This window comes from Schistocerca americana, chromosome 7 (assembly GCF_021461395.2).
Source record: "Schistocerca americana isolate TAMUIC-IGC-003095 chromosome 7, iqSchAmer2.1, whole genome shotgun sequence".
NCBI classification, from domain to species: domain Eukaryota; kingdom Metazoa; phylum Arthropoda; class Insecta; order Orthoptera; family Acrididae; genus Schistocerca; species Schistocerca americana.
Genome location: NC_060125.1, coordinates 524784547 through 524856635, shown reverse-complemented (window position 1 = coordinate 524856635; position 72089 = coordinate 524784547). Strand labels below are relative to the sequence as shown.

At 43.5% G+C, this 72089-nt stretch overlaps 1 non-coding gene across 1 annotated transcript; it reads right to left on the bottom strand.

The window, feature by feature from the left end:
• Nucleotides 1-36993: 36993 nt before the first annotated feature.
• Nucleotides 36994-37068, bottom strand: Trnar-gcg. Its single transcript has one exon. It is a non-coding gene; the product is annotated as a tRNA-Arg (tRNA).
• Nucleotides 37069-72089: the final 35021 nt, after the last annotated feature.

Sequence of the window (72089 nt, the reverse complement as noted above, 5' to 3'; positions counted from 1 at the left end):
CCAGGACAAGGATGATGCGATTCTGTGACATCTCGACGATCCTCGCACCCGTCGCGTTGACAGTTGGCAAAGCAGCAGCCCGCGGTTTTTCGAAAAGAAGGGTCCGATCGCGATTGATGTGCTAAAGCTCCACCAACAGAGCCTTTTCTCGTGAATGAATGACTCTCTCTCTCTCTCTCTCTCTCTCTCTCTCTCACTACGGCTCATTTTATACGCAGTTCTCAAGTGGTGACACTGACGTGTTGCTGCCCTCACCGCCTGTTGACTGCTTTTTTTTTCACTCTTTCTTGGTTTCAATAAAACGTCATATCATTTGAGGTACGGGTCTCAAATTTTATCTCTCTACCTACATTATTTTGTAAATTAGTTTATTTTCGAATGTTAACGGACGTCTGGGTCACCATGTACATCGCTCTTTGTTTCCATTGTCAGATTAGATTATGGGATACAATTTGCACAGCGCAAATCTCAGGAGCGAATAACGGTTCCATGTGATCGGAAGAAGACGCAGGCCGTGCTCGTGTCAAACTGGATGACAGAATGTAGCGTATTTAGAAAACTACTGACCTGTAGCCCTTAAGCAAGCTATCCATAGGTTCAAATGGTTCAAATGGCTCTGAGCACTATGGGACTTAACAGCTATGGTCATCAGTCCCCTACAACTTAGAACTATTTAAACCTAACCAACCTAAGGACATCACACAACACCCAGTCATCACGAGGCAGAGAAAATCCCTGACCCCGCCGGGAATCGAACCCGGGAACCCGGGCGTGGGAAGCGAGAACGCTACCGCACGACCACGAGCTGCGGACTATCCATAGGATTTTGAAATATGTGCACTACTGGCCATTAAAATTGCTACACCAGGAAGATGACGTGCTACAGACGCGAAATTTAGCCTACAGGAACAAGATGCTTTGATATGCAAATGATTAGCTTTTCAGAGCATTCACACAAGGTTGGCGACGTTGGCGACACCTACAACATGCTCACATGAGGAAAGTTTCCAACCGATTTCTCAAACACAAATAGCAGTTGACTGGCGTTGCCTGGTGTGATGCCTCGTGTAAGGAGGAGAAATGCGTACCATCACGTTTCCGACTTTGATAAAGGTCGGATTGTAGCCTACCGCGATTGCGGTTTATCATATAGTGACACTGCTGCTCGCATTGGTCGAAATACAATGACTGTTAGCAGAATATGGACTCAGAGGGTTCAGGAGGGTAATACGGAAAGCCGTGATGGATCCCAACGGCCTCGTATCACTAGCAGTCGAGATGACAGGCATCTTATCCGCGTGGCTGTAACGGATCGTGCAGTCACATCTCGATCCCTGAGTCAACAGATAGGGACGTTTGCAAGGCAACTACCATCTGCACGAACAGTTCGACGACGTTTGCAGCAGCATGGACTATCAGCTCGGAGACCATGGCTGCAGTTACCCTTGACGCTGCATCACGGACGGGAGCGCCTGCGATGGTGTGCTCAACGACGAACCTGGGTGCACGAATGGCAAAACGTAATTTTTTCGGATGAATCCAGGTTCTATTTACAGGATCATGATGATCGCATCCGTGTTTGGCAACATCGCGGTGAACTCACATTGGAAGCGTGTATTCGTCATCGCCATACTGGCGTATCACCCGGCGTGATGGTATGGGGTGGCATTGGTTACACGTCTCGGTCACCTCTTGTTCGCATTGACGGCACTTTGAACAGTGGACATTACATTTCAGATGTGTTACGACCCGTGGCTCTACCCTTCATTCGATCCCTGCGAAACCCTACATTTCAGCAGGATAATGCACGACCGCATATTGCAGGTCCTGTACGGGCCTATTTGGATACAGAAAATGTTCGACTGCTGCCCTGGCCAGCACATTCTCTAGATCTCTCACCAATTGAAAAGGTCTGGTCAATGGTGGCCGAGCAACTGGCTCGTCACAATACGCCAGTCACTACTCTTGATGAACTGTGGTATCGTGTTGAAGCGGCATGGGCAGCTGTACCTGTAGAAGGCATCCAGGCCGTTATCACGGCCAGAGGTGGTTGTTCTGGGTACTGATTTCTCAGGATCTATTCACCCAAATTGCTTGAACATGTAATCACATGTCAGTTCTAGTATAATATATTTGTCCAATGAATACCCGTTCATCATCTGCATTTCTTCTTTGTGTAGCAATTTCAATGGCCAGTAGTGTATTATACTTTCAGATGATGATATGTTTGAAGACAGACAACTTTTTATGTACCAAAATGAACGCTGCGAGAACTAACTGAGAGGGAGCCCACCCGTTTATTGGCGGCTATCGGTTGGGCTCCAAGCCCCTTGGTCGTTCAGAATGTTTCCCCCGGTTCCTCAAAATTCATTAAGGCGAATACCTGTACGGTTTTTTAATCTCCTCCTTCCATTATCACTCAGTGAGTTTGGCTACTTTTGTTTTGTTACCACAGTGCTTAAGCGTGCTCCGTATTGATATCTCTTTCTCGGATACTTAGAACTCTCCCCAATACGGACTCGTTCAATGCAGAAAACAAACTACTCCGAGTGCTACGAGTTCAACGCGTGCGGCAGATAGACTTAACACAGCTCGCGCCGTTGTGTCCCACAAATACACACACCATCACCACAACATATACATAGCCTGCAAACAATGCCTTGTATGATGGTGAACAGTGTAAGTAATCTAACTGAGCGCACCAATTGCTTCCAGGCAATTCTCGGTTAAACAGATGAGTGCGCTTATACTTTCTCGAATACTGTCTGTTTAAATGTGTTTCTCACTCGAAAATACAAGTAAAACCTTTTGAATGTGACTCAATATTCCTTTAATTATATTGTTTGTCGCGGGCAGTTACTGAGGATCAGGTCTTGTTCTCAGAGGCACACGGCACGAAAAATCAGTATTTCGTTATTCATAGCCACTCGTACGAATTGGCGTAGTTTTCTTAATACGTTTTATTCCTGATGCCTATCAAGTCCAGCCCTATACGCTGCTTCGTTTTCAGCGCAGCGATAAATAGCGATCCATGTGAAGTGATGGACTTCTCAGCCCAATAGCGGGCGAGTTAGTAATGGAGCGGATAGAGTTACAACCACGTATTTATGGAGAAGGGGTTTCCCGACACTGCAGTTCTCACTTTGTCACTGCACTACAGTGTACAGGTCTGTCAGATACACCTGAAAAGTGGAGCGCGGTACTCGTCACCACCGATTTCGTCTAAATTTATGCTACATGCAGGACTTAACCAGAAATGAAAGTGACAGAAGCGGGAACTCCAGATGGCCAAGCATTTGAAAAAAAAAACAAACAAAAAAATAGCTTTTTCGGCACGGGTCATATACGTTAGGGTAGTTTCCAGAAAGCGGACGGTGTGTGGGGGGGAAGTATATAGATAAATTTAATCCGAAGGTCGTGTGGTCGTATCCCTTAGGGGAAACGATTTCTTCCTTTTTCTTTTCAATTATTGCGACAGTTGCACTGAAAATATACCGAAATAATGCTAAATGTTTTATTTATATTAATATTCCCATAGAAGGCATGAAAAGGAAAGACAAAGGAAAATTTTGGATTCCAAATAAATTTCCAAGAAACGATTGTACTTTCCAAGAAGGAATTCTCTTTAAAGCATCCGGACCAACAGGCAAGCTCTGAGTTAAAGAGCATTTCGCTCAGCCTTCAGGAATTGTGAAACGAGCCCTGTCGTCCAGGACCGTGTGCTACAAAGAGCGCAAATTCACCACGAGAAAGGGAAATTCACAGGCGTCTGTTGTGCTGAATGAAGCCTAAGCACTGTAGTGTGCGAGTGAGACAGGCGAGAACCTACGTCATAGGGAAATCCCGTAGAAGCTATTTGTGGCCAGGGAGACGTACGATTGTTAAATATGGCGGACCTAAGATCGGCCATAAAGAGAAACATTTATGAAAACTATTTAAATCTGTAGTAATTCAGCGAATGTAATTTTAACCTACCATCCTTCTTAAATTTTCATGGTGATCCCAATAAAACTTGAATATTGCTCGTATCTATAATAGTTTAGGATTTTCTGTTATAGTGAAACTGACAAGTTTTGTAACAAAGATCTGAATGCTACAATCTGAATGCTTAGGTCGATCTTAACGATCGACATTTCATATATAAGCGCATCATTAAAATAACAAATGTTGTAAACATGAACTGAGTAACTTTATTGTTAAAAGATATAGTAAATTTTAATCATCACTGTTTTCAGTTAAGCATCAGATCATCATTTCCTCCACACAAAACACATTGAACGATGACAGCATGACACCTTATTGATTCATTAGGTAACAGAATACTTCCAGAATGAGATTTTCACTCTGCAGCGGAGTGTGCGCTGATATGAAACTTCCTGGCAGATTAAAACTGTGCCCGACCGAGACTCGAACTCGGGACCTTTGCCTTTCGCGGGCAAGTGCTCTACCAACTGAGCTACCGAAGCCCGCGTAAGGCTAAGGTCCCGAGTTCGAGTCTCGGTCGGGCACACAGTTTTAATCTGCCAGGAAGTTTCAACAGAATATTTGTTGTAAAGTTTAGTTCATAATAGTTACTTATTTCTTTATTTGTTTATCAGAAGGAACATTGGTGCAAGGCTACTGGCCGTTACATTTAAAGCTAAGAAGGGAATTGTACTGGCTTTATGTAAAAGAATTTAACGTTTATTATGTAATGGATATTATTGTTACTTTATTTAGAACGCGAAAGTGGCCAAGCTTTGATTATTTTATGTTAAAATGTAAAATAATGTAGAATTAGCTGTAGCCAATCAGAAGGACGGCTTCAGGAAAGGGATCTGCCCTAGTCAGTAGAGCGAGTATGTTCGGCGCGCGGGAAACACGGCCGGGGACGGGCAGAGAGGCAGTGCTGGTGGAGACGCGAAAGCGGACGGTCGGTCTTTAGGTAACTAGAAAGTGAAACGACTTAGAAAATTTCGCGTTGTGTGGTATCGCGGGACTTAGTCTCTAAGCGGTGAGCAGCCACGCGCTGATATGAACTCTTACTTTTCACATAGTTAACGAGGTGGAGTATTGAACTTGTAATTCGTGATGAGATTGTGAATGATAGAAATGTGTCAATGGATATGCACTAGAGTGTATTATTAGTTTTAAATGCGACCACTTTCGCTATTAGTTTGCTTTCTGAATAAACATTATTTTAACCAAATCGCAACTGTGTGGCCTACATCATTTATGGATCGTTAATTTCTCCCAATATTATTATTACTGTTGTTATATATGTTATATTGACGTTGTATGTTTCATACAATTTCGCAAACTTGCAATCAGCCAGTCACAAGTGTCTAATTTAGGGCGTGTAATGCGACACGTGCGGTTCAACCCCTAGACGGGTTTGAGCCAAGACATTTCGACGAAGCGGAACCGCATGTGAGCCCGAACATCTGTGGGATGTTAGCTCGCAAAGCTGAGAATTCATCGAAAGAGCAAAATAAATTACATACCGTGAACACTGCATCAAAATACGCTCCACTGTACATCAACAGCTATCCTCGCCAAACTGTGCGATGAGACAGAACTTTTACTGAATGTAAACCATGTTTGTTTTTCAATAGAAACTTTAAAACAATTACGTAATTGTAAAAATGCGGCTTTTATATGTGCAAGGTGCTAAGAAAATGACTGCTTACCCTATTTTTACGATGCATACCCCACCAGAACGTATGAGTATTCAACCGTAAAATAACAAAAGTATCTAATTTTATATACGAAGTTGTCTTGTACACCTTAGAGTTCCTTGCTGGAAATGTATTCGTAAGCCCTAATTTTCCATTTCGTGCTTTTTGTGAAAATATTAATAAATACAATGTACTGAGCAATGTTTCGGTTTATCTGCAGTGTAAGTAGTGTAAAAATTTAAAAAAAGCAAACATTAGTTTCCGTTTGGGGACTCGATACCCATGAACCTCTGATTACCCCCTCTCTTGAAACTACACTAACCTAAATGGCTCATACCTCGCCCGACCCAAATCAAGAACACTATTTTTTCTAAACGCTTGGCCATCCGGAGCTTTCACTTCTGTCACTCATTTCTGGCCAGGCCCCGCGTATGTCACAAAAGTGGACGATCGGTGGTGACGGGCAAGTACCGTACCCTTGTGAGAGAGAATTGAGAACAATGCCAGAGTAAGTCTGCACACATTATCGCCCCTCCACAGTTCAGAACTGTTAAACAGAATCACTCTGATACAGCACTATTTAATGTCTTCAGTAATCTTGCATGTGATTTTAAGTTCATTCTTTAAAGATTGGACCATGTTTAATTCAGATCCCATCTTTACTTTTTTTTTTTTTGCTGACAGACAACGAATTGAGTGCTAAAAAATTCGTTGTTAGGTCTAAGTCTTGAAAGTTAAATAGCACTGTACAGCCTTCTCCTAGCTCTCGATGTAAAAGTGTTTTCTGAATCACTCGCACCACTCAAAAAGTGCCAGTCTTCCTTTGACTCCAGCAGTGTTCTGCCACCGTCTGATTCGTATTGGCTGAGAGCCACCTCCACAAAATTTACATCGTTCTCGCGTTCTAGAGTCATGTTTTAAAGACATGTTTCGACTCAACGTGATCACTTTCCGTGCTATAACAATATACCGGTATTTAGTAATAGGTATGATATAAACAGTTGGTCACACTCAGACGATTTATAGTAAGTATAAATAACAGTTTGTTCATAAATGAATAAGCCAGAATTCTTACACACCTGCACTAACATTAAATGACAGTAATATGTTATCAAATTTTGCTAAACAATTATTTATATCTGCTTAACAGAGGCGTCTTTTTGCACTCTTTCCAACGGTGTTGCAAGCCAATACATGCTATTGACCAGTTTTAACTTACAATGGTTTTTAATGTAAACTGTAAACATTTAAAGTTACTGGTAAAAACAGTAAAATATTTATTAAGTAGCTGCACACATATGACAAGATACGAGGCATTCGTGTTACATACAACTGCTGTGTTATTGTGGACAATACGATGTTCTGACATACACAATGTGATCTGACGTATCCGGACACCTGACTGAAAATGACTTGCAAGTTGTTGGCACCCCCAATCGGTAATGCTGGAATTCGGTATGGTGTTGGCCCACCCTTAGCCTCGATGACAGCTTCCACTCTCGCAGGCATACGTTCAGTCAGATACTGGAAGGATTCTTGGGGAATGGTAGCCCGTCCTTCACGGAGTGCTGCACTGAGGAGAGGTATCGATGTCGGTCGGTGAGGCCTGGCTCGAAGTCGGCGTTCCAAAACATGGCAAAGCTCTTCTATAGGATTCAGGTCAGGACTCTGTGCAGGCCAGTCCATTACAGGGATGTTATTGTCGTGTAACCACTCCGCCACAGACCTTGCGTTATGAACAGGTGCTCGATCGTGTTGAAAGATGCAATCGCCATCCCCGAACTGCTCTTCAACAGTGGGAAGAAAAAAGATGCTTAAAACATCAATGTAGGGCTGTGCTGTGATAGTGCCAAGCAAAACAACAAGGGTAGCAAGCCCCCTCCATGAAAAACACGACCACATCATAATACCACCGCCTCCGAATTTTACTGTTGGCACTACGCACGCTACAGATGACGTTCACCGGGCATTCGCCATATCCACGCCTTGCCATCGGATCGCCACATTGTGTACCGTGATTCGTCACTCCACACAACGATTTGCATTGTTTAATCGTCCAATGTTTATGCTCTTTACACTAAGCGAGGCGTCGTTTGGCATTTACCGGCGTGATGTGTGAGTTGTGAGCAGCCATTCGACCAAGTTTTCTCGCCTCCCGCCTCGCCGACTGTCATAGTACTAGCAGTGGATCTTGATGCAGTCTGGAATTCCTGTGTGATGGTATGGATAGATGTCTTCCTATTACACTCTTCAACTGTCGGCGGTCTCTGTCAGTCAACAGACGAGGTCGGTCAATAAACTTTTGTGCTGCGTGTCCCTTCACGTTTCCACTACACTATCACATCGGAAACAGTGGGAAGAGGATGTTTAGGAGTGTGGAAATCTCGTGTACAGACGTATGTCACAACTGACACCCGATCACCTCATCACTTTCGAAGTCCGTGAGTTCCGCGGAGCACCCCATGCTGCTTTCTCACGATGTCTAATGACTACTGAGGTCGCTGGATGGAGTAACTGGCAGTAGGTGGCAGTAAAATGCACCTAATATGAAAAACTTATGTGTTTGGGGTGTCCGGATACTTTTGATCACATAGTGTGTTTATGTCACGAAAAAGATGTAAAAACGAAATAAATCAGTAAATAAAGTAGATACATGTGTGTATCTTTCAGGGACGGTAGGTATAGTGCTGTGCTATCATCGGAGACACAGTTCATTGAAATCGCACAAATGTTTAAAAGTTGTTAATTTCAAGGGTTAGTGAGAAGATATTCAGTCAGTGTAAATTATTAACTTCTGTATTTTTTAAAATGTTGAAAATATTGTTGTGAAACACACTTGGTCTCTTAGCAGTAAATAATCCTGAGTTAATAACTAGCATCAAAACCGATATAGGGATTAGTGAACACTGGGTTGTCGTAACGAGACTGAATATTGTAACCCCCAAATCCTCCAAAAATAAACGTAAAATATACTTATTAAAAAAAAGTAGATAAAAATTCACATGACGCCTTCCTGACAGACAATCTCCACTCCTTTGAAACTAATAATATAAGTGTAGATAAGTTGAGGCTTGAATTCAAAGAAATAGTAACGGCAGCAATTGAGAGATTTATACCAAATAAATTAACAAACGACATTGGTACACAAAACGGGTCAGAACACTGTTGCAGGAACAACGAAACAAACGTGCCAAATTCAAACAGGTGCAAAGTCCCCAAGGTTGGCGATCTTTTACAGAAGCTCGAAATTTTCAATGCGAGATTCTTAGAATAGTTTCCATAGTGAAACTCTGTTCGAAAACTGGCAGAAAATAGCAAAAAATTCTGGTTGTATGTGAAGTGTGTTAGTGGCAAGAAACAATCAATGCCTTTTCTACACGATAGCAATGGAGATACTATCTAAGACAGTTCTGCCTAAGCAGAGTTACAAAACACAGCCTTCCGAAATGCCTTCAAAAAGAATACGAAGTAAATATTCCAGAATTCGAATCAAAAATAGCTGCCAACACGAGTGACGTAGAAGTAAATATCCACGGAGTAGGGAAGCAGCTTAAACCACTTAATAAAAGCAAGTCTTCTGGTCCAGACTGTATACCAATTAGGTTCCTTTCACAGTATGATGATGCATTAGTTCCATACTTAACAATCATATACAACCGTTCACTCGACGAAAGATCCCTACGCAAAGACTGGAAAGTTGCACAGGTTACACCAATATTCAGGAATGGTAGTAGTAGTAATCTAAAAAATTACAGGCCCATATCGTTAACGTCAATATGCAGCAGGATTTTGTAACATATATTGTGTTCGAACACTGTGAATTACCTCGAAGAAAACGGTCTATTGACACACAGTTAATATGGGTTTAGAAAACATCGTTCCTGTGAAACATATCTAGCTCTTTATTCACAAGAAGTGTTAAGTGCTATTGATATGGGGTTTCAGATCGATTCCGTGTTTATGGATTTCCGGAAGGCTTTTGACAGTGTACCACACAAGCGGCTTGTAGTGAAATTGCGTGCTTATGAAGTATCGTCTCAGTTATGTGACAGGATTTGTGATTTCCTGTCAGAGAGGTTACAGTTCGTAGTAATTGACGGAAAGTCATTGAGTAAAACAGAAGTGATTTCTGGTGTTCTGCAAGGTAGTGTTATAGGCCCTTTGCTGTTCTTTATCTATATAACGATTTGGGAGACAATCTGAGCAGTCGTCGTAGGTTGTTTTCAGATGAGGCTGTCGTTTATCGACTAATAAAGTCATCAGAAGATCAAAACAAATTGCAAAACGATTTAGAAAAGGTATCTGAATGGTGCGATAATTGGCAGTTGAACCTAAATAACGAAAAGTATGAGGTCATCCACGTGAATGCTGAAATGAATCCATTAAACTTCGGCTACACGATAAATCAGTCAAATCTAAAGGCCGTATGTTCAAGTAAATACCTAGGAATTACAATTACAGTTACGAGCAACTTAAATTGGAAGGAACACGTAGAGGATGTTGTAGGGAAGGCTAACCAAAGTCTGCGTTTTATTGGAAGGACACTTAGAAAATGTAACAGACCTACACTACACTTGTGTATCCTCTTTTAGGATACTGCTGTGCGTTTGGGATCCTTACCAGACAGAATTGACAGAGTACATCGAAAAAGTTCAAAGAAGGGCATCACGTTTTGTATTATCACGAAGTATGGGGGAGAGTGTCACTGAAATGATACAGGATTTGGGCTGGACATCATTAAAGGCGTTTTTCGTTGCGACGGAATGTTCTCACGAAATTCCAATCACGAACTTTCACCTCTGAATACGAAAATATTTTGTTGACACCGACCTACATAGGGAGAAACGATCACCAAGATAAAATAAGGGGAATCAGAGCTCGTACGGAAAGATAGGTGTTCGTTCTTTCCGTGCGCTATACGAGATTGGAATAATTGAGAATTTTAAGCCGCGCGGGATTAGCCGAGCGGTCTTGGGCGCTACAGTCATGGACTGTGCGGCTGGTCCAGGCGGAGGTTCGAGTCCTCCCTCGGGCATGGGTGCGTGTGTTTGTCCTTAATTTAGGTTACGTAGTGTGAAGCTTAGGGACTGGTGACCTCAGCAGTTAAGTCTCATAAGAGTTCACGCACATTTGAACAACATTTTGAGAATTGTGAAGGTGGTCGATGAACCCTCTGCCAGGCACTTGAATGTCATTTTCAGGGAATCCATGTAGATGTAAATGTTTCATTGACTACGCCTCAATTTTGTGAGGTCACAGATGTATTCAAATATTCTTCACATATTTCAGACTGCCATAAACCCTGCCACTACTGGTACATATTCTGTACTCTGGCCATGTGAACAACTGCCATCCAAATTCTCCCTGTTCTGGAGTTGTCCGCTCCAGGCCACGCACTGAACGCTTGGATGGGGCTACCACGGCACGGCTGGAGAGGCTGGGCAGCCTCTCCGCCCTACCGATTCGTTACCAGTCGAGCAAGCAGACTCACCTCTCCTCAGTGCCGACCCTAGACAGCACGATAACTCGCCTAAATACGTGCATCATTACACATACATGCAGATCGCTGAATCTGCGAATTTGTTAGAACAACTAAACGTTAAACTGACGGTGTTGCCACTTATGTTCGTTAGCGCCGCTCAAAAGACAGTGTCACCTCTCTTGTTCGATGTATGTTGTTCCACTGAGTGGTATATATGAATTAGTGTTCCACAGTCACAGTTCTTACGTTAATAAACGTAATCTCGATTGTATATAGAATTAGGAATCGACCATTTTGTTGTACAAACTGCACTCACAAATGTCGTGATTCACAGCAAAGAATTTTTATATGCGTATTGCATTTCCGTTTCACAATTATAAAATCTTACTATTTCACATACAAACCCTTTTAACTGAATGGTTTTTGGTAATAGTTTCTTAAGAAAATTACTGTGCAATTCTGTGAGGGTGAGTTGAAAAGAATATCGTGAGCCAACAAAGGGGGAAGGCAGCATAGAGCAAATCAAAGGAATGATGATGCGCAGAAAAAGAAAATTAATGCTCGAATATGGGACTTAAAAATACACGGCCTTGCTAAAGATATTAGCTGATGGAATCAACTACCACTGTTTATGGTTCTTACAGGAAAGGCCTTGCTGATAAACGTGAAATTTATACCTGGTAATTATAAGTCCGCGAGCACAGCCACTAGATAAGCGCTGGACGATGTACGAACACGCCATCAACCACTCAAAGATTTTATGGCAGCAACTTGTACTCTGTAGTGCAGAAAGGTACGTGTTAGCCGATTATTTAAGCCGTAAAAAACACTTTTACATTAGGTGCAACTCTTTCTTTCTTTCCTTTTACTGAATCTAAATAAAATTAATTCATTCTTTCGCCAGGGTGTTTTGTCAGCGACGAGGTACATCTACATAAATAGTCCTCAAGCCACCAAACGGCGCGTGGCGGAGGGTACCCTGTACCACTGCTTGTCATTTCCCCTCCTGTTCCACTTGCAAATAGAGTGAGGGAAAAACGACTGTCTGTACGCCTCCGTATAAGCCCTAATTTCTCCTATCTTGTTTTCGTGGTACTTACGCGCAATGTATGTTGGCGGCAGTAGAAACGTTCGGCAGTTCGCTTCAAATGCCGGTTCTCTAAATTTTCTCAATAGAGTTTCCCGAAAGGAACGCCGCCTTCCCTCCAGGGATTCCCAATTGAGTTTCCGAAGCATCTCCGTAACACTTACGTTTTGTTCAAACCTACCGGTAATAAATCTAGCAGCCCTCCTCTGAATCGCTTCGATATCTTCCTGCAATCCGACCTGGTACGGACCCCAAAAACTCGAGCAGTACTCAAGAAGGGGTCGCACCAGTGTCCTATATGCGGTTTCCTTTACAGGTGAACCACTCTTTCCTAAAATTCTCCCAATTAACCGAAGTCGACCATCTGCCTTCCCTACCACAGCTTTCACATGCCCGTTCCACCTCATATTGCTTTGCAACGTTACGTCCAGATATTTAAACGTCTTGTCTGTGTCAAGATGGATAATAAGTAATGCTGTAACCGAACATTACAGGTTTGTTTTTCCTACTCATCCGGATTAACTTACATTTTTCCACGTTTAGGGCTAGCTGCTATTCATCACAGCAACTGGAAATTTTGCCGAAGCCGTCTTATACCTTTTTACAGTCACTCACCTTACCGTACACCATGGCATCATCAGAAGTTAGGGGTACTGCTCTGTAATTTTGCGGGTCCGTTCTTTTGCCTTTCTTATATACTGTAGTCACTTGCGCTTTTTTCCAGTCGCTTGGGACTCTGTGCTGTGTGAGAGATTCACGATAAATGTAAACTAGGTAAGGGGCAAATGCTGTAGAGTACTCGTAAAATCTAACTGTAATTCCATCCGGACCTGATAATTTATTTGTTATTAAATCTTTGAGTTGCTTATCTACGCCAATTATGCTCATTTCTATGTCGTCCATACGGGATTGTGTCCGACGGTCAAATGACGGTTTGTCTGTACGGTTCTCCTGCGTGAACGATTTCTTGAACGTGAAATTTAAAGCCGACCGGGGTGGCCGAGCGGTTCTAGGCGCTACAGTCTGGAACCGCGCGACCGCTACGGTCACAGGTTCGAATCCTGCCTCGGGCATGGATGTGTGTGATGTCCTTAGGTTAGTTAGGTTTAATTAGTACTAAGTTCTAGGGGACTGATGACCTCAGCAGTTAAGTCCCATAGTGCTCAGAGCCATTTGAGCCATTTTTGTTTTTTTAATTTAAAACTTCGGCTTTCTTTTCGCTATCGACAACAGCCGCACCAGACTGGTCGACAAGGGACTGAAGGAAGCCTTAGTTAGCGATTTTACATACGATCAGAATTTCCTCGGGTTCTCTGCCAGATCTTTTGCTAAGGCTTGACGCTTGTAGTCGTATGCTTCGTGCACAGATATTTTCACACACGCACGAATCTCTACTAACATTGGCTTGTCGTCGTTTGTACGTCCCCTTTCGAACCTAGAATGCAACAGCCTCTGCTTCCTCAGCATCTTACGAATTTAGTTATTAAACCATGGTGGGTCTTTTACATGCTTCATCCACTTAGTAGGCTCGTAACTCCCCAGACCATGATTTATAATCTGCTTAAACTTTGCCCATAATTCCTCTGCAACCACCTTACTGGTACTAAGTGATACCAATTCACTAAGTAAGATGTTAATAACTGTTTATCTGTTCCATCTAGCAGAAGCATTCTCCTAGCCTTCTTGGCTGATTTATTAACTTTCGTAATCATAGCTTCTATAATGACATCATGATCGCTAATCCCCGCTTCTATAAGGACATTGTCGACAGGGTCCGGCCTATTTGTAGCTACAAGGTCTAAGATATTTCCATTGCGTGTGGGCTGCCGAGATAGCTGCTCAAGACAATTTTCAGAAAACGTGTTGAGAGTCATGTCGCATGACTGTCTGTCTGCACCCTCCGCAGTGAATCCATAGACAACCCAGTCTACATTCGACAATTTAAAGTCGTCTCCAATTAGTATTGCATGAGATAGGTATTTACGTGCTATTGAGGGTACACGTTCTTTGATGATTCTAGAACTACCACAGCGGAATCGGGTACAAGGTGAGTCGTCAATTAACAGCAAAGAAGTTGCAGTATGGGCCAACCTATAAGCATGACGTCGCACCCAGCCTGGCCCGGATGTGCGCTCTGATTCGGTTGTCAGGGAAGACCGCTGTGTCTGGTACCCCAGAGATAACCAACGTGGGAAGTCAGGTAGCCCTTAACACATTTATTCCCAATCCGACAGCTGGCCAGTCTTACGAACACAGAGTAACTTTATAACAGCAGAAACGTGGCCTATGTTCGTTGGAGAACTGCAAAAATGAATTATACAAAATTAGGTTTTTCTTGACGTAACTAAGAGAATTCTCTTCTGGAAAGCAACTCGTAAATTTCGTATCGCATCTCGGCGTTGTCAGTCCCTTTGGGATACGGAGAAAACTCCAGTTGAGCGCGTAGTGAAATACACTACTGACCAATAAAATTGCTACACCAAGAAGAAATGCAGATGATAAACGGGTATTCATTGGACAAATATATTATACTATAACTGACATGTGATTACATTTTCAAGCAGTTTGGGTGCATAGATCGTAAGAAATCAGTACCCAGAACAACCACCTCTGGCCATAATAACGGCCTTGATACGTCTGGGCTTTGAGTCAAACAGAGCCTGGATGATGTGTACAGGTACAGCTGTCCATGCAGCTTCAACACCATACCACAGTTCATAAAGAGTAGTGACTGGCGTGTTGTGACGAGCCAGTTGCTCGGCCACCATTGACCAGAGGTTTTCAATTGGTGAGAGATCTGGAGAATGTGCTGGCCAGGGCAGCAGTCGAACATTTTCTGTATCCAGAAAGGCCCGTACAGGACCTGCAACATGCGGTCGTGCATTATCCTGCTGAAATGTAGGATTTCGCTGGGATCGAATGAAGGGTAGAGCCACGGGTCGTAACACATCTGGATGTAACGTCCACTGTTCAATGTGCCGTCAGTGCGAACATGAGGTGACTGTGACGTGTAACCAATGGGACCCCATATCATCACGCCGAGTGATACGCCAGTATGGCGATGACGAATAAACGCTTCCAATGTGCGTGCGTTCACCGCGATGTCGCCAAACACGGATGCGACCATCATGATGCTGTAAACAGAACCTGGATTCATCCGAAAAAATGTCGTTTTGCCATTCGTGCACCCAGGTTCGTCGTTCAGTACACCGTAGGAGGCGCTCCTGTCCGTGATGCAGCGTCAAGGGTAACCGCAGCCATGGTCTCCGAGCTGATAGTCCGTGCTGCAGCAAACGTCGTCGAACTGTTAGTGCAGATGGTTGTTGTCTAGCAAACGTCCCCATCTGTTGACTCAGGGATCAAGACGTGACTGCACGATCCGTTACAGCCATGCAGATAAGATGCCTGTCATCCCGACTGCTAGTGATACGAGGCAATTGGGATCCAGCACGGCGTTCCGTATTACCCCCCTGAACGCACCGATTCCATATTCCGCTAACAGTCATTGGATCTTGACCAACGCGAGCATCAATGTTGCGATACGATAAACCGCAGTCATAAAAGAAGGTTGTATACCTGGAAGAATCCTGGAGATACTAATAGGCATCAGATAGATTATATAATGGCAAGACAGAGATTTAGGAACCAGGTTTTAAATTGTAAGACATTTCCAGGGGCAGATGTGGATTCTGACCACAATCTATAGGTTATGAACTGCAGATTGAAACTGAAGAAACTGCAAAAAGGTGAGAATTTAAGGAGATGGGACCTGGATAAACTGAAAGAACCAGAGGTTCTACAGAGTTTCAGGGAGAGCATAAGGGAACAATTGACAGGAAGGGGGGAAAGAAATACAGTAGAAGAAGAATGGGTAGCTCTGAGGGATGAAGTAGTGAAGGCAGCAGAGGATCAAGTAGGTAAAAAGACGAGGGCTAATAGAAATCCTTGGGTAACAGAAGAAATATTGAATTTAATTGATGAAAGGAGAACATATAAAAATGCAGTAAATGAAGCAGGCAAAAGGGAATATAAACGTCTCAAAAATGAGATCGACAGAAAGTGCAAAATGGCTAAGCAGGGATGGCTAGAGGACAAATGTAAGGATGTAGAGGCTTGTCTCACTAGGGGTAAGATAGATACTGCCTACAGGAAAATTAAAGAGACCTTTGGTGAGAAGAGAACCACTTGTATGAATATCAAGAGCTCAGATGGCAACCCAGTTCTAAGCAAAGAAGGGAAAGCAGAAAGGTGGAAGGAGTATATAGAGGGTTTATATAAGGGCGATGTACTTGAGGACAATATTATGGAAATGGAAGAGGATGTAGATGAAGATGAAAAGGGAGATAAGATACTGCGTGAAGAGTTTGACAGAGCACTGAAAGACCTGAGTCGAAACAAGGCCCCGGGAGTAGACAACATTCCATTAGAACTACTGATGGCCTTGGGAGAGCCAGTCATGACAAAACTCTACCATCTGGTGAGCAAGATGTATGAAACAGGCGAAATACCCTCAGACTTCAAGAAGAATATAATAATTCCAATACCAAAGAAAGCAGGTGTTGACAGATGTGAAAATTACCGAACTATCAGTTTAATAAGTCACAGCTGCAAAATACTAACGCGAATTCTTTGTAGACGAATGGAAAAACTGGTAGAAGCGGACCTCGGGGAAGATCAGTTTTGATTCCGTAGAAATGTTGGGACACGTGAGGCAATACTAACCTTACGACTTATCTTAGAAGAAAGATTAAGAACAGGCAAATCTACGTTTCTAGCATTTGTAGACTTAGAGAAAGCTTTTGACTACGTTAACTGGAATACTCTCTTTCAAATTCTGAAGGTGGCAGGGGTAAAATACAGGGAGCGAAAAGCTATTTACAATTTGTACAGAAACCAGATGGCAGTTATAAGAGTCGAGGGGCATGAAAGGGAAGCAGTGGTTGGGAAGGGAGTGAGACAGGGTTGTAGCCTCTCCCCGATGTTATTCAATCTGTATATTGAGCAAGCAGTAAAGGAAACAAAAGAAAAATTCGGAGTAGGCATTAAAATTCATGGAGAAGAAGTAAAAACTTTGAGGTTCGCCGATGACATTGTAATTCTGTCAGAGACAGCAAAGGACTTGGAAGAGCAGTTGAACGGAATGGACAGTGTCTTGAAAGGAGGATATAAGATGAACATCAACAAAAGCAAAACGAGGATAATGGAATGTAGTCGAATTAAATCGGGTGATGCTGAGGGGATTAGATTAGGAAATGAGACACTTAAAGTAGTAAAGGAGTTTTGCTGTTTAGGGAGTAAAATAACTGATGATGGTCGAAATAGAGAGGATCTCGTAAAATGTAGACTGGCAATGGCACGGAAATCGTTTCTGAAGAAGAGAAATTTGTTAACATCGAGTATAGATTTAAGTGTCAGGAAGTCGTTTCTGAAAGTATTTGTATGGAGTGTAGCCATGTATGGAAGTGAAACATGGACGATAACCAGTTTGGACAAGAAGAGAATAGAAGCTTTCGAAATGTGGTGCTACAGAAGAATGCTGAAGATAAGGTGGGTAGATCACGTAACTAATGAGGAGGTATTGAATAGGATTGGGGAGAAGAGAAGTTTGTGGCACAACTTGACTAGAAGAAGGGATCGGTTGGTAGGACATGTTTTGAGGCATCAAGGGATCACAAATTTAGCATTGGAGGCAGCGTGGAGGGTAAAAATCGTAGAGGGAGACCAAGAGATCAATACACTAAGCAAATTCAGAAGGATGTAGGTTGCAGTAGGTACTGGGAGATGAAGAAGCTTGCACAGGATAGAGTAGCATGGAGAGCTGCATCAAACCAGTCTCAGGACTGAAGACCGCAACAACAACAAACCGCAGTCGCGATAGTCGACAATCCGACCTTTACCAAAGTCGGAAACGTGATGGTACGCATTTCTCCTCCTTACACGAGGCATCGCAACAACGTTTCACCAGGCAACGCCGGTCAACTGCTGTTTGTGTATGAGAAATCGGTTGGAAACTTTCCTTGTGTCAACACGTTGTATGTGTCACCACCGGCGGCAACCTCGTGTGAATGCTGTGAAAAGCTAATAATTTGCATATCACAGCATCTTCTTCCTGTCGGTAAAATTTCGCGTCTGTAGCACGTCATCTTCTTGGTGTAGCAATTTTAATGGCCAGTAGTGTATTTCGGAGTCGGAAAAGCGGTTTCTAGCAGCTGTAAGTTGTACGAGCGAGTCACTAATTCAGTAACCTCTCTTCAAGGAGCCGATCGTAATGCCGCCACGTGTCCACGCGCTGTGTTATGAAGTCCCGAGTGATGTCAGCGGTGATCCTCTGTCGTAGGCTGCCAAGATTCTGCCCTGGAGGGCCGCTGCGCCGAACCAAGTAGGCCGCGGGGTAGAGCTACAAATTTTCGATCGGCTGGCCTCGCAGCTTCGGCGGAAGAAGATACTTGCGCATGCGGGCGTCTTATGCCTCTCCTGAGGCACGCTGAGCCGCAGCTGTTGTAAACGGTTCTCATTGTCCTAGATACTGGCAATGGAACGGCGTTGACATCAGAACTCGTCCTACACACGCACGGACCTTCCTCGCTGCGGGAGTACCTGATCATCGCGCAGGCAGTGCGTAGAGACACTCGCTGCTCTGGAAGAACATTACCCTGTTGGAAAATGGCACCACGGTACTGTTTCATGAGAGGTGACACGCGAAGACGCGGGACATCGGTGACGTACCGCTGTGCCGTCACACTTCCCTGAGTCATTACGCGCCGCGAGTTGAAGGCTTATCGATGACTCACCGTGACACCGTAACAGCGCTGCGCCAGCCATTGGCAGTCCACGTTTCCGTGTCACGGTACCACTTCACACGCAGCCACTGGTACTGTGGTATTTACGGCCGTAACTCACTGGTACGGCTTTTGTTTGTCTCCAACCAGTGGTGCGGAATGGTACAGAATGAGTCCGCTACCTCTTCTCAGATGGCAAGCGCAGATGTGAAGGCTTCACGATGCCCTCGATCCACAATACGGCTATCCTGCCTTGCGTTGGTCAGACGAGTTCGATCTGAACATCGAAGACGTGTATGTCTGCCCTCACGTTCCCATCAGGTCACTCTCACGTCCCAGTGGCCCACAGATGTGGATACCGCACAATTCGACCCGCCGACCAAAAGGAGAACCCCATTCAAAGTCTTCTGAGGCACAGATAGCGCTGTATCGAGAGAGTGCGCAGCATCTCCTTACCTTTGACTGCGATTATTCGGCACCTGACACTGTCCGTACCTCTAATATACCCCACCAGGCCCGGTAACAGCGCTAAACGCGAGCGCCACGAAGACGATATGCTGGCCGTCCTAATTAGAACAGAGAACTGCAACTCTAATCATTTACATATCCGCCAACGGTGTACACGGGTATGAAGTTACATTTCCATTCGACCATGTCTTCCGGGTGCTTCAATTTTTTGTCAGGCAGTGTATTTTATGATGTGACAGTATAGACAAATTTCAATAAATTATTCCACGTAAAATGTGTCCGGTTTTTCTCGTTTAGAGAGGTGTAGCTGTACAGAGAAGCAAGTTTGCATTTCGCGTGTTGGTACTAGAGTTGCTTTTGGTTTATTCACCAGCTGTCATTTCTGTTTTGAAATTGGAGTCTCGAAGCTGTGTCCGAGTTCACATAATTGAACTTTTGAAGAGTGATTGTGGTTTGAGGAGCAATCCTATTCCGTCGTCTAAGAACGTCATATGTACTTACAAATGCTTAACATTTGTATATGGGGTTTGAAATTGAAATGCTACTTCTTCTTGTGAAGAATACAATAGAAGATTTCCTAACCGTGGAGTACCAGATTCGAGGATGTTTCTCGTGTTTCCACTGAGCTGCGTGGGACTGGTGCAGTGCCCAGCAGGTAGAACTCTTCTGAACGTGCGAATAAACGGAGTGTGGACGAAGTAGAAGGCATTATCAGTTGGCAGAACGTAGTCCTTCAACAGGCACACGCAGAATTGCCACACGCTTAGATTTTCCACGTACAAGAACGAGGCTGACAGTACCTGTACACGGCTTCTATCCTTATCATTAACAGCAGATTCGACAGTCCCGTGAAGGAGGTCAGAGCAGAAGATTAGAATTTTCCCTTGAATATTTGCAGATCGACGAGGAATCCCATTAATACTGTTTACTGATGAAACCACTTTCACTCAATAAAACCCGTAACTCACTTGTCTGGTCCGACAAAGATCCCCACGAGTTAATGGAGATATATTTCCACGAACACTTGTCAACAAATGTATAGTATAGTATGATACACAGTCGATTACAACCGCCTCATTACTTCATCGGCTTCCCAGGCCCTATATGTTAAAATTTTTTAAAACAGCCCTACAACTCATGTGAGTATGTGTTCTGTCAGCATGATTGGGCCCCTCACATTCTAGGCGTCAGGTGGCACATCATCTAACCTAACATTCCCAAGATGGATCGGCACAAATGGTCACGTTTCATGACGATCAAAGTCCTCGGACCTGACGCGTTACGATTTTTGCGTGTGTGGATGGTTGAAAGGCGAAGTCCACAAAGAAAAGTAAACACGAGATACAAATTGGCCTTTCCGATTCGAATAGTTCTGCCCTTGTAACAGAACCGAAAACGATCTCATAAGAGCTACCCGTGGTGTTGTCACAAGAATTCGAAAGATATTTTAAAAAAAAAGTTCAAATGTGTGTGAAATCTTATGGGACGTAACTGATAAGTTCATCAGTCCCTAAGCTTACACACTACTTAACCTAAATTATCCTAAGGACAATCATACACACCGATGGCCGAGGGAGGACTCGAACCTCCGCTGGGACCAGCCGCACAGATCGTAACTGCAGCGCCTGAGACCGCTCGCCGAATCCCGCGCGGCGAAAGATATTTCAAGTCTGAGGAGAAATTTAAGGAAGATCACCTGTGAGTTAATGATTTGCTCTTCGTAACACCTTCTGCAGGTATCCGCTTGCATCGCATTCTAACAGCTGTATCTCTGTAACCAACAAAAACACATGTTTTGTGAAATGGTTCAAATGGCTCTAGGCACTATGTGGCTTAACATCTGAGGTCATCAGTCCTCTAAACTTAGAACTACTTAAACCTAACTAACCTAAGGACATCACACACATCCATGCCCGAGGCAGGATTCGAACCTGCTACCGTAGCGGTCGCGCGGTTCCATACTGTAGCGCCTAGAACCGCACGGTCACTCCGGCCGGCGTACTTTATGGGATGGGCCGCATAACACAATACTCTGACATCGTATTAGATTGGTGCATAAGTTCGTAGCGTTTTTATTTTCCTAGTTGGTATTCCAGCTTCTATGGGTTTATTTATCGATTGTCATTTTTTGATTTGTAGTTCACTGTTGCTGTCTCAGTTTAGATATTGTCATTTTGTAAATTCGAGGTGGTGAACATCTAGCACTGTTTCCGTTACCTAGTGACATTTGTCTCAATATTACTACAAGTCGGGTCATTCTTTTTGGGACATCCTGTATCATTGATGTATAAGGTCTCTATTACGTTTCTGCGTTGTGTTTATTAAGCTTACGGAGATGCGCTACGAACTCATTCACCAATCCAATAGACAGCTCTGTAGTAAGCCTAACACGTGCAGCGCCATACAACGTGCCGACCCGGCGCTACAACTTTGTTAATTTTGAACTTGTGGCCCTTTCCTCTCGTGTGGCTGATAACTCTGCCAGGTAGAGCGCACCTCGGAGTACAGCCGAGAGGCCAGGGCAGCAGGTGTAGTGGCAGGCGGCGTCCCTCTGTATCACGGCCGTGTTTTCTACGTCCAAAATTCCTATGTCAGTCTCTGTACACACTGTCACGTGCAAGAGTTAATCTGATGGTTTTGTAACTCCAAAACTGTGGAACGTCACGTACAAAACGCACGAGGTGTTGGAAATAAGCACTTTTGGCAAGCAAAAATTATGGTTAGTACTTTCAGTGTAATGCAGATCGAAATATTTATCCGAACTTAATACACTATTGGCCATTAAAATTGCTACAACACGAAGATGACGTGCTACAGACGCGAAATTTAACCGACAGGAAGAAGATGCTGTGATATGCAAATGATTAGCTTTTCAGAGGATTCACACAAGGTTGGCGCCGGTGGTGACACATACAACGTGCTGACATGAGGAAAGTTTCCAACCGATTTCTCATACACAAACAGCAGTTGACCGGCGTTGCCTGGTGAAACGTTGTTGTGATGCCTCGTGTAAGGAGGAGAAATGCGTACCATCACGTTTCCGACTTTGATAAAGGTCGGATTGTAGCCCATCGCGATTGCGGTTTATCGTATCGCGGCATTGCTGCTCGCGTTGTTCGAGACCCAATGACTGTTAGCAGAATATGGAATCGGGGGGTTCAGGCGGGTAATACTGAACGGCGTGCTGGATCCCAATGGCCTCGTATCACTAGCAGTCGAGATGACAGGCATCTTATCTGCATGGATGTAACGGATCGTGCAGCCACGTCTCGATCCGTGAGTCAACAGTTGCGGACGTTTGCAAGGCAGCAACCATCTGCACGAACAGTTCGACGACGTTTACAGCAGCAAGGACTATCAGCTCTGAGACCATCGTTGCGGTTACCCTTCACGCTGCATCACGGACAGGAGCGCCTGCGATGGTGTACTCAACGACGAACCTGGGTGCACGAATGGCAAAACGTCATTTTTTTCGGATGAATCCAGGTTATGTGTACAGCATCATGATGGTCGCATCCGTGTATGGCGACATCGCGGTGAACGCACATTGGAAGCGTGTATTCGTCATCGCCATACTGGCGTATCAACCAGAGTGATGGAATGGGGTACCATTGGTTACACGTCTCGGTCACCTCTTGTTCGCATTGACGGCACTTCGAATAGTGGACGTTACGTATCAGATGTATTACGACCTCTGGCTCTACCCTTCATTCGATCCCTGCGAAACCCTACATTTCGGCAGTATAATGCACGACCGCATGTTACAGGTTCTGTACGGGCCTTTCTGGATACAGAAAATGTTCGACTGCTGCCCTGCCCAGCACATTGTCTAGATCTCTCATTAATTTAAAACGGCTGGTCAATGGTGGCCAAGCAACTGGCTCGTCACACTACGCCAGTTAATACTCTTGATGAACTGTGGTATCGTGTTGAAGCTGCATGGCCAGCTGTACCTGTACACGCCATCCAAGCTCTGTTTGACTCAATGCCCAGGCGTATCAATGCCGTTATTACGGCCAGAGGTGGTTGTTCTGGGTACTGATTTCTCAGGATCTATGCACCCAGATTGCGTGAAATTGTCATCACATGTCTGTTCTAGTATAATAGATTTATCCAATGAATACCGGTTTATCATCTGCATTTCTTCTTGGTGTAGCAATTTTAATAGCCAGTACTGTAGTTGAGTGATAGTTTATACAGTACATATTGTTTAATGGCATGATCAGAATTTCCTTTGTTTCATTTTAGATGATCAAATTTCCCTGCAATATTTCTGTAACTTTTCTTTTCTTGTGTGGCCTCAAGCAACTTATTCAGCTGCAGTTCATTCCGCACCATTTTCAGTATTGGGAGGTACATGAAATGGGAAATGTTTCTTTTCTAATACGTCTCTAGTCGGAGTTCCAGTTCCTTCATTGTCGTCTTGAGTATCAAACGCATGGCGGCAGGGGAAACAGCGACCGTTAGTAATTAATCGACGCAAAGGTGAAACTGCTGCAGGTCGTGTTTCATTCGAGGCCTCGCTGCTCACTGGAGCGTCTGCCGATGTCCAGTGCCCTGATGTTGCACCACCTTGTTTTGACGACGGTGCTGAGCGGAGCGTTGAACCTTTAACGTGTAGCCATCAGGGAACGAAAGATCTGAGAGCTCTCGTTCCCGTAGTGAAACGAATTTAAAAAACAAATTCGATAAGTATGGTGGCGGTTTATACGAACATTGGTTTTGTGTCAGTCGTATCGGGGTCATCGGGAACACTAAATGTAGATACAAAAATGAGTAACAGCATTTGCAGTCTACATTTTACCGCTACTGTGAGTGTTTTGTAAAACTGAAGCACTGATTCCCACTTGACTGTGTTGTGCGCTACCTAATGTGGCACAGCTATACACTGTCCGGCCACATTAATGTGACCACCTGTCAGAAGCCAGAGTAACCTCATTCTGCAGCGCGCACCTCTGCGGCACGTGCAGGAAGGAAGTCAGTAAGGCTGTAGAACAGAGATCGGCAACAGGCGGACCGTATACGGACCGCGAAAGGTCGAACCTAGGACCGTCAAATATTCTTAAATACAGTCCGACGTCCAACGAAGTATCCCCGCTCCTCGTTCGCACTAGGCTAGTAATTTAATCGGGTACCGAGTAATTTAGTAACCAAACGTGTCTGAAAAACAAAAAATTAGTTGAATAGATTAGTAAATCTTTTAGTAGAGTCGATCCATTTCATTCTCTTTTTCTCGGCGAGTAGCGCCTCCCACCACTCGTCACTGCTCACTCGTTCATTTGTTAAACAAGTCCGAATCTGTCGTTTTAGTCAAAGAGAGTACAGTGGATAGAAGATTTTTGACTCAATGGACTGAACGATATTGTTTTACGCTGCCTGATAGGCCTCAAGCGGTTCCAGTTTGCTTGATATGTAATAAAACTGCCACTGTTATTAAAACTGGCAATTTAAAGTCACACTATGAAACAACTCATTAGCAACTCCACAAAAACTTTCCTCTTGGCAGTGAGGCTAGTAAAGAAAAACTACAGGTACTATAATTCTATTAGATAATGTATAAATGTGATATGTGTAACTGCTTTGTAAACTTATCACGATAAAATTTAAATTGAAATTACAGGAACATCTCACTTCTTACGAAAAAAAAGCACGAAATTGCTGGTTCGCTGCATGAGTGAGCTAGAAAAATCGGCAGAAGCAGCGTTTCGTGTGTGCTGGACACTTAGTAAACACCAAGCACTATTTCCAGATTCTGAAATAATGAAAGAATGTATGTTGGAAGTAGTCTCGGCAGTTTTTGAAGTAAAAGAGGATGTTGTCGCTGCAATTCAAGGTATTCCAATGTCGGCAAGAAGTAATACAAGAAGAACGGAAATTTTAGCTACTGATATTAAAAGCACTCTGCTTGAACTTTTGGAAAAGGCACCATGCTACACCATTGCACTTGACGAATCATGTGACATTGTTGATGATGAACAAATATCTGTTTTCGTGAGACTTTTCGACATTGAAAATAAGATATTCAGGGAAGAATCGCTCGCAATATTGCCTTTGAAAGGTAACACTTGAGGAGAAGATTTATTCAAAGCTATAGACGAATTTATTAATAATTTCAACATTTGTTGTGATAAAATAGTGTCAGTTTCAACTGGCGGCACCCCAGCAATGATTGGCAAAGAAAAAGGTATAGTAAAGAAAATCAGGGATCAGAATCCAGGTCTAATATCGTATCAGTGTATAATTCATCAGACTGCCCTTTGTGGAAAACTCAGTGCTACACTGAAAGAAGTAATGGACAGCCTGCTGCAGTTGATTAATTTTATGAGATCTCATTCTTCTCTTCAGCACCGAAAGTTCAAGAAGTTTCTTTCAGAATGTGATGCAGGGCATTCTGACTTATTGCAATACAACAATGTTCGTTGGTTAAGTAAAGGTCAAGTTGTTGAACGTTTCTGGCTAATAAAGGAAGAAGTAACCTCCTTCTTGCAAATCTTGGATACACAGGGAGCAAAGAAGCACTTAGAGTTCATAACAAACGAGAACAATATGCTAGCTGTGGCTCTTCTGAAGAATATTCTGAAATATTTAAATGCGTTCAACATAGAGTTACAAGCGAATGGGAAATTAATATGTGATCTGATACAAAGCGTGTCTGCTTTTCGTCGTAAGCTGGATATTTTTGAAAAATATATTGCAAGGCACGAATTTATTCATTTCCGAACAATTCTTGAGTATAAAAAAGAGAACTTTGAAGAAGACATTGCAGTGTTTGTAAGATTTCTGTCCGATAGAAGGGACGAATTTGCTACAAGGTTTCAAGACTGCAGAAATTGGAAAGCTGTCTCAATTCCTAAAGTTTCCTTATGAATCTGATCCATCGGCAGAATGGACTGATGTGGCTGCTAAGTTGTTCAGCGTTTCAAAGTCTTCATTTCAAGTGAAGATAATCGACTTGCAAGAAGACATTTCTTTGCAGATGTAAAAAACTGTATCCAATGAAGAATTTTGAGGTAAACATGTTTCAGAAAAATATGAAAATTGTAAGAAAGTAGCTATCAATCTGGCCACTATGTTTGGTTCGACATATATATGCTAATCGTCGTTCTCGAAAATGAAATTTTCGAAGAACACATATCGGTCAAGGTTGACGGACGCCCACCTCGAAGACATACTTCGCATTTGCTGTACCCCTCGTACACCGAACTTTAAATAACTGGCTCAAGACCGTCGATGTAACTTCTCACATTGGATATATTAAAATATTGACTGAGAACTACTTGTTTTACTTGGTTTACCATTTTTTGGAAGCTAACTCGACTTCAAAACAAAATAAAAAACACTACCTTTTAATTATTAGTTTTTTGTGGACCTCCGTAAAAATTTTTACACCGAATCAGGACCCCATTGAAAACTACTTGCCGACCCCTGCTCTAGAAGGTGTCGTGGTCAACTGCGCTAGGTTCCTCGGCTGAGGATCCGTGGAGTGGACAGCCGATAGCGGTGGACCCAGTGATTCTAGATCCGGTTTAAATACGGGTAGTTTAGTGGCCCGAGGAGTGCTCTTTGAAACACGCACGTACACTGAGCACTGTGTGACAGATTGCATTATCCTGCTGGTAGATGCCATCGTGCCGAAGAGAAACAAACTGGATATAGTGCTGGAGGTGGTCCCCAAGAATAGATTATTACATGCATTGATTCACTGTGAATTCCTGAACGACGAGATCACCCAAGGAATGACTCTGTTCTGGACTCTTCCAACGATTATTGCAGGGTGTTTGCTTTCCGATGTTTCACGCCATGCACGCCAAGGGCCATCTGACCGATTCCCTTCTCAGACATAGACGAAAAACTTTGTGGTTTCACTACCAAATTTACTCAAGTACGTGACAGATATGCTCTCCCAAAGCCCGGAAAAGTAAGAAGCAAACCTGCACCTTGGCTAACTAAAAACAGCTCATGACTCTCAGAGACGCTGCACATCGGGCATACAAAAATACACCCCACACCTGAGAATCGTCTTTACCTCAAGCAGAAGCGAAACAGAGTGTCAAGCTGTGAGAAATGCAAAACACTGGTGTGCCCATAGTTAACCGACCACAGAAATAGACCATCCATCCTATGGAAAAATCTGCGTGATCTTGGTATGGGCATAGCAAAAGCTACAGCTGATCACATTGTCCTAGCCGAAGAACTGTATCAATACTTCACATTGCCTACAATGACAACTGAACCATAAACGAAACAGACACACTGATTACTTCATGAGAGTAAACTATTATAGCCACGAAGAATTCTATTTAAAGTACGTTATTTGCAGTACCGCCAAGAAAGCCATCATTCGTGCCAGATCATCATCTGCTGGACATCATGGCATCACCCTCAAAAAGATGAAGTTTATTGTGAACCCACTACTGCACACAATAACTGGTATCTCCAACCACTACTTTCCCCTGATTCCTGGACACAGGGACTAGTTAAGCTATGAAACGTCCCCTTTCAACAATTATACGTGACTGTGCTTAAACTGACACACAATATTTTGTTAGCGCAACGCAATCTGACTTTCAAAATTCCCTACAAAAGAATGGCCCTGACTAACATTAAACTGTACCTTTCACAAATCACTTACCTCACAAAAATCTTCGCTGCTCAAGCTACTGCAATACAGCGAGCGCCACTACTGCCAGCTAAATAAAAGATTCAAACTATGGAAGGCACTAACTACTGATAGGGATAGTTAGCAAATGAAAGATATTAATAGAGAACAAACAATGTATTTACCTTGATATCATCATATATAAATATAGCAGTTCATGACAAATTACAAAACTCCGCCATCTCTCTCCCCACATCCACCACTGCTGGCGGCTCACCTCCAACTGCGCAACGCTACGCGCTGTTCACAGCCAGCTGCCGCTGCCCAACACTACAATGGCGAGTATTACAACAATGCAAAGCAGCCACAGACTGCACACAGCACAGCCAGTGATTTTCATATTGAGCGCTACGTAACGTTGCCAATAAGAAAACATAAACAGCCTACTTACATAGAGAAAACATAAACAGCCTACTTACATAGCCCCCATGCTCCCCACAAAAAATTTTACAAATTGGTTTGGGCAGTGCCCAATACAGATTTGAAAAAATTTTTCATAATTACAATAACAAAGATATCAAATGCACACACTTATTGATACAACGTTGGTCAAAAGCTCAAATTTTCTCACAGTCCATAAAGACAGTCCTAATCATACATAACAGTAGAATAGCAGTGTTTTTCTCAAAGTCTGAGCAGTAAAAGAAAATGCACACGGAAGTAGTGGATTTCCATCCAGTCTTGAAGAAGTAGCGTTGTCCTTCCAACGGAAAGACAGTGCTGACTCTTGACATGCTGACAGATAATGGGCCACAACAGAGCAAACCCACAGCAGAGTCAGTCGTAGTTTGGAAGAATATTGGTAGGTAGGTCATCACAGAGCAGACCCACTGGAGTCCTGGTAGAGATTGTGGTATTGGTGGGCCACCAGAGGTGCAGACCCACTGTAGTCCTTGTAGAGATAATGGTGCTGGTGGGTCATCAAAGATGCAGACCCACTGTAGTCCTTGTAGAGATAGCCAGCAGCCATCTGTTGTGACTGTGCAGGTGCACAATCACCATTGAAGAGTCTTGCGGATAATATAGCAAGTCCATAAACCACCACTTGTGCACTCACAAAGTTTTTGAAATTGTCCTTAGAACAAGCAATGCTGTTATCCAGTCCCTTGCTGAGTTAGTAACACACGTGCAAACACTAACAGTCCCAACTTCTCACATATTGTCCATATACTATGACCAACAGAAACGTGTGCAGTGAAATGTAACTCACAAGTTACTTAATTTGATGAACTGGTGTCAAGTACAATTTTATAACATGAGAATACAATTACAAAGATACAGAAAACATCATTAAAACATAATAATACAGATAACATTTGTAGATAATAGGGGCTTTACAAAAGAATAGAAATAAACATATACATCAATGTTACAGGAATTATGACATGAGTACATACATAAAAGATCAGAGTAACTTTCGAAACATCAACTTCACACATGAGCATTAAACAGAACAGAATTAATAATATCTAACATCTTTACAAAGTAAATAACATATTATTAATGCCAATTATATTCGTGGATAACAGTATTCCTCATCATAGTGAATGTAGCTTAATATTAAAAGAAAAAAATTCTATGAAATTACACAGAGACAGGAAGAAAACAAATACACAAGGGTACACAAACACATAGTGGGATAACACAAAAAGAAAGGACAGGGTTTGTTGTACTGCAGTATTTTGCATTATTTCTCGGAGATCTCCCTTCATTCGTCATTATTCCCAAAAAGTCCTATCTATACCTGCTTTCTGTATTCTATTCATATTTCTTTCAAAATAAATATGGCTCATTGTACAATACTTATTTAGGCCCAAACCGTTTTCATGTAACTTTCAAAGCATTCTTCCCCTATTCTCCATAGTTCGTTTCTTATATAGTCTACCCCCTCTTAAGCTAACTTAAATCTACTGAGCTCAGATATTAATGCAGCAGCACAAAACAATTAATACAAACAGCAATGATAAAAAATACAAAAGGCAAAGCAAGCAGCATAAATTACAACTAATATAAGGCAATGAGCAGCAAACAAAACAAAAAAAAAAAAAAAAAAATCTGGCTTAGCAGAGTAACACAAATTAAAGTTCAGTAGCACTATGCCTGGCAAACAGCAGCTTATATCTAAACATGACATAGCTCAAGCAGAAAAAATAGTACACTAAAGATAACAATGCAGATAAGGGAAATGTATAATCACATCTCAATGTCTAAGTAATTAAAGTGGTGCACCATAACAAATTATTGTAAAAAAAAATATTACCATGTACTTGAAAAGAAAATTATGTGTTACTGTTACTAGTTCCTTCTTATTGTTCTTTCCTTTCCAAGTGCTCCTTTTTTAAAGAATGTGGATCATAAAATAATTATTTAATAGATCTGTTGACAGAAAGCGTTCACATTAGCAAATGCATTTCATTTTATAAAAGCAATGCTGCAACACAGCTGGAAACCAGACATCAAATGAAATAAGCAACTATGAAAAGCAAAGCATAAAAATATCATTCAGTAGTCATGTGACATTTCATAAGTTAGTAGAAATTCTCTCAACTCTCATAGAAAGACGCTTGTCATAATCAGGTGTGCAGATGTAAAAATATTTCTTGTCATTTTATTAGGCATTTCAGTAAATATCATAAATTACGAGCTCCACAGTATGCTTTCAACAAGGAAATGTCAGTAGCGCGGACAATGGCCTTCCCTTTCTTTTTTTTCTAGCTGTGCTTCTGATGAGGCACTCACTAATGACTTGTTCTCCCGGCGTCTGACACAGCTGCATGCCCACGACGCAATACGTGCAGGTGGTCACTTAACTTTCTTACGGAAATATTTACGACGACAGCAGTTTTCGCTACAGTGACAGTCTCATACAAAAATTTCACAGGTCGAAAATTTGCGTTACAAAAGTGTAGAAACAAAACCCTATAAATATAAGTGTCCAAATAAAATATTCGTCAGCATTGTGATACAGTCACGCATTTACACACATTTCATAACTCTTAAAGTACTATTCTTGGTTTCCAACAACCTTTTCCACAAATCAGAGTCCCTAATCACTACTCATTATTCCTTACCTTATTACACATATACGTATCCATCGACACTCGTCAATATTTCGTCATTATAAATATGAAGCATAATCAAATAACTCATATAGCCTCAGCCTATTAATCATAAACATACCTCAGCAGCATAATACACATCGTCGTCGTAAAAATAACATCACAACACCTCAGTCAAATCTCAAAATCGTCGTAGCTTCCTCCAATAATTTCAAAACCTAAAAAAATTCTCTGCTCATTTCAATAGTGTCATCTACCTCAAACGTACTTTAAAAATCATGATCTCAAACCAAATACATCACTCAAAGCTCTCATAGTATCACAATGGTTCCAAAAAAATATGAAGAGTTCACACAGTACAGACAAAATACAATTTCATAAGTGTGAAGTTATCCAACTCTGTAACTGCGTAAACATCTGTCACTGACGTAGTAAAAAACATGTTTATCTCTCAGTTAAATGATCAGATAGCTGTGTAATTTGTGTGTTAGAGAAATATGGTACCGATGTGTAAAGTTGTATAAGCAAATACCATATTAGCTAGGGTTCCTTGTGGTTGCCACACACATGGTACACAAAGTAAGTGTGTACCCCCCTGAGGATAAATGTAATTATACCCTCAGGTGTTACAAATTACAGCAATGGAATGAAATGTATCACGGAAAACTTTCTTTGTAATTAAAAAATCTTTGAAAATAAGTGTTTGAAGTATAATATTAATCACTCAAATGCGTGTCCTGTAGCGCTAAATGCGCGTCTTGCTGTAAGATAATTCTGTGGAACTGTCGTAGTTATCGTCCTCTGTAAGCAAAGTTCTGCTAAAGTCAATGTACTTACCTCATGATACACAAAAGTGAAATGCTTTGCGTATAGATATCTTAGTTATTACGCTTATTGCCGTGGTGAGGAAAGTACTGTACAGTAACGTATTGTTATGCCACGAAAAAGGCTGTCTCATTGTTGCTATACCACAAAAGTTACTACTAAAACATGTTTTTCTTCCTAGAAGAATTCAGAAAACTGTGCAGATATAAAACAGATACACTGCAAAAGCAACACTGTAAATTGTCACTCATTAGTAGCGTCGTGATAACATCGTGTAGCTGTCACATAAACTAACCACTGTGTCCTCTGGTATCTCACAGAAAGTACTTTAAACCCAGAATGTATTTTCAAGTAAACCAAAATGTTGCATTAAAATCTCATTAGCAGTACCAGTATGTGTCCTAAGTATGTAAGCCTGATAGTCGTTACGTAATCGTGCAACTAACAACCAAGAATGTACAAATACAACACTGTGTCGTCTGTTCACTATCACAATCCATTCGTAATTTCTGTTTAAAAATGTTCCCTAGGTTCTAGACTGGATATTTAACTTCAAACATTGTTGTATGTTAACAGTTTCTTAAGTCTAACACAGCATACTAGTAATGTAAAGGGAAAAGTTATATGGCAAAGACAAAGATAAAAGCAGATTATCTTTCAATAAACGGTTTTACATGTGAAATGTGGTGTAAACCTTTACTCTTCCTAGTACGCAGAGTTTCAACTTCAACGCAATTATCATGTTGTATACATCGGTAAAGAATGCTAAAATTTTTCTCAAGGCTAGCGTCTTATGTTATTTTTCTCGGAGCCAGCGGGCGCACGCGGCTGCCTGCTGTGCGAGTCATTGTCTGTCTCTTTGTTGGCGCGCGCCGTTATTGGGATTAGGAGACCTAACTTCTACAAATTCACTCTGACGAGAAGGCCCTGCCCTGTTTGAATCCCGCCAGTTCTGATGCAATTCAGCTCTGTCGTTACGAATATATCGTCTGTCGTCATGTCGGTAGATTCCGTTGTTTCTTCCTTGTCCGTCACGTTGTGGAGAATTTCTCCCTGAGTCGTAACTGTGCTCCGAACTGTTGCGTCTGAAGTTATTCTGTCTCCCTTGATAATAATTATTTTGGTTCCCATATTGTCTGTTTCTATGGCTGTCTCTGTGATAGTCATTACTATGTAAATGCGATCTTTCTCTGTAATTATATTTACTCTGCCAACGGTTATCATACGGGTGGTGTCTATTTTGGTCACGATTTGAGTTGTAAGAATAGCCTTTTCGTGTCCAGTTATTATTTCTTTCATCGCGGAATTGCGACTGATGTGATCTGTAATTGTTGTGCTCCTGCGTTCCGCGATTGTCAGTGTCACTTTCCAGTTCTTGTAACAGTCCCTGAAAAGCTTCAATGTCGTCTTTGCAACGTCCTGCCAAAATAATATGTCGTAAATGTTCAGGCAGTTTGATTAAGCAAATGTGGATGAGTTCTGAGGGGCTGTATGGGTTTGAAAGATACTGATTCTTGTGCAACATGTCTTCAAAATATTTCACAAGACTGGAGAATTCAGATTGTTCGAAATGTTTCATCATTATGATGCCATGTTTTACACGGTCTTGTGTAGCTTGAGACCAATATGCTGAGAGGAAGGCATGGTAAAATTCTCCTTCACTGTGGCAATCGTGAATTACCGATCGCATTCTTACAGCTGGTTCATTCTCCAAGTAGCCACACATAAATTCTAATCTGTGTTCCAACGACCAGTTGGGAGGAAAACAATGAGAGCATTGATGGAGCCATGCTTGTGGATGAATGTCGTTGCCAGAATTTTTAAATGTTTTGAATTTACGTGTAGTAATGAACAGCGTATAGTCAAAATCATCATGTCGGCGAGTCGCATATCGATCATTGTTAGGTCGTGTCGGCCGTTCCATCTCAAAATTCGGTGCACATTGCCAATTTCTTTCATAACTTCCGAAATGCCCTGTGTTATTATTTTGCGGCTTTTCCGTATTTCTAAGTCCCTCTTCCCGTATTGGGGCGCGAGTGTCCTCTGAAATACGTAATTCTTGTATTACCTGTGTCAGCTGATCTTGTACTTCCCGGATTTCTCTTTGGTGTTGTGTATTAATTTGATTCTGATTTTGTTTGAATTTTCTTATTTGTTCATACTCTTCTGTGTCAGTGAAGGCTACGGGTTTTGTGTCATTCAGATCATCATCTACCTTTGTAGATAAGTTAGTGACCTGATCCGAAAGTTCGGCTACTTTCTCCGATAGTGAACACATTTCCTCAGTGTGTTTTTCTGAACCAAGTTTCAGAGTGTCCATTTGTGTTGAAATCGAATCTACTGTGTTCTTTAAGTTTTCCTGAGTTTTTGCAAGTTGCGTAACCGAATCGGTAGATGCAACTGAGTCAATTTTAGCTTGCAAGGTGTCGTGATTTTCATGAACAATGGTTTGCAGTTCTTTTATGGCTGCTTCGTGATTCTGCAATACATTTTCATGCCGCGAATAAATAGGTTGGAAATGCTCACAAATTTGTGTTTTTACGTCATTACAGACTTTTTGACATTTCGATTCAATGTGATGTAACTCAGTAGTTAAATCCTCACGTGTTTGTTCAAGAGTTTGTTCCAATGAGTCTAACTTTTGAAGATTTTGTTCCATTGCGTCTAACTTTTTAAGATTTTGTTCCATTGAGTCTAACTTTTGAAGCTTTTGCTGTGTTTGTCTCTGATTTTGTTCCATTGTGTCTAACTTTTGAAGCTTTTGCTGTGTTTGTCCCATTTGTTGTATTAATTGTAATAACAATGCATTGGTGTCTGAAACATGTTCCTCAGTGCTTTTCTGCAGTGAATTTGCACCGGAAACATTCACATTTTGACAAGCAGAAAATGTGTCTTGACTCATTTGAGAAAACGGTGAGAACCCAAAACCTGAGTCTACAGTATTTGCAAAATTGTGTCCTGTCATTCCCGATTCCTGAGGCAAGCTGTTGCCGACCGATCGATCGATAATGCGTCCCTCTTCACTAATTGTTTCACTGTCCACGCCATTGTTTGCCGCCCGCTCCATTTCCCTATGCACAGTTACCAAATTACTACTTTGAACATCAGTTAATTCATTACTCGGTGGCGCTAACATACTGCTTTCATTTTCACTGTCATTTCTCAGTTTACTTTGGAGCCTAGTATTACGTTTTTCACACGCCATTATTGTCACAGTATTTCACACGACAACACAGAAAAACACAATTTGAAGATCAAAAATAAGAGAACACATTAAGATAGCACTGAAAATAATATCTAGTTAATTGCAGCTGCGAAATACTTGCTGCAAATCTACATGCATGCCACAACTGTTTTACTGTACAACAATGAAAAACTACAACTACAAAGGAAATTCTCTCTATAATTACGCGCTAGCAATAAACAATAGCTACACTAATTACACAAACTACAACAAAAAATCAGAAGATTCCAGTGAGGTATCCTGGCAGGGTCGCCATATGAAACGTCCCCTTTCAACAATTATACATGACTGTGCTTAAACTGACACACAAAATTTTGTTAGCGCAACGCAATCTGACTTTCAAAATTCCCTACAAAAGAATGGCCCTGACTAACATTAAACTATACCTTTCACAAATCACTTACCTCACAAAAATCTTCGCTGCTCAAGCTACTGCAATACAGCGAGCGCCACTACTGCCAGCTAAATAAAAGATTCAAACTATGGAAGGCACTAACTACTGATAGGGATAGTTAGCAAATGAAAGATATTAATAGAGAACAAACAATGTATTTACCTTGATATCATCATATATAAATATAGCAGTTCATGACAAATTACAAAACTCCGCCATCTCTCTCCCCACATCCACCACTGCTGGCGGCTCACCTCCAACTGCGCAACGCTACGCGCTGTTCACAGCCAGCTGCCGCTGCCCAACACTACAATGGCGAGTATTACAACAATGCAAAGCAGCCACAGACTGCACACAGCACAGCCAGTGATTTTCATATTGAGCGCTACGTAACGTTGCCAATAAGAAAACATAAACAGCCTACTTACATAGAGAAAACATAAACAGCCTACTTACAAAGCCTTTACCTAAAAAGGACGTCATCGCAGAATTCTCTGATTACTGACCTATTTGCATTCTCCCTGAACTATCCAAGGTATTAAAATATGTAGGCCGTGACCAGCTAACAAACTACGTAACTACAAACAACCTACTAGACGAATTAAATTAGGTTTCTGTAAATATTGCAGCATATCTACTTTAATAAAGGTAACAGATGATCTGAAGTTTGCCATGGATGCCCAAGAGGCCACTACCACGTGCTTCTTAGACTTCAGCAAAGCCTTTGACACCGTCGACTTCGTCAAAGCTTGCCCAACTTAGCAGACTAAATTTCTCGCGAAGTACAGTGTAATGGTATCGCTCATACCTGATGTCTCACCAGTAATGATGCGACATGTCTGGTGGCATAAATTCACAATGGAGACAGGTAGTATCAGGCGTCTCTCAGGGTTCAGTATTACGGACAGGTACGTAGATAAAGTTCTAGCAGTCGAGAATTTTGTGAGAATAGCCAGCCAGCTACGTGGCTGAAGCGAACAGGGAAAAGATTGCGGGTCCTCAGATGTGTATTCTTTTCTATTTAGTCTATTCATTGACTTTTTCACAGTCACACACCCATGTCGAACAAAGAAGAAAGTTTATCGAAACTAGACATGTCTTATTAGGATAGCAGCGATCGTTCTTTGAATAAAATATGGCATTTCAGTCTTTGATCGCTATTTTTCATTTTCAATAACCGGTTTCACGCTAGTTGCCCATCTTCAGATCTGTTAGATAAAGTTAAAAATATATTTAACAAGACAGATTATATAGTTACTGATAGAACTATCTTAGAATGAGATTTTCACTCTACAACGGAGTGTCCGCTGATATGAAACTTCCTGGCAGATTAAAACTGTGTCCCCGACCGAGACTCGAACTCGGGACCTTTGCTTTTCGCGGGCAAGTGCTCTACCATCTGAGCTACCGAGGCGCGACTCACGCCCCGTACTCACAGCTTTACTTTTGCCAATATCTCGTCTCCTACCTTCCAAACTTTACAGAAGCTCTCCTGCGAACCTCGCAGAACTAGCACTCCTGAAAGAAAGGATACTGCGGAGACATGGCTTAGCCACAGCCTGGGGGATGTTTCCAGAATGAGATTTTCACTCTGCAGCGGAGTGTGCGCTGATATGAAACTTCCTGGCAGATTAAAACTGTGTGCCCGACCGAGTCTCGAACTCGGCAAAGGTCCCGAGTTCGAGTCTCGGTCGAGCACACAGTTTTAATCTGCCAAGAAGTTTCAGAACTATCTTAGTTTACAAATTTTTTTTTGGAATGAATTGAAATGCAAACATACCATATAATGCGGTTACAGAGTAACTTGTCAGTACAGAACTGTTGGTTCGCTGTCAAAACTAAAGTAATTTTTAATCTGATAAAACCTTAAATCACAGTTTGGAGAAACCTGATTGGTAAAAGTAAAAAGTTGCCTCTGTAAAAATTGTGCATATGTACTAAGGTGTTATTTTATCACCATATTTATTAATGGCGAATACTTTTTAATAAGACAATTTTTTAAAGAAATAACCTTTACGTAATCTTTTTTCAGTGAACCATGAACTGAAATAATTTACAACATTTAAAAAATTTTAAAGAAACTAAAAACTATAATTAGAACATACGTATAATCTTTCGAACACGTGCGTTTCCTTCTTCTTTGTATTGATTGGTGGTGGAGAGGATTTCCCTACGTCAGAACGTACACAGCGTCACGCCAAGACCTCTTCCGCCGCGTTCACCTCGCCGGCAGTACGCTGAGGGCTGCTCCGTTGCAGCTGGTTCTAACAGAAGCGTGCTGTTACATTCAAGAGTAAGCCTAAAACATGTCTTTAAAAATCTCATAGCTCCTGTGCGTAAAATCACTTCGCTCATTAAGTGGTAGATCTGGGATTTTCATTTGGTGAGCATAGATTTCAATCTCTTCAAGCACGTTGAGATAGACTTTTTGGAGCTTCCAGAGCCTGGGCTATCCTCAGGATGTGATCTACGTCTTCGAAATGCTTGTGGCTGTTGCTGTTACGTTTGGTGTCTGTCTGTCGCCGGCTGCTGCTGCTGTTGCCGTCTGTCCGTCCTCCTGCCTGCCTGCCTGCTCGCCATCCATCCTCTTCGCCGCTCCCTGCTGTCCGTCCGCCGTCGTTCGTCCACCGTGAGTACTCCCACCTCCACTGTCATCTACACCTCCCCCTCCCCCTCTTCCACAGTCACTTACTGGAGTGCCGCCCCTGGCCTCCCTCCTTACACCTCACCTCCCCTTCCCCCACTTACCCATTCCCCTATCTCCTCCCCTGCTGTGTACCCCCACCTCTACACCCTTTCTCCAACCTCCACACCCTCAACAGCTCCCTCCTCCCGTCATCTTCATGGACATCACCCCTCCTCCAGCCACCCACACCCCAGCCCCCACCCTCCACACCTTTGTCCTGTCAAATCCCGATCCTAAGTTCCTTGATGCCCGTACCCTCCCCATGGAGATACGAAAGTATTTACCTGGTGTTGCCATCTCATTCCCCGCAGGGACCCAGTCCTTATCAAGTCCCCGTCCCCCTCCTTTCACACGGACCTCCTCCATAAACTCCCATGAATTATGTTTGGCCCCCATGCATCTCTGACAAACTTCCTCTCCTCTTCCACTCCTCATCATCCATCACCCTTAGCCTCCCCGGCGCCCCCCCCCCCCCCACCTACACTGCTCACTGCTGTGATCACCAAGCTCAGCTCAGTGAACATGGAGGATGAGGTGTTGATGGAACTAAACACCCACCCAGACGTGGAAATCTCCTCTGCCCACCATATCCACAATGCCTCTGGTCCCACCTACCTCATGAGGGTCTGTTCGGAGTCCGCCCCCTCCATTGACCATCTCCTCACTCAGGGTGCCCTGATTTACCACCTCACCACCCTGTTGAATCCTCCAAATCCCCTCCCCAATCCTACCGCTGCCAGGGATGTCTCATGTACAGTGATAACCTGACCCCCAGCTGCAAACCCCATCCCCCACCTGTCCCCATTGCAAGGCCTCCCACTTTCTTAAAAACTGCCCCAACCTCGCTGCTTCTCCTTCCTGTTACACCAGCAATGGCCCCCATCCCACCTCCTCCTACAAGTGTAAAGCCAAACCCCCTCCAGCCACCTCCGAGCTTACAGTCCCTGTCTGCCTGCAGATCCCCCTGTTCACCCCAACAATTCCCTCCGTCCACCCCCCACAGCTGAGGACATCATCTGGTTCCTTAACCTTGTACTGCAAAACATTCACCCTTTTCAGTGCCCCCACACCTTCCAACAAATCTCCCTTGCTGCCCGCTCTGTTTTCCACCTGAACACCTTTGCCACTTACTCCCACAACCAAGCCCACTTTACCTTCACCCATCTCGACACACTAGTTTAAGCCTCTTCCCTTCCCTCTCTTCCCCCCTCTCTTCCTCAGCGTCTTCTTCCCCTCTCTCACCATTACCTGTGCCACCATCTATGTCCGCTCCACTGCTCCTCTTCCTTATGACTTCATCTCGCACATTGACTGCACCTTCTCCACCTCTGTGATTGCTGCTGACCTGTGCATCCATAGCCGCTCTCCTGCCACCCTATGGCTGTGGCATTAGTCCCTCTCCATAATCCAATGTGACCTTGTTCCCCTTCCCCAGCACACTCGACATAAAAGTCACACCACCCCAGATGTTGTCATTGCCTCTGCCAACCTCCTGGATGTATCGCCATCGCCATTCTTGACCCCACAGGCAGCGATCACCTCCCCATCCTTCTCACCGTAACGTTTGCTCACCGTCCCCCTTCGGCTCCCCACCCTGCACCCCCTCCCAAGGTCGTCCATAACTACCACTGTGCCAACTGGGATGCCTACTGGGAATCCATCACCACCAAGGTCGAAATCCACCATCTTACCTATCACCATCCTGATGACATCATCCATGTCTCGTCCTTCCGTCAGAAGGTAATTACTGACGCCATGGAAGACCATGTTCCTACTAAAACCATCCACCCCCAGTGCCCCACTCTCCCTCCACAGGCTGTCCTCCTCTGTGAATCCCACCGCCTCTATAGCTCGTTCCTGCGCACTCATGACAGGGATACACTCCAACGTCTCCGGAAAATACAACGACACTTACGGAATCTTATTACAGCAACAAAACGCCGAGACTGGCGGCAGACATGCGCACAACTCAATGCCCCCTCCCTACCAACTACTCCAAGTACTGGTACGCCTTCCATCACCTTACTGGTTCCCATTCCACTCCCCATTACCCCTTCTCCATAATGACCACCCCCTGCCTGACAACCTCAGTAAGGCCAACCACTTCGCTTCCCACCTTTTCGAGGTATTCTCCATCCCAGATGATCCCCACTTTGATTATTCTCTTTTTACCCACCATCATGGAATGTGCCAATACCTCAGTCACTCCACTTGCTCCTAGTCTCCAGTACTTGGGGCAGTTGCCCCCCTCCGACATCAACACTCAAATCGCAGCAAAAGACATTAAACTTATACTACAGTCCAAATGCAACATGGCCCCTGGTCACGACTGTGTCACCTACAGCCACCTTAGAGAATGCCCCTATTCCTTCTCGGCTGTCCTCGCCCATATCTGTAATGTCATCCTCTCTACTGGCTTCTACCCTGACCTGTGGAAGACTTCCCGCATCCTCTTATTCCTCAAACCTAACAAACCCCTTTCTGTCACCTCTTCCTATCATCCCATGTGCCTTGTCTCCATCTTCAGTAAGGTCTTCGAATCCATCCTCTCCCACCATATCCATCAGCACCTTAATCAACACCAACTCCTCCCCTTTACCCAGTCTGACTTCCGACCCTCCTTCTCTGCTGAAGACCAACTCCTTAACCTCGTTCACCTCCTCTCCCTCAAGATCAACTCCCGTCGGTCCGCCATTTTTGTTTCCCAAATGCCTATGACCGTGCATGGCATCCTGGTCTCCTCTTTAAACTCCAAACCTATGCCTTGCCTATCAATTTTGTGTGTCTGGTCGCTTCCTTCCTCTTGCACCATCCTTCCTATGTCTCCCTCCACAACACCAACTCCTGTATCTATTATCCCACTGCTGGCGTCCCCCAGGGCTCTGTCCTCTCCCCTCTCCTTTATCTTACAGCTGATATGCCAAAGACACCCCCACCTGTCCGCCTTCTCCAGTATGCTGATGACACCGCCTTCTTGACTCTCTGTCCTACCCTTCAACGGTCCCAACACACCCTCCAAAGTCACCTTAACCAGTTAACCACTTGGTTCCTCCGTCTCAACCCCTCCAAAACCCAGGCAATCATCATAGGCCACACCACACACTCCTTCCATCTCCTTAATTTCTACCTCACCCTTTATGGTCATTCCATCCAGCTCACCCCCACCCTGTGATTCCTTGGCCTCACTCTCGACTGTCACCTCACCTGGACACCTCACCTCCAGACCATCCAGCAGAAAGCCCATTCCCACCTCTGCCTCCTGAAACTCCTGTCTGGGTCTACATGGGGATTGCATTCTTCCACCAATCTCCACACCTACAAATGCCTCATCCGTCCTATCCTCTGTTATGCCAGTGTTGCCTGTTTCTCTACACCCACCCGCTTTTACAAGGCCCTCCAAATCCTCGAATGCCATGCACTCCGCCTTGCCTTCCATATCCACCTTCCTTCCCCCACACAGCTCCTGTATGCACTCATCCCCTTCCCCCACCTCCTCCTGTTCCTGCAACATCTTCGCATTCTTTACATTGTCCACAGGCTTGATCCCCCTACCTCCTGGTTTCCTCCTTCCTCTCCACCCCCCACCCATTGCCGCACCTCTATCACTGTATCCCTCCCTCTCTCCACCATCACACCCTCCATCTCCTTCGTCAGGGTAATTTCCAGTGCCTCCCCTCCCGGATGATGAACTTTGCCGTGATATATACCATTCCTTCCAACTATAAACTTGTCTCGTCCCCCCCTCTCCCCAGGGCGCCATTTTCCTCTCCCTTTCTTCTCCCAGAGCGTATTTTCCTCCTTCCCCCCCTCCCCCCTGAGACCCTGCACCGCATCCTTGCCTCTTTTGTCTCCCACATATCTTCCTACCTGGCCCTCTTTGGCGCGACCCCTGCCCATTTTCCCCTTCTTTCCCCTCCCTCACTTCTTCCCTACTCCATCATCTCCTTGTGCCTGGCAGATCCTCCGTTTTGATCATCATCAGTGTGCCATGTCAGTGTTGTGATTAGTGCTCTTTCTCCTGTGCATCGAGAGGTGTGACTTTAATTATGTGCTGGCCTTGTACTTAGTGTTACTGTCAGTGTTTGTTACGTGATACACCATCTGTCGATACTTTTATGTTCTGGTCATACTGTGCCTTGTGTTCTTTTCACTGTCCCAGAGTGTGTTTTTTTGTGTGCACTACATTTTTATGATTTTTATCTCCATTTTACAGTTGCCCCTTTTTTGTCTATTGTCTTCCATGATATTCCCCATTTTTTATATTTGTTTGTTCTATGTCTTTTGGCTGAAGAGCAGCGCATATGTTGCTGCCAGCCCGCCCTGATTGGGAATTGAAATACAATAAAGGAAAAAAAAACCTGCAGTCTCCTGTGACGGACACTCACCTGAAGATGGCTGGACGATTGCCAGCCGAAGTATCGTGGCAAGAAGTCAACATGATCCGGCTGCAATCCCGAAATCTCATCGGACCTGGAAGTTGTCCACTCGGCCGGCCGCTAGCCCGGTACGCGCTCGCGGCCCCCACGGAAGCTGTCCAGATGGACGCCTCGAGAGTGGGCGGAAGTGGGGAGGCGTGCGGCCTGCCTCCCAGCCGTCCTGACGAGGCTGTCCACACACGTCAGCAGTCAGCCGCCGGCCACCCGCTACCTGCCATCTGAAGCCGTCAGGCGGCCACACAGCAGGCAACGTCGCGTGTCACCACCTGCTGCTGGGTGATCGCTATCTGGCGGCAGACCGCCGACTCGCTCATCACTCACTCCGGGGAAAAAGGCGATAGCTCTCACCCGACATTAATTCCCCTTGCCGCGACAATATCGTGGAACAAAATTTGTCGAGTTTGCCGTTAAACACCTGTGCTCCCAAAACTGGCCATCCGAAGGACAGTGGTAAAACAGATACAGTCGGAGGCAAAACGTTACCGAACTCCAGTACGCTGATGATAGTGTGCATTTTGCCAAATCGTGACCTATCCACCAAGAAATTCTTCCAAGATTTTGGTTTACCAGCATCAAGATTAGCAGACATCTTGTCACAAGCGTGATAAGGATGAAACTCTCGTAACAGTTCCTCATTTCATCCATTCAGAATCGATGTTGTGAACAATACCCGAAGCTACCGCAACTGCCAATCTACTGAAAAAAAAGAATAAAAAAAAAGGATCTGAGCACTATGGAACTTAACATCTGAGATCATCAGTCCCCTAGAACTTAGAACCACCCGAAATTTGTGAATTAAACTATACACGTATCTAAAAGCACGCAAAGAAGTTAAGAATTAAACTATGAAACAAATAAGTGAGATAAGAGTGCAACTTGCTGCTGGCTGCTGCTTACCCAACGGCGGCAGGGGTGTGGTGTCAACAGTAAAAAATACATAGTAAGCCGAAACTTCTGCCCATCGTGCATCACACACATCCATGCCTGAGGCAGGATTCGAATCTGCAACCATAGCGGTCGCGCGGTACCAGACTGAAGCGCCTAGAACCGCTCGGCCACACCGCAATCTACTGCATAAATAAACTATAATTGTTCGTGTGTAACAGGTATGAAGAACATAAGAAAGAACAAATCCATAAGCTGACAAAATTAGGAGCCCAGTACCCTGGTGGTATTTCCTATTTATTATTAACAAACTGATGCTCGAGCGATGACGAGACGGACTCAGGATACCGAGAAGGCAGGAATAGTAAGCACTGGTCCTCTCAGAAGCACTACATCACAAGAAGTTCGTGACTCTGACCAACAGACAGATGATAACAGCTGTAATCTGGACAAACGTAGCAGGGTGAGTGCTGCCACGAACCTTCGAGAACAGGTTACTGCACGATGGGCAGAAGTTTCGGCTTACTATGTATTTTTTACTGTTGACACCACACCCCTGCCGCCGTTGGGTAAGCAGCAGCCAGCAGCAAGTTGCACTCTTATCTCACTTATTTGTTTCATAGTTTAATTCTTAACTTCTTTGCGTGCTTTTAGATACGTGTATAGTTTAATTCACAAATTTCGGGTGTATTATAGTATTTGCGAGATGTAGCATCGCGTTTTAGTACCCGTACAGTGTTAATTCGCGTAGTCGTCAGTCATCTGTTTGTTTTGAACGGCTTGTGAGATGAAAGAGAGGAAAAAAATGGTTATGGATGGATAGGGCCTGCGCCTGTTGTGTACGGATTCAGAGGGAATTGGCCACCGTCCGTAAACAGCTGGAAGCTGTGTTGGCTGTGGTCGACAGGCTCCAGGCTGTTGCCCTGGGCCGCGGTGACATTATGACCCCCGAGGCGAGCGCTTTGGCGCTTCTGGAACCTGTAGCATCGCCTGGCATCTCCGCTGCCACTGGGCCCTCGAATTCTGACGTCCCTGCCGGTCGACAATTGCCTGACGGTGATTGGCGAACCGTGGCGGGGTTGCGAATCCCTGGGCGGAAGGCGAAAGTTGGTGCTGGCCCCAAGGCTGTACACATACGCCGCCGTAACATGTTTGAGGTACTGCCCACTGCTGAAAGGACTTCTGAGCCAGCAAGGACGGCTTCGCCTGTTGCGGCAGTGGCCGGTCTTCCTGAGAGGTCCGGAGAAGCGCAGAGGGTGGGATTGCTTGACATTGGGAATTCCAACGTTAGGCGGGTGACAGAGCCCCTTAGGGATATGGCAGCTAAGGACGGGAAGAAAGCCAATGTGCACTCCGTTTGCATACCGGGGGAAGTCATCCAAGATGTGGGAAGGGTCCTTTCGGATGCCATGAAGAGTGCAGGGTACAGCCAACTGCAGGTGGTGGCTCATGTCGGCACTAATGACGTGTGTCGCTATGGATCGGAAGAGATTCTCTCTGGTTTCTGACGGCTATCTGACTTGGTGAAGACTGCCAGTCTTGCTAGCGAGATGAAGGCAGAGCAGCATCGTCGACAGGACCGATTGCGGACCTTTGGTACAGAGCCGAGTGGAGGGTCTGAATCAGAGGCTCAGACGGTTGTGCGACCGTGTAGGCTGCAGAGTCCTCGACTTGTGCCATGGGGTGGTGGGGTTTCGGGTTCCGCTAAATAGGTCAGGTGTCCATTACACACAGGAGACGGCTACCCGGGTATCAGGGGCTGTGTGGCGTGGACTGGGTGGTTTTTTAGGTTAGTCTCGGGAGGGATCAAAAAGGGCTCCAGTTTCAAAGGGTACAGGGCAAAGAAACGACATGAAACGACCAACCAACAGTCGGTATTGTAGTTGTAAATTGTCGTAGCTGTGTTGGAAAAGTACCAGAGCTTCGAGCGCTGATAGAAAGCACTGAAGCTGAAATCGTTATAGGAACAGAAAGCTGGCTAAAGCGGAGATAAATTCTGCCGAAATTTTTACAGTGGCGTAAACCGTGTTCAGAAAGGATAGATTAAATAATGTAGGTGATGGTGTGTTTGTGTCTGTTGGTAGTAGTTTATCTTGTAGTGAAGTTGAAATGGATAGTTCCTACGAATTACTATGGGTAGAGGTTATACTCAACAGCCGTACCAAAATAATAACTGGCTTCTTCTACCGACCCCCCGACTCAGATGCTATAATATTTGAACGGTTCAAAGAAAACTTGAATCTCATTACAAATAATTACCCCACTCATACAGTTATAATTGGTGGAGACTTCACTCTACCCTCGATTTGTTGGAGAAAATACATGTTCAAAGCCGGTTGTAGACAGAAAACATCTTCCGAAATTTTACTAAATACTTTCTCGGAGAATTACTTTGAACAATTATTTAATGAGCCCATAAGAATTGTAAATGATTACGAAAACACACTTGACCTCTTAGCCACAAATAAACCTGATCTAATAGAGAGCGCCATGGCGGTCACTGCGCGATAGCGATGGAAATGTTACCGATGATGTTGCCACTAAAGCAGAGTTACAAAATACAGTTTTCCGTAATTTCTTCACGAAAGAAGACGAAGTAAATATTCCAGAATTAGAAACCAGAACAACTGTTAGCATGAGTGACATAAAAGTAGATATCTTAGGTGTTGCGGGTCAACTCAAATCACTTAAGAAAGGCAAGTCTTCCGGTCCAGATGGTATACCAGTCAGATTCCTTTCAGAGCATGCAGACACCATAGCGCGTTTCTTAGCAATCGCATACAACCGTTCACTTGACGAAAGGTCTGTTCCTAAAGACTGTTAAGTAGCACAGGCCATGCCAATATTCAAGAGGTTAAATAGGAGTGACTCATTAAATTACAGGCCCATATCACTGATCTCCATTTGCAGTAGCATTTTGGAGCTTATACTGTACTCGAACATTATGGATCACCTTGAAGAAAATGATTCATTGATACATAACCAACACGGATTCAGAAAACATCGTTCTTATGCAACACAGCTAGCTCTTTATTCCCATGAAGTAATGAGTGCTGTCGACAAGGGATCTCAGATCGATTTCATATTCCTAGATTTCCAGAAGGCTTTTGATACCGTTCCTCACAAGCGACTATTAATCAAATGACGTGGATATGGAGTATCGTCTGAGTTGTGTGACTGGATTCGTGATTTCCTCTCAGAGAGGTCACAGTTCGTAGTGATAGACGGTAAATAATCGAGCTGAACAGAGGTGATATCTGGCGTTCCGCAAGGTAGTGTCAGAGGCCCTCTGCTGTTCCTGATTTATATAAATGATCTAGGTGATAATCTGGGCAGCCCCCTTAGACTGTTTGCAGATGACTCTGTAATTTACCGTCTAGTAAAATCATCAGACGATCAATTCCAATTACAAAATGATCTAGAGAGAATTTCAGAGAATGTCTGGATGGTGCGAAAGTGGCAATCAGCACTAAAGAAAGAAAAGTGCGAGGTCATCCACATGGGTACTAAAAGAAATCCGATAAATTTTGGGTATGCGACAAATCGCACAAATCTAAGGGCTGTCAATTCGAGCAAATACCTGGGAATTACAATTACAAACAACTCAAATTGGGAAGGCCACAATATTGTGGAGAAGGCGAAACAAAGACTGCGCTTTGTTGGCGGAACACTTAGGAGATGCGACAAACCCACAGAAGAGAAAGCCTACATTAAACTTGTCCGTCCTCTGCTGGAATAATGCTGCGCGGTATGGGATCCTTACGAGGTAGGATTGACGGAGCACATCGAAAAAGTGCAAAGATGGGTAACTCGTTTCGTGTTATCGCGCAATAGGGGTGAGAGTGTCACTGATATGTTACGCGAGTTGGGGTGGCAGTCACTGAAACAAAGGCGGTTTTCTTTGCGGCGATATATATTTACGAAATTTCAATCACCAATTTTGTCTTCCGAATGCTTTGTTGATATCCACCTACGTAGGGAGAAATGATCATCATAATAAAATAAGAGAAATCAGAGTTAGAACGGAAAGATTTAGGTGTTCCTTTTTCCCAACGACGAATCTGGGTGCACGAATCGCAAAACGTCATTTTTTCGGATGAATCCAGGTTCTGTTTACATCATCATGATGGTCGCATCCGTGTTTGGCAACATCACGGTGAACGCACATTGGTAGCATGTATTCGTCATCGCCATACTGGCGTATCACCCGGCGTGATGGTATGGGGTGCTATTGGTTACACGTCTCGGTCACCTCTTGTTCGCATTGATGGCACTTTGAACAGTGGACGTTACATTTCAGATGTGTTACGGCCCGTGGCTCTACCCTTCATTCGATCCTTGCGAAACCCTACATTTCAGTAGGATAATACACGACCGCATGTTGCAGGTCCTGTACGGGCCTTTCTGGATACAGAAAATGTTCGACTGCTGCCCTGGCCAGCACATCTCCAGATCTCCCACCAACTGAAAAGTCTGCTCAATGGTGGCCGAGCACCTGGCTCGTCACAACACGCCAGTCACTACTCTTGATGAACTGTGATATCGTGTTGAAGCTGCATTGGCAGCTGTACCTGTACACGCCATCCAAGCTCTGTTTGACTCAACGCCCAGGCGTATCAATGCCGTTATTACGGCCAGAGGTGATTGTTCTGGGTACTGGTTTCTCAGGATCTATGCACCCAAATTGCGTGAAAATGTAATCACATGTCAGTTCTAGTAAAATATATCTGTCCAATGAATACCCGTTTATCATCTGCATTTCTTCTTGGTGTTGCAATTTTAATGACCAGTAGTGTATCTGGGTGTAACATTGCGCACCAATATGAAATGGAACGAGCATGTGAGGACTGTGGTAGTATGGCGAATGGTCGACTTCGGTTTATTGGGAGAATTTTAGGAAAGAGTGGTTCACATGTAAAGGAGACCGCATATAGGACGCTGGTGCGACCTATGTTTGAGTAGTGATCGAGTGTTTGGGATCGGTACTGAGTCGGATTAATGGAAGACATCGAAGCAATTCAGTGCGGGCTGCTAGATTTATAACCGATAGTTTCGAACAAAACCTCGAGTGTTGCCTCGGGAACTCAAATGGGAATCCCCAGACAAAATGCGACGTTCCTTTCGTGGAACAACATTGAGAAGATTTCGAGAACCAGCATTAGAAGCTGACTGCAGGACTATTCTGCTGCCACCGACATACTTTACGCATAAGGGCCAGGAACATACGGGAAATTAGGTCTCATACGGAGGCATATAGACAATGGCTTTTTCCCTTGCTCTTTTTGCGAGTGGAAAAGGAAAAGGAATGACTAGTAGTGGTACGGGGTATGCTCCACCACACACCGTACAGTGGCTTGCGAGGAATGCATGCAGATGTATAATGAGAACCGTTCTCGCTACATAGTGGAGGCTATTCAGTCTCAGTTCAACAATTATTGAGTCGGTCCAGTTTTCGTATCCAATAGCTTCGTCTGCAGGCGGTTTCGATCTGTGCCTCTGTAACAGAAGTGAGGCTCATCACTGAGCACCACAAAATGCAATTCAGTGTCCTAGTTGACTCTAGCTCAACACCACGTGAATTTCTAGTCCACATCTACATCTACATAGTTACTCTTCAATTCACACTTAAGTGCCTGGCAGAGGGTTCATCGAACGATTTTCATACTACTTCTCTACCATTCCACTCTCGAATGGCGCGTGGGGAAAAGGAACACGTAAATCTTTCCGTTACAACTCTGATTTCTCTTATCTCAGTACCGATCCCAAACACTCGAGCACTACTCAAACATAGGTCGCACCAGACAGGCGCTCCTGTCTGTGATGCAGTGTCAAGGGTAACCGCAGCCATGGCCTCCGAGCTGATACTCGATGCTGCTGCAAACGTCGTCGAACTGTTCGTGCACATGGTTGTTGTCTTGCACACGTCCCCATCTGCTAACTCAGGTATCGAGACGTGGCTGCACGATTCGTTACAGCCATGCGGATGAGATGCCTGTCATCGCGACTGCTAGTGATACGAGGCCGCTGGGATCCAGCACGGCGTTCCGTATTACCCTCCTGAACCAACCGATTCCATACTCTGCTAACAGTCATTGGATCCCGACCAACGCGAGTAGCAGTGTCGCGATACGATAAACCGCAATCGCGATAGGCTACAATCCGTCCTTTATCAACGTCGGAAACGTGATGGTACGCATTTCTCCTCCTTACACGAGGCATCACAACAACGTTTCACCAGGCAACGCCAGTCAACTGCTGTTTGTGTATGAGAACCGGTTGGAAGCTTTCCTTGTGTCAGCACGTTACAGGTGTCGCCACCGGCGCCAACCTTGTGTGAATGCTCTGAAAAGCTAGTCATTTGCATATCACAGCATCTTCTTCCTGTCGGTTAAATTTCGCGTCTGTAGCACGTCATCTTCGTGGTGTAGCAATTTTAATGGCCAGTAGTGTATTTAAAGGACGTGACAGGTTTAATCTTTCTACTCATCAGCATTAACTTACATTTTTTCACATTAGGGCTAGCTGCCATTCTTTACACCAACTAAAAATTTTGTCTAATTCGTCTTGTATCTTCCTACAGTCACTCAACTTCAACACCTCACCGTACACCACAGCATCGACAAACAACCACAGATTGCTGTTCACCTTGTCCGACAGATGCAGAAAATAACAGTGGTCCTATCACACGTTCCTTGGACACTTCTGACGACACCTTTGTCTCTGATGAACACTCGCCATCAAGGACAACATTCTGGGTTCTATTACTTAGGAAGTTTTCAAGTCACATTTCTAGGACCCTATCCTATGTGCTCATACTTTCGTTAACAGCCTGCTATACGGCATCGTATCAAATGCTTTCCGGACATCTAGAAATATGGAATTCGGCTGTTGTCCTTCATCCATAGTTCGCCGTATATCATGTGAAAAAAGGTCGAGCTGAGTTTCAAACCATCTGAAACCATGCTGATACGTGGACATGAGCTTCTCAGTCTCAGGAATATTTATTTATTTTTTTATTATGTTCTGTTCAAGGATTTTGCAGCAAACCTATGTTAGGTATACTAGTCTGTATTTTTGCGAGTCCGTTCCTTTGCACTTCTTTTGTACCAGAGTCGCTTGCACTTTTTTCCAGTCGCTTAGGAATTTGCGCTGTGCGAGAGATTCGCGATAAATCCATGCTAGGTAAGAGACCAATGCCGTAAACTGTAAAACTGAACTGGGAATCCATCCTTAGCTGGTGAGTTATTTGCTTTCACCTCTTTCAGTTGTTTCTCTACGCCAGGAATGCTTATTACTGACAGCTGAGAGTCGTTACGTGGTACACCTATGTCCAGTTCTATTGTGTATTCCAAGATCTGAGTTACATTAAAATGTGAATTGTGGAAAGAATTTCATCATATCTATATATGTGTTGATTACAACCTATGTATATCCTGTATCATATTGTGTTCTATGTTATGTGACCGCTTTAGCTAAACTGTCCAATAAAATGTGTAAAAAGTAACTTGTGTAAAAACCATGACAGTTTGTCAGGTTAAACTGAAATAAATCATTCCCTACCAGAAAATGATATATGAAATAGGATCAGTGATTGCCAATACATAGCTATTTAGATTTGGATTTCGTTTATTGCAAGAGGAAGCTGGACACCGAGGAGGGCGAGGTATGCAGTGTAGGACATAAAACCCCAGAGAGTCCACTTACAGCGCTGTTCACGAAACTGCCACTCACATTCTCGTGTGAAGAGAAGTGCCAGCCACCTGAAATGGCCAGAGCATCGTTTAGTTGAGAGGGAAAAAGAAATAAGCCGCAGTTGGCGCCCTGCGTCTGACAATGCAAAGCAATCCCAGGAATGTGCAGGACTACAGAGTTTGTCTTTAACTAGCCGTATCCGTGGTATGTGTACCACGTAATGTCCCGAGTCCTGGAAGAACTATTTTTGTGGAACGACACAGCAAGAAGTCAGATTTCGCCAAAAGAAAATAATCGGGGGGTTAAGCTACATCTTACAAAGGGGAACAGGAACAGAAAGTTCGGACTTTTTTGCAGTGCGTGAGACTCCGATAACTGATCAAGTGCAACAAACTGAATGAATTTTTCAAGAAACGCAACGACAGCTCCTATTGGTTCATACAAATAACCTAGAAGTCGGAGAAGAGAGTGCAGCTGTGCTTACAGAGACCAAACCGTACTGGCCAATGCACGAAGGAAGGCAGAGAGCGAGAATAAATTGTGCGCTGATTGGAGTCCCAAGACCAACAAGTTTTTAACGGTTAACCACTTGTAATCCGAGTAGAGAAGGGAGGCCAGCGGTTTGTAAGACAAAATCTTACCGGTTGCCACTCACAAGAATCAGGATTCTGCCAATAAAAATTACGCAACGCCGAAAAAGACATTCCAGTCGTAGATGTAGTATACACCAGTGGCAAACTCAATAAATATCTTCACTGTGCGATAGCAATGGTAATGTTACTGAAGACAGTGCTACTAGAGCAGAGCCACTAAATACGATTTTTCGAAGTTTCTTCGCCAAAGAAGATGAAGTAAATAGTCCATAATTCTGATTAAAATGACTGCCAACGTAAGTAACATAGAAGTAGATATCCTTTGTGTAGCGAAGTTAATAAAAGCAAGTGTTTTGGTCGAGATTGTATAGCAACTGGGTTCCTTTCAGACTATTTTGATATAATAGTTCCAATCTTAGATTATATCCAACCGTTTACTCGACGAACGATCCGTACCCAATGACTGGAAAGTTGGACAGGTCACACCACAACTCAAGAAAGGGAATACGACTAATTCGCTGAATTACGGACCAATATCATTGTGGTGTCACCGCCAGACACCACACTTGCTAGGTGGTAGCCTTTAAATCGGCCGCGGTCCATTAGTATACGTCGGACCCGCGTGTCGCCACTGTCAGTGATAGCAGACCGAGCGCCACCACACGGCAGGTCTAGAGAGACGTACTAGCACTCGCCCCAGTTGTACAGCCGACTTTGCAAGGAAAAGTTCAATGACAACTACGCTCTCATTTGCCGAGACGATAGTTAGCATAGCCTTCAGCTACATTTGCTACGACCTAGCATGGCGCCATAGCTTTGATAATTAATATTGTGAAGCATGTATCATCAAGAGCGATGTTCTACAAATGTGGATTAAAGTTAAGTATTACAGCAACTGCGTCCATTTTCTAAGTTCTCATTTCCTTTTAACTGTTCCAGACCTCACGCCAATCTGCGTGAGCTTAACGCGTGCCTTTCGGCTTCCTCTCGTTGTGAATTGGCTGTCGTGCTAAGTCACAACAATCATGACGTAGATTTTCAATAGGATTTTGAAATATACGCTGTGTTCGAATATTATGAGTTAGCGGGAAGAAAATAAACTGTTGATTAATAGTATGCATGGATTCACAAGATGTCGTTCATGTGCAACACAAGTAACCATTTCTTCTCTTGAAGTAATGAGTGCTATCGATAGGGGATCTGAGGTTGATTCCATATGTCAAGATTTCCGGAGGGGTATTGACAACATTCTTCACAAGCGGATTCTAATAAAATTGAATGTCTATGGAGTATCATGTCAGTTGTGCGACTGGAATCGAGATTTCATATCAGAAAGGTCACAGTTTGCAGTAATAGACAGAAACTCATGAATTAAAAGAGAAGTGATGTAGTGCATTACCCTTGGAGAAATTATACACCCTGTGTTCCTAATCTCCATAAATCATTTAGGAGACAATCTTATCAGTCATCTTAAATTGTTTGTAGATGAAATAGTCATTTACCATCTAGTAAAATTATCAGAAGATCAAAATGAATAGCAAAATGATTTATTTAAGATATTTGTAGGACGCGAAAAATGGCAATTGATCCTAAATAATGAAAAGTTTGAGGTTACCTATATGGGTACTGAAAGGATCTGGTAAATTTCGGTTACACGATACACGATAAATCACACAAATCTAACGGCTGTCAGTTTAACTAAGTACTAGGGAATTACACTTACAAATGACTTGCAATGGATCGATAACATAGATAATGTTTTGGGAAATGCAAACCAAAGACAGAATTTTATTGAAAGAGCACTTACAAGGTGCAACAAATCTACTAAAGGGACAGCCTATACTATGCTTGTCCATCCCCTACTGGAGGGCCATTAAAAACTTGATTTCAGATAAAGTGCAGTTTAAACAAAGTTTGGAAAACTTTTTGATAGGTAACTCCTTCTACTGTATAGATGAATATTTTAACGAGGACTGTTAGGCCAGCTTAAATAATAATGTCTGTTGGGTTTCAGTTTTAGCAGCACGTGATTACAACAGTAAAGATTAGGTATTTTGTATGTGATAAATTTATTAAAAGTGGATAACTATGTTTGATACTGACAGGATATTAATTCGGTAAATATTAGCAGCTCCACTTCACTGTAATGTAGTCATATATTTCGACAGTCTCCTGACAAAAGATCAGGTAGTGAGTATTATATTCAGATGTTTTATGCGCTTTATTTTAATTTTCTGACTTGTTCCACACCTAAGAAAATCATCTCATTTTTGGGTTTATGGAACGAAAGCTGAATATAATCTAATCTGATCTAATCAGGAGTATTTCTGTGTGGAATGAGATCTTTACCAGATCGGACTGACAGAGGACATTAAAAAATTTCATGGAAGGGCAGCTCGCTTTTTACTATGGCGAAATAGGGACTGTCACAGATAAGCTACGTGAGTTGGACTGACATTCATTAAAACAAAGGCATTTTTCTTTGCGGTGATATCTTTTCAAGAAATTTCAGTCTCCAACGTTCTCCTCTGAATGTGTAAATATTTTGTTATCAGCTACGTACATAGGGATACATGATGACTGTGGTAATAAAAGAGAAATCAGAGCTTGCGCGGAGAGATTTAAGCGTTCGTTTGTCACAAGCGCTGTTTGAGAGTGGAACGGTAGATAAAGAGTGCGGAAACCTTTCCGTGAATCCTCTGACAGACCATTATGTCTGAATTACAGAGTAGTCATGTAGATATAGATGTGGCTCAATGATTTCCTTTCGTGAAGCACTCAGTAGAGTCTCATTCCACTTTCACGTTTTCACTTCAAGACCCCCCCTGAACGTCTGCTCATCTGGGATGGGAGGCTGTCAGCTGTCTGAGGTTCAACTTAGACGTAGGCAGAGACGAGTTGTCAGTGATGAGTAAGTGTCTGTTGTAGCAGGCACCGCACCACCACCTGCAGTGACAGATGATGAACTACAGTGGAACACAGCTGCAACAGTGAAGTGAGCTCTAGGGGAAATTAATTTATACATAACAAAGTTCAGTGATTCTAATTCTCATTTCAATGGCTTATCTGCAGTTAGAAGATCAACATGCTTTCAACTCTGGCATTAGATGCACACACATATCCATCTGTTGTATTTTCTCTCTCTGTATACTGTACTAACCTAGCGCAGTCGTGGTACAATCTCTGCAAACATAAATGTTTTGTCCAGATAAGGTTTAGCTTTGAATTACACTTCCAGATCCTTTCTTTTGCCAAGGTATTAATTTGTTGATTTCAGTTATTGTTAACTTTGTTCCTCTGAAATTTGATTTCTTGTGAGAAACGTTGTTGTTGTTGTGGTCATCAGTCCCGAGACTGGTTTGATGCAGCTCTCCATGCTACTCTATCCTTTGCAAGCTTCTTCATCTCCCAGTACCTACTGCAACCTACATACTTCTGAATCTGCTTAGTGTATTTATCTCTTGGTCTCCCTCTACGATTTTTACCCTCCACGCTGCCCTCCAATACTAAATTGGTGATCTGTTGATGCCTCAGAACATGTCCTACCAACAGATCCCTTCTTCTAGTCAAGTTGTGCCACAAACTCCTCTTCTCCCCAATCCTATTCAATACCTCCTCATTAGTTATGCGATCTACCCATCTAATCTTCAGCATTCTTCTGTAGCACCACATTTCAAAAGCTTCTATTCTCTTCTTGTCCAAACTAATTATCGTCCACGTTTCACTTCCATACATGGCTACACCCAATACAAATACTTTCAGAAACGCCTTCCTGACACTTAAAAATATACTCGATGTTAACAAATTCCTCTTCTTCAGAAACGCTTTCCTTGCCATTGCCAGTCTACATTTTATATCCTCTCCACTTCGACCATCATCAGTTGTTTTGCTCCCCAAATAGCAAAACTCCTTTACTACTTTAAGTGTCTCATTTCCTACTCTAATTCCCTCATCATCACCTGAGTTAACTCAACTACATTCAATTCTCCTCGTTTTGCTTTGTTGATGTTCATCTTATATCCTCCTTTCAACACACTGTCCATTCCGTTCAACTGCTCTTCGAAGTCCTTTGCTGACTCTGACAGAATCACAATGCCATCGGCGAACCTCAAAGTTTTTATTTCTTCTCCATGGATTTTAATACCCACTCCGAATTTTTCTTTTGTTTTCTTTATTGCTTGCTCAATATACAGATTGAATAACATCGGGGAGAGGTTACAACCCTGTCTCACTCCCTTCCCAACACCTACATCCCTTTCATGCCCCTCGACTCTTAGCCTATAACTGCCATCTGGTTTCTGTACAAATTGTAAATAGCCTTTCGCTCCCTGTATTTTACCAGTGCCACCTTTAGAATTTGAAAGAGAGTATTCCAGTCAACATTGTCAAAAGCGTTCTCCAAGTCTACAAATGCTAGAAACGTAGGTTTGCCTTTCCTTAATCTACTTTCTAAGATAAGTCGTAGGGTCAGTATTGCCCCACGTGTTCCAACATTTCTGCGGAATCCAAACTGATCTTCCCCGAGGTCGGCTTCTACCAGTTTTTCCATTCGTCTGTAAAGAATTCGCGTTAGTATTTTGCAGCTGTGAATTATTAAACTGATAGTTCGGTAATTTTCACATCTGTAAACACTTGCTTTCTTTGGGATTGGAATTATTATATTCTTCTTGAAGTCTGAGGGTATTTCGCCTGTCTCATACATCTTGCTCACCAGATGGTAGAGTTTTGTCAGGACTGGCTCTCCCAAGGCCGTCAGTAGTTCTAATGGAATGTTGTCTACTCCCGGGGCCTTTTTTCGACTCAGGTCAGGTCAAACTCTTCACGCAGTATTATATCTCCCATTTCATCTTCATCTACATCCCCTTCCATTTCCATAATACTGCCCTCAAGTACATCACCCTTGTATAGACCCTCTATATACTCCTTCCACCTTTCTACTTTCCCTTCTTTGTTTAGAACTGGGTTTCGATCTGAGCTCTTGATATTCATGCAAGTGGTTCTCTTTTCTCCAAAGGTCTCTTTATTTTTCCTGTAGGCAGTATCTATCTTATCCCTAGTGAGATAAGCCTCTAAATCCTTACATTTGTCCTCTAGCCATTCCTGCTTAGCCATTTTGCACTTCCTGTCGATCTCATTTTTGAGACGTTTGTATTCCTTTTTGCCTGCTTCATTTATTGCATTTTTGTATTTTCTCCTTTTATCAATTAAATTCAATATTTCTTCTGTTACCCAAGGATTTCTACCAGCCTTCGTCTTTTTACCTACTTGATCCTATGCTGCCTTCACTACTTCATCCCTCAGAGCTACCCATTCTTCTTTTACTGTATTTCTTTCCCCCATTCCTGTCAATTGTTTTCTTATGCTCTCCCTGAAACTCTGTACAACCTCTGGTTTAGTCAGTTTATCCAGGTCCCATCTCCTTAAATTCCCACCGTTTTGCAGTTTCTTCAGTTTTAATCTACCAATGGATTGTGGTCAGAGTCCACATCTGCCCCTGCAAATGTCTTACAATTTAAAACCTGGTTCCTAAATCTCTGTCTTACCATTATATAATCTATCTGGAGCCTGTCAGTATCTCCTGGCTTCTTCCATGTATACAACATTCTTTTGTGATTCTTGAACCAGGTGTTAGCTATGACTAATTTATGTTCTGTGCAAAATTCTACCAGACGGCTTCCTCTTTAATTTCTTCCCCCCAATCCATAATCACCTACTACGTTTCCTTCTCTTCCTTTTCCTACTACTGAATTCCAGTTACCCATGACTATTAAATTTTCGTCTTCCTTCACTACTTGAATAATTTCTTTTATCTCCTGATACATTTCTTCAATTTATTCGTCATCTGCAGAGCTAGTTGGCATATAAACTTGTACTATTGTAGTAGGCGTGGGCTTCGTGTCTATCTTGGCCACAATAATGCGTTCACTATGTTGTTTGTAGTAGCTTACCCGCATTCCTATTTTTTTATTCATTATTAAACCTACTCCTGCATTACCCCTATTTGATTTTGTATTTATAACCCTGTATTCACCTGACCAAAAGTCTTGTTCCTCCTGCCACCGAACTTCACTAATTCCCACTATATCTAACTTTAACCTATCCATTTCCCTTTTTAAATTTTCTACCCTACCTGCCCGATTAATCGATCTGACATTCCATGCTCCAATCCGTAGAACGCCAGTTTTCTTTCTCCTGATAACGACGTCTTCTTCAGTAGTCCCCGTCCAGAGATCTGAATGGGGAACTATTTTACCTCCGGAATATTTTACCCAAGAGGACGCCATCATCATTTAATCATACAGTAAAGCTGGATGCCCTCGGGAAAAATTATGGCTGTAGTGTCCCCTTGCTTTCAGCCGTTCGCAGTACCAGCACGGCAAGGCCGTTTTGGTTAGTGTTGCAAGGCCAGGTCAGTCAATCATCCAGACTGTCGCCGCTGCAACTACTGAAAAGGCTGCTGCCCCTCGTCAGGAACCACATGTTTGTGTGTTTGTGAAAAATAGACTGACTTAAATGTGCTGTCTGATTGATTTAGTAGCCAGATGCATTCCATAATCACTGATTTGATGAGTGGTAATTTATTTGTAACAATTTTCAAAGGGCCAAATTCATTTAGGAAACATCCAATTAAGGAAATCCACTCACTCAGTCTGCAAAAGACAATGTGAGCATAATGTGCTAAATGAATAAAGAAAAAAGCTATAATATTAAATTAGGAATAATTCCTAAGATTCTATAAACTTACATATATGTGTTTGCAAACCATTTTTGGAAAAGTTCCCTATTTAATATTATTATGACATTCAGCCAAGCATGGGTGGAAAATTCAGTTAACGTTAAAAAAAGCTATTTTAGGTGCTATTTAATGAAGGCCATAAAAACATGGTAATCATGTGAAAATCCTGCACAAGAACTTATTCATGCATCGGTTAATGCTGTAGTGAACAGAATTACCATCTGTGTTATACTCATTACAGGTGCACATGTACACAAGCCTGCTTTAAGGAAAAGCTAGGACAAGTTTAAAATTTCAGACTGGTGATAAAATACTGTTGAGTACGTACCCCAAACCGTCACTTATACCTACAAGAGAAGTACAAAAAGTGGCAGTTGATATACACTGGCCTGTATAAAAATATTGAAATACCAAATGAGGGATCCTATCTCACTGGATATGTAGATTCCTGTAAGATCAAGAGGCTTTGTCATCAAAGAGACCTAACGAAATATGTACAAGAGACTTTGTGCGAAGAGTATTATTTGTAAACAGTCTTACTTTTCCCATGTTTATATGTGTTCTGTTGTTCATATGTACAGTATGTTGTAGGATCCTGCTATTTGGATATGTGGAACGTTGCTCACTACAGAATTCCAACCACAAAATGTTTGTCATTTTTAATGTTGTACAAACACTTTTGCACGACTATCTATTTTTCTTTGTGAGTGTAGAGACATGTTAACTTTGTGAAGAGACAGTCAGATGATTTGTTATAAGCAAATGGTTTGTAAATATTTATTGAAGCACTAAATGACACCGGACATTTGTTTTAGTTTTAGAAAAATGTGGTGTTGCTACATGAACAATTCTAGTGGAAGTAGGAAGATAAGCTTGTGTGCTAAAGTGATCAGTAACAGTTATTTCAGATGGAAGATATTATCTTTGTGGCATATCACTAACTTATGTGGCGTATAGATAAAATATCTTGTACATTCTGACTAGACAATGGAATTGTAACATACAGGAGTTTACTATTTCACCTAGCGTGAAATATGATAGAAATGTATTACACTACGAATAAAGATAACCTCCACTATTAACGTCTTGACTTTATCGTAGAAAGTTGTAATTTATGCAGAATTTAAAGTTTCGATCTCGTGTCTTGTTTAATAAACCATTCCAGAAAGAAATTTATGAATGTGTGCATACATGATTTTGTGTGGTTTAGTCAAAAACAATAGAGGTCAAGAATTATCTTAAGATTAATAAAAAGTGATGTAGCTTCGCGGGCTTCGCTGCCGGTGTAGGCTCCTTAAAATTGTTCTGGGTTGTAAACAACGTCATTTTACGTGATGAGCCAACATTTTGACCACTGCTGGACTCTGGTAAAGATCCCTTGCTAGAGTGAGCGATATGTCGATACATGATTTGAGAACATGACTCTGTGTACAACCTAAAGTAGTTTTACGAAAACAAATTAAATCTAATCGTGTAAATTGTCCACATGTATCCATAATTTGACTGAGAATATTCATCATCATTGATAACGCAGTGCAATAGTAAAAGCGTAAATTGCACAAAACTAGATAATTCTTATCAGTTCCATTGAGCTGATAACGAATATCACAAAGAAAATTGAAACACAGCTTCGATTTTTGTTTTGCAACTCTTTTCATCGACAGAGGAAGACGGAAGCAATTTATTGCCAATGTATGTATTGTTACATAAGACAAGAATGAAGCAATATAATGAAAATATTATTTAACCTGGAGGTCACGCCAGTTTAGTACTTTACTTCAGTAAATACTATATGTGGCAGTGATTGTAATTTTTCCTTATGCTTTTTCTAATGTAAGTTTCATATAACTCACGAAAAATTTTGTTAAGAAAGTTAATCGTGAAGGCGCAGCCTACAATAACTTGAGCGAAACCTGCCACGATTGAACGAATCAAAAGTCAAAGGGGATGTCTTCGTTTGTCCACAGATTCGAGACCTTTACAAAGACAAGCATATGTGATGAAATGTTACATGGCACCAAGACGTTGCCTGAGAAAGTTTTAAAAAGGTTTGTTTCACTTTCTTAGAAAACTGCACTGTTGTCACATTATGAAAACCTTGGCTGTAACATGAATCCGAAATACGCTTGGAGAAGAGCTTCTAAACAACATGACGAGCAACGTAATCAGGATATTGCAATCGTGGAGAATGGGTATGCAGGGAAGTGTTGGTTTGCTATTTTGGCAGGCTGCTGCTGGACTCTTGTTAGGGACGTAGGTCATAAGCGACGAGACGGGCGAAAACGGGAAGCCGATTTATAGTCGGATCAAAAATTCTTTAAATTGTCAGGTTGGAACATTGATAACGGCAAAAGTGTTTATGGTACTGAATATTATGTATTCTAGCGGTACTTAGTGTTATGAATTAATGGATCGTTTGTGTATGTTAGATGCGAGGGCTCCTTTTTGAATCTCCGACCCGTCGCGAAATTAAAGACAGAGCCAAAATCCGCTGAAGCTTTTCGCAGATGTGTTGCGCAGTGAGCCGGCCGTTGTAGCCGAGCGGTTCTAGGTGCTTCAGTCTGGAACCGCGTGACCGCTGCGATCGCAGGGTCGAATCCTGCCTCGGGCATGGATGTGTGTGATGACCTTAGGTTAGTTAGGTTCAAGTAGGTCTGAGTTCTAGGCGACTGATGACCCCAGAAGTTAAGTCCCATAGTGCTCAGAGCCATTTTGTTGCGCAGTGTCTCCAGTACGCCTGCCCATCGCGTCACGTCGCACTTTTCAGTCAGGGATTTTTCCTGCCTCGCGATGACTGGGTGTTGTGTCGTCTTTATCATCATCATTCATCGCCAATACGGTCGGAGGAAGGCAGTGACAAACCACCTCCGCTAGGACCTTGCCTAGTTAACGGTGCCGGTCTCCCGCATCGTCCCCTACGCTCCTCGGAGTATGGGACCTCATCATCGTCATGCAGCCCACACACAAAGCAATTGTCTTACGTTTCCACCTTCACGACAGTTTTCGGCCGCGTTTCCGATGAGAAGTGTTTGATCAGCCACCACGCAGCCCGAAGTTAGCTTAATCCGATTTTCGTCTCCTCGCCCACATGAACCGCTGGCTATCGAGACAACATTTCGGCACAGGTAGAGAGCTGGAGACCAGCGTAGGGAACCGGCAGAAAGCACAGCCGCCTGTCTTCCCTGGCGAGGCTGATGGAAAGTTGGTAGCACGCTACGGCAAATGTCGATGTCGGAGCCGCGTCTATGTGGGGAAGGAGCTGCAAAGCGTAGCTAACCGTTGCAAATAATATATTTTTCATTTTCACTGTGGTTGCAATAAAATTATCCAGTTTCCTTCGGTTTGACGTAATAATGTAATAACTGCAAACGTTCTTCACCTCAGGCATTCACAGTTATCAAGAAATTTCCTGCACTACACATTTATAGGGTATATTGCTATTTGAATGAAGAAATAAAGTATACTGATAGTATAAAACAAGACACATATTTCAGAAGCTGGGACTAAATATTTATATCATATACAGTACTGGCCATTATAATTGCTATACCACGAAGATGACGCGCTACAGACGTGAAATTTAACCGACAGGAAGAAGATGCTGTGGTATGTAAATGATTAGCTTTTCAGAGCATTCACACAAGGCTGGCGCCGGTGGTGACACAAATAAGTTGCTGACATGAGGAAAGTTTCCAACCGATTTCTCATACACAAACAGCAGTTGACCGGCGTTGCCTGGTGAAACATTGTCGTGATGCCTCGTGTAAGGAGGAGAAACGCGTACCATCACGTTTCCAACTTTGATAAACCTCGGATTGTAGCGTATCGCGATTGCGGTTTATCGTATCGCGACATTGCTGCCCGCGGCGGTCGAGATCCAACGACTGTTAGCAGAACATGGAATCAGTGTGTTCAGGAGGATAATCGGAACGCAGTGCTGGATCCCAACGGCATCGCATCGCTAGCAGTCGAGATGACAGGCATCTTATCTGCATGGGTGGAACGGATCGTGCAGCCACGTCTCGATCCCTGAGTCAACAGATGGGGACGTTTGCAAGGCAACAACCATCTGCACGAACAGTTCGACGACGTTTGCAGCAGCATGGACTAACAGCTCGGAGACCATGACTGCGGTTACCCTTGACGCTGCATAACAGACAGGAGCGTCTGCGATGGTGTACTCAACGACGAACCTTGGTGCACGAATGGCAAAACGTCATTTTTTCGGATGAATGCAGGTTCTGTTTACAGTATCGTGATGGTCGCTTCCGTGTTTGGCGGTGAACGCACATTGGAAGAGTGTATTCGTCATCGCCATACTGGCGTATCACCCGGTGTGATAGTATGGGGTGCCATTGGTTACACGTCTCGCTCACCTCTTGTTCGCATTGACGGCACTTTGAACAGTGGATGTGTTACGACCCGTGGCTCTACCCTTCATTCGATCCCTGCGAAACCACATTTCAGCAGGATAATGCACGACCGCATGATGCAGGTCCTGTACAGGCCTTTCTGGATACAGAAAATGTTCGACTGCTGCCCTGGCCACCACATTCTTCAGATGTCTCACCAATTTAAAACGTCTGGTTAATGGTGGCCTGGCTCGTCACAATACGCCAGTCACTACTCTTGAAGAACTGTGGTATCGCGTTGAAGCTGTACCTGTTTGACTCAATGCCCAGGCGTATCAAGGCCGTTATTACGGCTAGAGGTGGTTTCTCAGGAAATTGCGTGAAAATGTAATCACGTGTCAGTTCTAGTATAATATATTTGTCCAATGAATACCCGTTTATCATGTGCATTTCTTCTTGGTGTAGCAATTTTAATGGCCAACAGTGTATAAATATTTAGCCCCAGCTTCAGAAATGTGTGCCCTGTTTTATACTATTAGTATACTTTATTTTTAGTTTTATTGTATCTAAATAACTGTAGAAATCCTAACATCGCAGTGAGATGCGAGATCGGACGTGAAAGAAACGAAAAGACAGGTGCTGCAAAAGAAACGTGAAATTTCAAAATTTTCAGTTAATGGTGATCGCTATGAAACTAATGTCAATTTTAGGCGACGCATAGCTGCTGTAATTCAATCCACTTCCTTAAAAATGCCCCTATCTCGGTTATCGATATCCTGTGCCGACGCTCCGTCGTATTTCTTCCATCGCAGCAAAATGAACTCTTTCAGTCCACCTGGTACAGAGGATGTATGAGAACCACGATGATTCCACCAGCCAACATTTCTTCTGTGATAAAGCGCTGCGGGCGATGCAAAGTGCTGATGCATGCGCAACTTCGCAGGTGTGGGCACTTTTTTTCTCGTGTGTTCGCGCATTTTTCTAACACATTTTTTATAATATTGGTGGTTAGCTGTCTGGCCTCTCGGTACCAGTTTTGCCATTACGGCCGGCCGGAGTGGCCGAGCGGTTCTAGGCGCTACAGTCTGGACCCGCGAGACCGCGTCGGTCGCAGGTTCGAATCTTGCCACTGGCGTGGATATGTGTGATTTCCTTAGGTTTGTTAGGTTTAAGTAGTTCTAAGTTCTAGGGGTCTGATGACCTCAGCAGTTAAGTCCCATAGTGCTCAGAGCCATTTGAAACATTTGCCATCACGTTGCCTCGGCTATCGAAGAGAACCGAAAGTACTGCCTTGAATTTGCACCCGCGCGCGCTTCCTTCGCCCTTGGGGGACATGTTGATGATTTGCAGCGCACGTGTCGCTGCTCAGTTTCTTGATCGTATTCAAGAACCCACGTCTCATCAACCGTAGTAACATTTTTTTTTATAAAGTGATCGTTTCATTGATACGATCCAAAGGAACAGCCTTACTTTTACTCACTTTCCTTTTACCAGATTTCCTGGGACCATTATCGCGTACACTTTCCACTTGGCATGTTTACCTAGAATCAAAATCGGAGTGTCGGGTCTAGAGAACGGTCTTCTGTGACAGATCCTCAGTTTTCAGATATTCTGTTATGTCATTGAAAGACATATGCGTGATGGAAACACCATAATGATGTACATAGCAGCGGTAGTAATAGTTTTATTCATCCACGGGAAAGTATGTCGTGGTTTTATAGTTTGAGAAAACCCGTACTCAATTCACATACAAGCATTTATATCCTCAAAGATTTAATATGACAAAGGATGGGCTGTTGTCTTACACTAGGTACCATACCGGCATTTGCCTGAAATAATTTAGGGAAACCACGGGTAACCTAAATGAGGATGGTCGGATGGAGATTGGAACCTCCATCGTTTGTTACAAAAAGCAGTCTCATTCGAATCATCCCTATTGCACATTGCTGTTTTGTTTATGTATTTTTACAAAAGAAGTTACGTCGTAAAGCGAAACAGCTACAAACCTTGCTTGGTTAAGATTTAAGTTTCACGAGAAAGTTAATCTTAATTTTGTAGGGAAAATGGGTGACTTACAAGAACGAAAAGCAATGTGTAAGAATGGAAGAGGAAGTGAAGAGTGCTGGAATGAAAAACGGTACGATATGGAGACAGAGTCGTTTCTCTGTACTGCATAACCCCCAGATGGAAGTAAAAGGAAGGTACGGAAGTGCCATCAAAATACAGGGTGAAAGGATATCAATGATAGAAACGCTGGAAGTAATAAAATGCAAGCAAAGAGGACGCAGAAGATGAGTAGTCAGCGAGAGCATCTGTTGCGAAATAAAGTGCGCTAATACGAGGGTCGTCCACAAAGTAAGTTCCGTTTCTATTTCTATCAGTGTCAGAGCTACGATCGCAGTTCAGAGCATGCGCCGCACTTACTCGGACTCAAAGGGAACACAAGTACGCCATTTTCAGATCGCTGCTGCCGAAGTGTGCATTGTAGTGCTTCTTTAAAATGTCACCCGTAACTGAAAATGCCGCAGTGAGGCGCAATTTCTTAATGCTCTCGCAGTAACCATGTGCATTGATTGTTTGGCCTCGTGGTAAGAAATCAATCAGCAAAATGCCTGTTCTGTCCCAGAAAATGGTGCACATGACTTTTCGAGGTGTCAAGATTTGCTTAGGCTTAACCTTCGTTGGGAATCAAGTGTGCCGCCATTCCACTGATTGCCGTTTTGTTTCAGTGGTTGGTACGATACCCAAGTTTCATGCCCTGTGACTATCCGAGAAAGAAAGCCATTGCTTTCTTCATTGTAGCGTATCAAAAACTGAAGTGCACTTCCCATCCCTTGTTTTTTTTGTGTTGTCCAGTAAGAATTTTCGGTACCCAACGTGAGCAAAGTTTTCGAAATTTCAGTTTTTCTGTAACAATTTCATGAATTAGTGATTGTGAGATTTGAGGAACTTCCATAGCAGGGGCACAAGGTGTAAACTTACGGTTGTGCTTAATCTTCTCTTCAATTGTGTGAACCAGTTCATGAGTAACCACAGACGGGCGTCCACTTCGTTCTTCATCGTGCACTTGATCACGTCCTTCATTGAACAGTTTGACCCATCTTCTAATAATTGAATCACTCATAGCATTTTGTCGGTAAACCTCGCAGATTTGCCGATGAATTGCCTTTGGTTTAACTTTCTTTGCATTTAGAAAACGAATCACAGATCTGATTTCACACGCGGCGGCATTTTCAATTACGGCTGACATTATAAAGAAGCACTACAAAGTACACGTCGGCAGCAACGATCTGAAAATGGCGTACATGCCTTCTCCTTCAGTCAGAGTAACTGCAGTGCATGCTCGGAACTGCGACCGTAGCGCTGCCGGGGATAGAAATAGAAACGGAACTTCGTTTGTGGACGACCCTCGTATAAAAATAGGTCTTAATTTGAGAAGTAAGTTAGAGGATGGAACGTCTGAAGAACAGCTTTGTATGGAAGTGAATCACGGAGTGTACAAAAACCGATGAAGAAGGGAATCTACGCATTTCAGATGTGGCACGTACAAAATGATGCTAAAATTACGCAGAGGTTTTCCGCAGAATCGTCGAGGAAGAAAAAATGTGTAACTCTTAGAAATCACAACATGACAAGACACTTGCTAAGACATCGGAGAATAACTTCCAAGGTGGTAGAGGGCAACAATGTAAGGAACGTCAGTGACTGGAATATATCAAACACTCAACTGAAGATTTTGGAAGAAGGTGCCATTACGAAACTGTCGGTGTCATGTGACAGGAGATCGCTGCGGTTGACGGAATTACAGCACGCGACGCGATCCGGTAGGGAGCGGGAACACCACTGCAAAGCGTGACTAGTGTACTGCCTCTGATCTGATAAATGCCACAGAGTAAGAACAAAGATGAGTTGCAAAAAACCGTCACGCACGAGTAGGCAACGGCAAATAGTTCTTTCGTAATACGAATGATATTGTTTCTCCGTGATTATTTTACACACATCAAAAAAAGTTTTGCACCAACTCGCTGCCGAGAGTGCCGTTATCTGTAGAGAAAATTGGAATTAGAGATCAACATAAACATCATTTCCGCCCTTGTTATTGCTCATGAAAACCACAAATTGCATGTTGTACCACCATACAGCGAGACCTTCAGAGGTGGTAGTCCAGATTATTGTACACACCGGGCCGGCCGGAGTGGCCAATCGGTTCCAGGCGCTTTCAGTCTGGAACCGCGCGGCCGCTACGGACGCAGGTTCGAATCCTGCCTCGGGCATGGATGTGTGTGATGTCCTTAGGTTAGTTAGGTTTAAGTACTTCTGAATTCTAGGGGACTGATGACCTTAGCAGTTAAGTCCTATAGTTCTGAGAGCCATTTGAACCATTTGTACGCACCGGTACCTCTAATACCCAGTAGCGCACCCTCTTGCATTGATGCATGCCGTTATTCGTCGTGGCATACTATCCACAAGTTCATCAAAGCACTGTTGGTCCAGATTGTACCACTCCTTAACGGCGATTCGGCGTAGATCACTCAGAGTGGTTGGTGGGCCACGTCGTCCATAAACAGCCCTTTCCAATCTATCTCAGAAATGTTCGATAGGGTTCATGTCTGGAGAACATGCTGACCACTCTAGTGGAGTGATGTCGTTATCCTGAAGGAAGTCATTTACAAAATGTGCACGATGGGGGTGCGAATTGTCGTCCATGAAGACGAATGCCACGCCAATACGCTGCCGATATGGTTGCACTATCGGAGGATGGCATTCACGTATCGTACAGCCGTTACAGCGCCTTCCATGACCACCAACGGCGTACGTCGGCCCCACATAATGCCACCCCAAAACAGCAGAGAACCTTCACCTTGTTGCACTCACTGTACAGTGTGTCTAAGGCGTTCAGCCTGACCGGGTTGCCTCCAAATACGTCTCCGACGATTGTCTGGTTGAAGGCATATGCGACACTCATCGGTGAAAAGAACGTGATACCAATCCTGAGCGGTCCATTCGGCGTGTTGTTGGACTGATCAGTACCGCGCTGCATGGCGTCTTGGTTGCAAAGATGGACCTCGTCATGGACGTCGGGAGTGAATTCGGATGCACAGTTTGAGTCGTAACACGACGTCCTGTGTGTGCACGGAAAGTATTATTCAACACGGTGGCGTTGCTCTCCGGGTTCCTCCGAGCCATAATCCGTGAGTAGCGGTCATCCACCGCAGTAGTAGCCGTTGGGCGGCCTGAGCGAGGCATGTCATCGACAATTCCTGTCTCTCTGTATCTCCTCCATGTCCGAACAACATCGCTTTTGTTCACTCCGAGACGCTTGGATTCTTCCCTTGTTTAGAGCTCTTCCTGGTACAAAGTAACAATGCGGACGCATCGAACCGCGGTATTGACCGTCTAGGCATGGTTGAACTGCGCGTCACACGAGCCTTGTATCTCCTTCCTGGTGGAATGAGTGGAACTGATCGACTGTCGGACCCCCTCCGTCTAATTGGCGCTGCTCATGCACGGTTGTTTACGTCTTTGAACAGTCAAAGGGACTGCGTCTGTTATACAATATAGACAGCCAGCGTCTATCTTCAGGGGTCCTGGGAACCGGGGTGATGGAAAACTTTTTTTGATGTGTGTATTAGCCAAAGTGACACTCCACATTGATCATACACGAACATAAACGACAGTTGTGTATCTCCAGGTCGGTTTCGTAAAGGCTTAACTTTATTTCTGTCTGTTCGCAGTACTCTATGCTGATGGGTAGAATTCATACAGCTGGCATCGTTGTTGCATCTATCTGCCGTTTTGATTTTTGAAGCTGAAACTTCGATCCTTCAGTATCCATAGAACAACCATTTCAAAACCATCGAATTTGAAGTCGAACCCGGATGCGCCATAGGAGTCGGCAGTATCGGAGCCGATAACGAAGATCCGTTACGTCCCCACACAGGAAAGACGAGAGAAATTCGCTGGATACAGAGACGGAAAGACCGTAATGAAGATCGGAAAGCGACCGCACGAGAAGTCCTCAGCCTCCGACCAGAGCTATGCTCGCTCCCCCCCCTTCCCCCCCTCCAGCGGCCCTCCGCCGTTCTTCACGGACGTCCGCTCTCCTCCCCCTCGTGAGAGCGGTGGCGGCGGCGGCGAAAGCTGTTAACGACCGGCGCGGCCGGCGGATGCTGGCGGGGGTCGGATCGCAGGCGCCGCCCCCAGGCGACGAGAAAGAGCCCACGTTCCCGAGAACGGGAACGGGCTAAACGACACGGAGCACCTGTAAGAGGTCAGATGAAATCGTGCACTAGCGTACCGTGGCAATTTTGCCCAGTGGTAGAGATCATCTATTGAATATGAAGTGGGAAGCAGAGCTAAGCTCAGGTGTGCCCTAGGGAGAACTGTATCAATACCGTTGCCGTTAGTGTTGTACCTTAATGACGGACAGACAATATCAACAGCAGTCTCAGACTTTTGCGTGTGATGCGGTTATTTATTAAGTGGTACTGTCTGAGAAAACTCGACACAAATCTAAGCTCTTGATAAAATTTCAAAATGGAGCAAAGATTTTAAAAACATCTACATCTACATCCATACTCCGAAAGCCACCTGACGGTGTGTGTCGGAGGGTACTTTGAGTACCTCTATCGGTTCTCCCTTCTATTCCAGTCTCGTAATTGTTCGTGGAAAGAAAGACTGTCGGTATGCTTCTGTGTGGGCTCTAATCTCTCTGATTTTATCCTCGTGGTCTCTTCGCGAGATATACGTAGGAGGGAGCAATATACTGCTTGGCTCCTCGGTGAAGATATGTTCTCGAAACTTCAACAAAAGCCCGTACCGAGCTACTGAGCGTCTCTCCTGCAAAGTCTTTCACTGGAGTTTATCTATCACATCCGTAACGCTTTCGCGATTACTAAATGATCCTGTAACGAAGCGCGCTGCTCTCCGTTGGATCTTCTCTATCTCCTCTATCAACCCCACCTGGTACGGATCCCACACTGGTGAGCAATATTCGAGCAGTGGGCGAACAAGTATACTGTAACCTACTTCCTTTGTTTTCGGATTCAATTTCCTTAGGATTCTTCCAATGATTCTCAGTCCGGCATCTGCTTTACTGACGATTAATTTTGTATGCTCATTCCATTTTAAATCACTCCTAATGCCTACTCCCAGATAATTTATGGAATTAACTGCTTCCAGATGCTGACCTGCTATATTGTAGCTAAATGATAAACGATCTTTCTTTCTGTGTATTCGCAGCACATTACACTTGTCTACATTGAGATTCAATTCCCATTCCCTGCGCCATGCGTCAATTCGTTGCAGATCCTCCTGCATTTCAGTACAATTTTACATTGTTACAACCTCTCGATATACCACAGCATCATCCGCAAAAAGCCTCGGTGAACTTCCGATTTTATACACAAGGTCACTTATGTACATTGTTAATAGCAACGGTCTTACGACACTCCCCTGCGTTCCCAAGCTAGGGCTGAGTCTCAACACATCGCAGGGCAGCAACTGCTCTACCGAGTACAAAACATGCTGAAATTGTTCACGACTTTGAAATACGCTCTTCACAAACAGCACCCACTGAAATGGGGCTCTTCACCAAGATATCAAACAAACTTTACAACGGGTCTAACATTGTTCATCATCATTTCAGACGTAACAAGTATTAAAAAAAAAATGGTTCAAATGGCTCTGAGCACTATGGGACTCAACTGCTGAGGTCATAAGTCCCCTAGAACTTAGAACTACTTAAACCTAACTAACCTAAGGACATCACACACATCCATGCCCGAGGCAGGATTCGAACCTGCGACCGTAGCGGTCGCGCGGTTCCGGACTGTAGCGCCTAGAACCGCTCGGCCACTTCGGCCGGCAAGTATTAAAACATGGGTTTTATTTAGTTAGGGAATAAAGAGACGAACTTATGTTTCGTAACAGATCGATTAAACACAACTTCAAAACTCCTCCACCAACGCATTTATGAGATCAGCAATGCGTTTCCGCTAAAGCACGGGCGATTGAGTAGGTGGCGAGAAGTACTCGTGTTTTGTTGATTATGAGAAGTGAGCCAAACCGGTAGGGCCGCTTAATCATTTGACTGAAACAAACTTTATTGTAGCATGACAAGACATCTGTTAAGAACAAATTCCATAGTACTAGAGGAAGTTGGAGAGGGCAAAACTGTGGACAATAACTGAGGACGTTGGGCTTAAGTGTCACTCTGAGGTGAAGAGTTTACCGTACTAGAGGAAATAGTTGCGGTCCGCATGAGATCAGCGAGAAGAATGATGACCGAACGAGAGGCCTTCAGATTCTATGAACTGCATTTAACGGGAAGAACACCTCAGTCACACGGCAGGCCGCCATAAATATCGTGCTAGTCCCTCATACCTATATTCGCAGCCATTACTGTGTGTCCGAGAAATGCGGAAGCCGAAATCCTGAGTGCATCAGCTAATTTTATTCTCGATGTTTATGTCCGACACCACAGCGAGGCGTTTGCCAACGACGCGGAGGTTAAAACGGCTAACTTCCTCACCCTGGAATCCACAGGCACTGAAATAAACGGAAAGATAACAGAAAATATGACATAACTAAGTTCGTGAAATGCGTGTAAGAACGAAGAGGTAAGCCCGCGTCTCGTGGTCGTGCGGTAGCGTTCTCGCTTCCCACGCCCGGGTTCCCGGGTTCGATTCCCGGCGGGGTCAGGGATTTTCTCTGCCTCGTGATGGCTGGGTGTTGTGTGATGTCCTTAGGTTAGTTAGGTTTAAGTAGTTCTAAGTTCTAGGGGACTTATGACCATAGATGTTAAGCCCCATAGTGCTCAGAGCCATTTGAACCAACGAAGAGGTAAGGGAATTGGCCCCTAGACTACATCACTTAATAAACAGATGTTGAAAACATACGATAGTCAACAGAAGTAATGGGCGAGGCACCACCTGTGTGTGGAAAATCTACTTATTAAGTCGGTCTGGTGCCTCTGCAGTAGCGTATTCTACTCGTCATCGTGCATTCCGAAACACAGGTTAATTTCAAAGCTGGAACTGGCTGTGGTACCTGC